This window comes from Nannobrachium achirus (assembly GCF_963921795.1).
Source record: "Nannobrachium achirus genome assembly, chromosome: 22".
Classification (NCBI taxonomy): Eukaryota; Metazoa; Chordata; class Actinopteri; order Myctophiformes; family Myctophidae; genus Nannobrachium; species Nannobrachium achirus.
This window is the reverse complement of record NC_137829.1, coordinates 29693058-29765067: the sequence shown is the minus strand read 5'-3', so window position 1 is coordinate 29765067 and position 72010 is coordinate 29693058. Positions and strand designations below refer to the sequence as shown.

At 42.2% G+C, this 72010-nt stretch overlaps 3 protein-coding genes across 3 annotated transcripts in view; 1 reads left to right on the top strand and 2 right to left on the bottom strand.

Moving 5' to 3' along the window:
* Positions 1 to 15030: 15030 nt before the first annotated feature.
* cwc22 (CWC22 spliceosome associated protein homolog) lies at positions 15031 to 43067 on the bottom strand (the record flags this gene model as incomplete). The annotated part of the gene is made up of 20 exons (XM_080752828.1): positions 43052 to 43067; positions 42495 to 42543; positions 40083 to 40387; positions 38893 to 39149; positions 38122 to 38322; positions 37375 to 37503; positions 36272 to 36440; positions 33100 to 33153; positions 32763 to 32898; positions 30562 to 30768; positions 29490 to 29552; positions 29287 to 29391; positions 28209 to 28290; positions 27754 to 27814; positions 25192 to 25269; positions 24048 to 24200; positions 22907 to 23034; positions 22670 to 22771; positions 21987 to 22147; positions 15031 to 15488 (listed from the first exon to the last, which is right to left on the bottom strand). Coding segments are annotated over exons 2-20 (2898 nt in total), but the record flags the coding sequence as incomplete, so codon positions are not given.
* A 3766-nt stretch (positions 43068 to 46833) lies between these two features.
* nup35 (nucleoporin 35) lies at positions 46834 to 58263 on the bottom strand. Its single transcript, XM_080753240.1, has 9 exons — positions 58062 to 58263; positions 53298 to 53468; positions 52525 to 52655; positions 51563 to 51620; positions 50051 to 50171; positions 49722 to 49791; positions 48902 to 49030; positions 47500 to 47652; positions 46834 to 46958 (listed from the first exon to the last, which is right to left on the bottom strand). The coding sequence occupies exons 1-9, from the start codon at positions 58072 to 58074 to the stop codon at positions 46881 to 46883; spliced, it is 924 nt and encodes a 307-aa protein (XP_080609366.1). The 5' UTR covers positions 58075 to 58263; the 3' UTR covers positions 46834 to 46880.
* Positions 58264 to 61814: 3551 nt separating this feature from the next.
* dnajc10 (DnaJ (Hsp40) homolog, subfamily C, member 10) overlaps positions 61815 to 72010 on the top strand; it is a 53430-nt gene continuing 43234 nt past the window's right edge. The window contains exons 1-5 of the mRNA XM_080752507.1: positions 61815 to 62136; positions 66434 to 66596; positions 70196 to 70246; positions 71082 to 71164; positions 71428 to 71559. Coding sequence (XP_080608633.1) covers positions 61942 to 62136; positions 66434 to 66596; positions 70196 to 70246; positions 71082 to 71164; positions 71428 to 71559 — 624 coding nt within the window. The 5' untranslated portion in view covers positions 61815 to 61941. The remainder of the gene's footprint in view (positions 62137 to 66433; positions 66597 to 70195; positions 70247 to 71081; positions 71165 to 71427; positions 71560 to 72010) is intronic.

The following is a 72010-nucleotide window of genomic DNA, read 5'->3' as shown; positions in this document are numbered from 1 at the left end:
CACATTGGAAAAAATCAACAACAAAATAACAAACAAGCAAAATGGAATTTAGCCACGAACAGACAACACAGCAGAATACCTGATCACTGTGACTGAATCCAACACTAAGGACCATGTACTGACACACTGAGCACAGTCTCACCATTCAATTCAATTCAAATGAGCTTTATTGGCAAGAGAAAACATACGTTTACATTGCCAAAAGTGCCACACAAATAAAATAAAAACTGTTGAAAATGGGGAACATAATATACAGTTGGCATTGCTAATGCTAAACACAGAGCATTGATATATATATATATATATATATAATATATATATATATATATATATATATATATATATATATATATATATATATATATATATATATATATATATATATACCGGTATACACAGGGTATAAAGCTTTTGGAACAAATAGCAGCATTATCTTTTATCAAATGCATTTAAAGGTGAACAAGTCAATATTGAAAATACTAATATGATAAAACATCAAATACGAAGAAACTACCTTAAAATCTAAAGAACTCTCTGACTTGTGACTTGACTTGTGAGAGAGAACCAGGAAACAGACACCACAGTGTAACTGTGGGCGGTCTGTTGACGGAGTCTCTGGCTCTGCTCTCTGGCTGCAAGTAGCCTACAGTGAAACCACGCCCCCTTGATACAAACCTATATAAAACAAACGTTAATGTTAATTAAATAAGCCACGTCACGCTGAACTAATGGAATGCAGTGAGCAAATATGTAATGAGTGGCGCCTAATATTTATTTTCTACCCAGAAACTGGAAGTACACAGAAATAGCTACAGAAACAGCAGAAAGCTCTGAATCCACAATCCTAAGGGCAAATTGAACCATATCATTGCTCCCTATCAAGTGACTCATTGATATCAAACATATAATTTTCCAAATTATGTCTGTCTGTCTGAGTGTCTGTCTGTCTGTCTGTCTGTCTGAGTGAGTGTCTGTCACAGCGTTTTCTGTTGTCTGGCCCTGTTACAGATTTTGTCCAAAAATCATGCAGATCGGTACACAGTATCTCTGTAGCCATTAAACGAAACGGGTATTTCTTACATTGATGCTCCTACATATTATCATGCAAGCACCAGTTAAAGTTACTTTCCATCCCTCATATACTGTGTGCACAGTGCACATCCCATAACCCACACACTGCACATCATTTCAGAGCTCATATCTTTGAACGGGTAAGGACTAGTAATATATATTTATAGAAAAAGTGATTTGGGGTTTCATATCCCTTTAAGGACTTTCAAGACCGTTTTAATACCAAACTGGCCAAACTGTCAAATATTAAGTAAGCAAGAGGCGAACATTGTGAAAATAGCCGATCTACATGCTCACAATGCCGAGGCGTTGTGAGCATGTAGATCACACATTACATTTAATGTGACTCGGTTCCACAGATGAATATTGTGAAATCACAATATTCATCTGTGGAACCGAGTCACATTAAATGTAATACACAATTCAAGTGCTTACACAACTGACAAGTGCTTGTCAGGGTCGGGGTCCACAGTTCATATATGTTTATTTTGGGGGTCACAGCCTAAAAAGGTTTTAGAACCCCTGGTCTAGATATCAATCCATGGTTTGTAGGCCTTACAACCATCCAGAGAGGACGTCATAGGCAGACCTGGCTCCCAAGAGGAGACAGTCTGTGCACACAGACACAAGGTGGGAACTGGGCTGCTTCTTACCTTACCTGCCAACTGTACCACATCAGACAGAGACACATACTGTACACATTCCACAGATTACAAACACCCCAAAAAAATGTGAAAACTTGACTCACTAACAACTACTAAAACTTGACTTGAGGTTGAGAATGGGTATATTGATGCACAAATAAATTACGTTATTCATATAAATACTAATGGGACTAGGGTAGGGTAACAAAATATAATTTGACCTGTTTGACATCCTTGTTCCGTAAGATCCCCATCCCACACTTCATTGTGGGCTCGCTGAAAGGCGAGACCAGTATGTTCTCCCAAATCTTTATATACTAAGTTTATTCTCCTCAAAAAACTGGCCGACAGTACAAAGGCAGGGCCTTTGGCCCTAAAGGGCGAGGTCGTGCCATCTGTCTTGGCCATATGGATTCTGTTAGTGTGGATTTCCTAAAAGGGCATCATCTGGGATACAAACTTCTCCAACCGATCCAGAATGGAAACAACAGCCCTGGTCTTCAACCTCCCTACATTTTCACATGATCTCCCTTTCTGTGCTCCCATCCAATTCAAATTCCTGGTGATGACCTGACCTATACAAGGGCATGGCACCCCTTACCTCATGGGGAAGGACGTTATCCGTCCCATACACCGTGTCCCACTTCAGCGATGCATGACGTCTGACCTTCCCTTCACTGATGTACCCTGGCCAACGCTCCAGGCATCCTAGACTCTTCCCTCACTGCTGTAGGGGAGAGCGGGGTAAACTGAGACACCGGGTAAACTGAGACACCCCCTGTATCTAGGCAATGGAACACATTTGTGGTCATGTGACCATTATATTTTCAAGCCCCTTGAATTTCCCCCTTGCCATGAAGGAGAGGACCTGATAGTGCTGTGGAAAACATGCTTTTTTCACAAGTTTTTTTCATGTAAAAGTAAATTTTCTTGCTGTCAACATAATCAGCTGTTGTGTCAAAGCAAATTGATTCAGGGAGAACATTTTATATCATACATGTTGATGAACTACCAACGTATAAATCCAATTGATAGACGCTAGCTGAAGATTACCCTGAATTGATAAGAGATGTCCTTTTTCCCAAAATGTGGCTTCGGGATAAAGTGAGACACTATCTCACATTACCCCAACATGATAGACAGGAAGAAAGGTGTACCAAACTTTTCTCAATCGATTCTTAAGTATTTTTCCCTGAAGAATTCATCTCTGCAATATACATTTTTGTATTGTGCATAATTAATGAGATAATTAGCATATTTGACTAAATATGCTAATTATCTGTCAAATTATTTTACACGTGGGCGGACATGACAGGACAAACCCTATTAAAAAATCTGCTATGCACATTTTAGTATTGTGCATATTTAACCTGCCGACACTGTGGGTTTTTGTGTTTTTATGGTAGTTTTAAAGTGAAAAAAGTAAGTAGATCACTTTACCCCTTGATTTCTCTGGTCTGTCTCAGTTTACCCCGGTGCTGGGGTAAAGTGAGACACAAGACCACTTTTTTTTTTAAACAATCATATTTTCACTGCCTTTTGTCTTGAATACATTCTGATAACTTCCATTGTTAGGAAACATCCCAAATTACTGGGAAATGTGTACATGTTTACTGATATATCTTTTAGTTCGCCTAGAGGGGAGCAAATGTAAAAAGTCTCTCCGTTTACCCCACTTTCCCCCTACCCTGGCCAACGCTCCGGGCATCCTAGACTCTTCTCCCTCCCAGGGGCGTCAATTGGGTATGTCAGGGGTATGCAGCTGCCATACCCTGGGTCCAGGGAGGAAAATAAAAGTTACTTTTAAATATAAATCCATGAATGTCTTTTTGTCTATCTGTTCAGGTTATTATGTTGTTAGATTACAGTAAAATAACTACAAATGCTAAATACAGTCATGTTGCCATACCTTAGCTTTTTCTGAACTGACGCCACTGCCAACGCACCAGGCATCCTAGACTCTTCTCCCTCCTGGCTTCCAAGCTGTGGAAGAAGCCACAGATTACATGCTTGTTGATGGTTTATTTCCCTTTTTGCCTCAGCAGTGACTATTCTTCCTGTGGTCACACAGTAATGAAACGTTACAGTGCACTTACAAAATGCACAAGCACAGTGTTTACCTAGACAGTGTGGTTGCTGTTCATAGTTTAGCCAACCAGATGGGGGGAAAGGATGACATCACGATATCAAGGTATCGCGATGTCTGATTGGCTGAAGGGTTACATCAGATGATGAGAAAAAACCCTGTGGGGCAACCACACTAATATTAACTAGAAAGATGCAATTGGAAATTGCAAGTGTGGTTGTTGACGTGACTATATTCTGCAGTAAGCTAACTGTTGTGAAGCTCGACCAATACTCGAGCTAGCACCACTCCTCGCATGTTTTTCCAACAATTTCCAATGGCATCTGATTCACTGTCGGGCAACCACACTAACTACTGACTAAAGTTTTCAAATAAATGTAGTGGAGTAAAAGTACAACATTTGGATCTGAGATGTAGTGGAGTAGAAGTAAAAGTATTGCAAATTGTAAATACTCAAGTAAATTACAATTACCTAAAAATTTTACTTAAGTACATTACTTAACACTTTTCTTTTGCCAGGTAGATTTTATAATTCAGAAATGCAAAACTGCCAGCGATTTGAGTGTACACGCTGTTTGTGATCCAACAACCATGTCTTCTTTCACTCTGTAAAGAAAAAATGTGACCGCGACGATCCGTTCTTTAGTCATGGATCATGGTCCGTTGAAACAGGCGTCTCTGGACGATTTGGATGAACTGGGAGTAGAATCCTAGATATATTCTCTAGCATTGGTCTGAAGGGAACGCCAGATACCTGGATGACTGCATCTCCCGAAGGATCATGGGAATGCAAGTCCCCGCATTACTGCGGGGTGTATCAGACAGCCGTCTGATATTAAACAGCCATATGGCGGCCAAGTGCGGTAAAATCGGAAAATGCATCGCTCCTTGGTAACATCTCACACCAGCCACCAATCGGGGCTGGGCGGAAATGACACACCTGTGCAATCATTACGGGAACAGTCTGATATCGAGGGCTTCTTTTAGGCCCTTTTTAACAGTGTCAAATGCAGGGATCCAAAATGCCTCTCTCCTGAGTAGTAGTTTTGACCTATTCAATACCAATATACTTGAAATGCCATGTTTGGCTTCTGCAAAATGAAAAGCCACTGGGTTCCTGAAATCTCTACGTTTTAACGCCCTCAAGGTTTTACCCACTTGCCAGTCCCGTACAGAGTATCTGTATTACAGTCCATTGACACTTTTGAGGATATGATGCATGTTAGAGCGTCTCCCAGTCGAATTCCCAGAAACACCAGAAAAAAAGCACTTCTGTGTATTGTTCTTATTCTTTTCAAGAGCAGACGGTAGTCAGAAACGTCCTTACTGTACAGTATATCCCCTGTCTTTCAAGTACAAATATTGTAGTTAAGTCCTGCCTACCCAGGACTGCGTCAGCCGCCAGGACGTGCAGGCCGTTTTTTCCCCCTGTTTTTTGTCAGTGGTTTTGGAGGTGCACTCTATCGAGACCCCTCTGCATGCAAGTCCAATCTTTTTGGTGGCAGTGGCTCAGGAGGTAGAGTGGTCGTCTTGAAATTCCGAAGGTTCCAGGTTCGAATTGGTCATCCTGGCCACTGGTCGAAGTGCCCTTGAGCAAGACTCACCTACAGCAATGTACGTGACACATAGTAGACTTTAACCCATTTAGACCTGGAATGCTTCAACCAGACACACAATTTGATCAATTTTGTATTTGAGGCATGGGCCTACATTATACTGCTAAAGAACTCAGACGTTTTCTGAAAAAAATAAAAATAAAAAAATAAAATACACAGAAAACCTTTGGTTTTACTTTTGGTACTTTATGTATATTTTTCATGCCAACACTTTTGGACTTTTACTCAAGTACATTTTGAATTCTGGACTTTTACTTGTAACAGCGTATTTCTATATTACCGTATTGATACTTTTACTTGAGTAAAACATTTGAGTACTTTTTTCCACCACTGAACATAGATTAACACCAGAAGCTGTGTGAGTTTTAACTTGGTATGGTTGCCATGGTTTCATAGTTTACCTTCAAAACACCTCTCCTCTCTGTCCCCCCCCCCCCCCACACACACACACACACACACTCTAAAGGGCCTTGCCGTGATTACCCAGAATTCCGTGCGGCACCAGGAGTCCCAATGGAGCCAATCCTTCAATTTCCAGCTAACAGACCAATCAGCTCCTTCCACTCCTCGGCATAGCTAACCACTCACAACACAGCACACAATATGACCCACTTCTCTCTCTCTCTCTCACACACACACACACACACACACATCATAGTTCACCTCTAGCAGTATGACTGCCACACACACACACACACACACACACACACACACACACACACACACACACACACACACACACACACACACACACACACACACACACACACACACACACACGTTATCAACCTTGATGAAACAATCAAGGTCAAACGGGGTAGAACTGAAAGCTGTGTGTGCATGTGTGTGTGTGTGTGTGTGTGTGTGTGTGTGTGTGTGTGTGTGTGTGTGTGTGCGCGCGCGCATGGCAGTCATACTGCTAGAGGTGAACTATGATGTGTGGTTTTCTATTCTCAGGTGAGTTCAGGAACACTTTCTGAGTGTATAGAGGGTATCTACACATTTCTAAAGTGACAATTTAAGGACTTTTTAATACCTCTAAAAGGACAAATTAAACATTGGTCAAATTGTCAAATATTAGAGGCAGAAATTGTGAAAATAGCCGATCTACATGCTCACAGAGCATGTAGATTGGCTATTTTCACAATAGAACCGTGTTATACAAAATGTAACACCTCAACTCTCTTAGTGCTCATTAGGGTGGGTGGGGGACCCCAGTTGAAATATGATTATTTTGGGGGGTCCCCAGTTGAAATATGATTATTTTGTGGGTAGCGGCCTGAAAAGGTTGAGGACCACTGTTATAATGAACCCTTTCCCCTCCTTCCATTCCCTCTTCTCTCCCTGTGATTGTCCCTCATGTATTTCTTGCCTGTAACAAATCTATTGAATACACAAGATGTGAATATTCGTTTTTAAGATAAACACAATTTAAAATGAATGCAACTGTTTTGTTTGCTAGTTTAGGCCACTGCGTGGTTCTCAAACCGTTTAATTTCAAGGACGCTCCCATAACTCTGAGAGTGGACGAATGGAACCAAATTGGTTCATACAAGGGTCATACATAATCGTCAGTGTATGAATGTGTATGTGAATGGGTGAATGTAATGCACAATCTATGTAAAGTGCCATTCTGGTTTAGGCCATGGTGTCTGCTGGACTGAGGCAGCTTATCACCAATTACAAGACAAGTTGTTTCCCTCAACAGGAGAGAACGAATGACTCAGCAACTTGTACTAAAGGTCATTGCGCACTGCTGCGTTCTTTCGTCCGAATATAGGAGCGAATTTCGGAGCACGCAAATAAAGAAATCAACCTCACGTTAGGGCATTCACCAAACATTCGAATATTCGAATATCAAAGTCACTATTCGACGTTGTTCACCGAAGTCGAATATTCTTTTTTTTTTGTATAGTTTTCTCTTTAAAAAATATAGCTATAGTTTATAAAGCTTGGCTAGATAGGAAGTCAGAAGAATGAGTTGTCAATGCCCCTGGTGGATGTATTTGTTAATGCTCTATACCAGGGCTTCTCAAACCTTTTTAGGCTGTGACCCCCAAAATAAACATATTTGAACTGGGGACCCCCACCCTGACAAGCACTTGGAATTAGGTTAATTAATGTGACTCAGTTCCACAGATAAATATTGTGAAAATAGCAGATCTACATGCTCACAACGCCTCGCAACAATGTTCGCCTCTTGCTTACTTAATATTTGCCAGTTTGGCCAGTCCTGTCGAATATTCGACTATTCAAATACTTTGATGTTGAATAATTCGAATACTAAAAATCACTATTCGTGAATGCCCTACCTCACGTTATGTCAATCACGTTTGTCCCTTGCTCTCTCCCTCTCTCCTTTCCCTGAAAAATGCATTTCGCAACGAAAAAACGCAGCAGTGTGAACCAGCTTCAACCAGTTTGTGTTCTCACCGCTCATGTACAGTATAACAGCAGTGTGAATGTCCACTCCAAATTGTTTGACTTTGAAGCTGAATAAGCCTTTGTTTAAATGAGAACTTATAATTATGTAATAGGTATATGTCACCTTTAATGTTTACTAAATAATACTTTCGTCCCTTTCTTAAATCTTTATTTCAACCAAAGTTAATTTGCCCTGTCAATCAATCAATCAATCAATCAATCAATCGATTAGGACCGACAACTATCATGCCATGTAGTTTATAGTTTTCTTCTCATTAGAGCAAACCATTTAGCTCTCCGGACATGCACGCACGCATGTGCCTCATGTTGTTCTTATTTCCTTATTTTTTTAATAAAAAGCAATGGCATTTAATAGGTCTGTGCAGGGCCTGACTGGGACTAAAGTTAGGACCCTGGATAATTGCGAGACCCCTTTTTATTTTCAAGCTCTCCCCATAGAAATATCTAAAAATACATTCTCTGAGTGGGGTCAAATTATTTCCAGCATCATTTGAGAAGGGAAAAACGCCAGAGTCAACTTTATAACCCTAGAAGTCCCAAAGGAGGAAGGAGATATGGCTGTACCACGTTCCTTCTACTCAAATTAAGCCAGCGATGCAGTGGTTCTCAAACGTTTTCATGTCAAGGATACCAAAATTAATGTATTCTGTGTGGCAAGGAGTCCCTTTCACATGATCCGTGTTGTTCAAATGTTTCAAAAACATCAAAAGAAATGTCAATCTTGCCAATGGCTTAAAGACAAGTGGTTATCCCTCAAGGACCCCTGGGGGTCCCCGGACCTCACATTGAGAAGCACTGACTGGCTGCATTAATGAGTCTGGGATCAATTCACCTTGCCAAGCTGCATATCCGGTACAATTTAAACCCTATAATTGGTAAAAAAGGTACTTATAATATACATACTTGATAGTCTTTTTTTCACTCCCTTTCAAATGGCTTTGCCCAAAAATAGCTGATCTACAAGCTCACAACGCGTCGCGTTGTAGATCTATTTTTTGGCAAATGTTCCGCCCCAAGATAGGATATTGATTATCGTGATATCGTAAATCACGATTTCTTGTTACAATAATCGTGATATGACATTTTCATATCGTCCCATCCCTAGTACCAGCTGGAGGTAGTTGGGGACATTTGAGCCCATTTTCCACTGGCCCAACACCACACCACTCCACACCACTTGTGCCAGGTTTTCCACTACAAGGACCTGGGTAGAGTGGTGTGAAAGTGGTACTAAACGTGGTACTAAAAAGTATCCAATCTAGAGTAGGTCTTAGCTAGGCCAAACATGGCCAAACACTTCATAATGACTGATCACTCACTGACTTTTCATTTAGACCACCAGGATATAAACCTGCCACAAAAAGTTCAGAAATCTAACTTTGGTCGAATATATCTCCCCTTTAATAAACCCAAATGGTATTGTGTTTTATATTATTTTCATCGTTGATTTGTCACCTTTACATCGAGGTATAGCTTGTAAGCATCGGGCATTCGAGGCATGAGCTACACAGCCAAACGTGTGGGTAGCGCCCCTCCAAAAATGGTCAAAATGGCCTGGCAGGCCTGCAATACTGTTCTTTTGGTGTTCACCTTTGTTACTTGGGGCATTGAATGATTGCACTCTCTCACAGTAATAAGGAAAAGAAAAAACAACACATATTGGCAATTTTTACACTTTGTTTAATGTTAAGCTCAGTGTCAGGGAAGCCCAAAATGAAAGTAAATGCCAGCAGAACAGTATATTGCAAGCCATTTTGGCAAAATTCTGGTCGGCGCTACCCACATGTTTGGCTGTGTAGCTCATGCCTCGAATGCCCAATGCTTACACGCTGTACCTCGTTGTAAAGGTGACAAATCAACAATAAAAATGATATAAAAATACAATACCATTTGGGTTTATTAAAGGGGAGATATAATCGACCAAAGTTAGATTTCCAAACTTTTTGTGTTAAGTTTAGTTGTAATACATAGATTCTATTGTGCTATAACCACTATTATAATCTATTATAGTGTATTATAATTATCATAGCAATACATTCATACTTTATAGTGTATTATAATCACAGTTATAATCCATTAGTGTATTATAATTTAGGATAGTTGTAATAAAATGTTATATTGTATTATAATCACAATTAAAAGGGTAAATTTGTTTCTTACCGGCTGGGAGAAGACCTCAAGAGGTGGCTGTTCATGGCGACAGTAGAATCATTGCTGCTCTATAAGGGCACACACATGGATGCAAAAGGTCCTGGATGTCATCAACGCAAAAATGCTATGAATGAGGCGGCAGTGGTTTAGGGGTAGTGTGGCCGGATGAGAACAGCAATGTTCCCAGTTCGATCCCGGGCTCCCCCAGTGTGGAAGAGTCCTTGAGCAAGACTCTGAAACCCTAGTTGCTCCCGGTGAGCAGGTTGGTGCCTTGCATGGTTTACTCTGCCATCGGTGTATGAATGTGTGTGAACAAATACTCAGGGTGAATTAAATATAATCAGAAGATAATCACTTTGGTTTGAGTAGAAGTAAACTAAATACCATGTCCCACAGCTTCAGTTCAAATATAATACAATAAAAATAATAACAGAATAATAAAATTATATATATATATATATATATATATATATATATAATATATATATATATGTGTGTGTGTGTGTGTGTGTGTGTAAAAGGTGTGTTGTTTAAAATCTTTAAATCAATGTGTGTCCCCAGTTGAATGTATCGTTTTGCAATGCGATTAATCAATTATTTTTTTTAACAATATATTTATTGTTTTTTTGTTTTTTTTTAACAGAGAACATCAAACATATTTTTTAACAAAAGTTTTTTTTAAGTGAAATATCCCTAACTGTATTTGTAAATAATGCCTTACTTCGTCGTGGAAATAATTTTAATGTTTACTTTATTTTAAATTTTCTGCACCAAAACTTAACAATAATCATCATTACCAAAAAAACAAAAACACAATTATCGACAAAGACAGCAACAAAGTGCCTCTGTCGGATACAAAAATGACTGACATACTGAGAGAGAGAGTGTGTGTGTGTGAGAGAGAGAGAAACTAAACAGTCCTTAACCACTTAAACCCTCTAGTCTAGACCTACAGTATTAAACTGGACTGCTTTTTCCAGTCTAAACCAAATCTCGTGACCGATAAATTGCCTAATATATATACAAGCTCAAAAGGCGCCATGTTGTGACGCCTTGTACGTTTCTAGAGCCGCTATTTTTTGGCCAATGTTCCCCCCAGAATATGGATGTTGGGGTTCAAGTGGTTCATTCTAGTCTTTGTCTAAACTATACGGATTCTATACAATACTACAACTACTGTACACCAACGGGCTCCGTGCATAACTGTACTCCTAGGTTTTCAGAAGGTGTCAAACCCTGTCTCCTGTCACTGATCTGAAACGGACACATACAGATCAATCTAAAAAAAAGAAAAACTAAATCAATAAGCATATTGTGTAAAAAAGCAGCAGATGCCATATAGCACCCCAAATCATCACGGACATAGGAAACTTCAAGCAACTCTGACTTCAGAAGGTCGGTGTTATAAATCCTTGTTTTGAGTGGTCTCGTGTAATATTGTAATAATAATATTGAGATATGGATTTTAGTTTTTCATGAGCTGTATGCCATAACAATCCAAACTAGAAGAGAAAATTTCTAAGAAATTTTAAGTGTGCCTGCAGCTCGCTAAGTCTGTGCAACCTTGTGTAGCGGTTGGTGTTAGCATTAGCGTTATTTCATTTGACGCAACCCGCGTGTCTGTATGACAAACGGTTCACGAGATCAAGGGTCACTTCCTGTTTGGTGAGGGGCACTTCCTGTTTGGCGAAATAGGCCCCAATTAAGGTCATGGACGATTAATGAATTAAAGCTGCAAGCAGCGATGACCAGGCCCTCGCAGCTCTACCCACGTCACAAGGCCAGCAGCCAATCAGAAACCAAACAGGAAGTCAGCCATTTCGACTAATTAGTGGCGTTTTGGAGCATTTTTGGCCGTTATCACGGGTCGCACTTTAACGACAGTTTTTTGAGAAAAAATTGTTTTGTGAGAAAAAAAATTTGAGAAAAAAACTTTTTTGAGAAAGACATTTTGAAAAAAAAATTGTGAGAAAAAAAAATCTTGAGAAAAAAAAGTGAGAAAAAAAAATGTTGAGAAAAAAATAATTTTGAGAAAACAATTTTGAGAAAAAAAATGTTTGAGAAAAAAAGATTTGAGAAAAAAAAAATTGAGAAAAAAAAATTTTGAGAAAAAAATGTTGAGAAAAAAATTTGAGAAAAAAAAAATTTTGAGAAAAAAAAATTGAGAAAAAAAAATTGAGAAAAAAAAAATTTTGAGAAAAAAATGTTGAGAAAAAAAAAATTTAGAAAAAAAATTTGAGAAAAAAAAAATTTTGAGAAAAAAAAATTGAGAAAAAAAAAATTTTGAGAAAAAAAAATTTTGAGAAAAAAAATTTGAGAAAAAAAAATTTGAGAAAAAAAATTTGAGAAAAAAAAATTTTTGAGAAAAAAAATTTTGAGAAAAAAAAAATTGAGAAAAAAAAAATTTTGAGAAAAAAAAAATTTGAGAAAAAAAAAATTGAGAAAAAAAGAAAAGGTATGACACCAGCCGCAAGTCTGTACGACAAACGGTTCATGAGTTATAGAGGCACTTCCTGTTTGGTGAAGGGCACTTCCTGTTAAAGAGGGGGCGAGGCTTAATCAATTCCAGCTCATCCCTATTGGTCGGAAAAAGACCAAAGTTGTGTGAGCATTTTACATTTTAAATGACGTTGCTAGGCAAAAATATGGCAGAGTTATGTGGCGCCAAAGTTTCTGGGTTTTTTTCGGAGTCCCCCATTCAAAGTCAATGGAGTTTTTGGGCGTTGTTTTTTGCGAATTACATCGCAATCGTAAAGCGGATCGGAAAGAAAAGTAATAGCACACCATTCCCGGCCGAGCCGCACATTTTGATGTATATATTGCGGGGGTGGCGTAAATCGTGCGGCAGTTATTACGTGCCGAAGTTTCCCCCATTCTAAATCAATGGGGTTTTTGGGCGTCGTTTTTTGCGAATTACGTCGCAATGGTAACGCGGATCGGAAAGAAAAGTAATAGCAACCTATTCCCGGCCGAGCCGCACGTTTTGATGTATATATTGCGTGGGTGGCGTAAATTGTGCGGCAGTTATTACGTGCAGAAATTCGTGGCGAAAGACTTAATTAATGACTTAAGTATGGCGGATTACAATAAGTGTTTTGCTATTGCATAGCAGGCACACTTAATTAAAACTAAAAAAGGTTTTGAATAATGCACAATCTATCAAAAATATATAAACGTTATGTTTTAATTTAATTACGGACAATAATTAACTTTTCCACAATATAATTCTTTTTTTTTTTTTTTTTTTTAAAGATGGATCTGTAAACATGCATGACACCGTTAAGCCCTTAACCCATTCAGGCCTGGAATTATTTTATACTTTAGCTATTGAGAAAGCACATAAGGAGGAGCGCACACCTAAGTGAGTGAGGTGCTGACCACGCAGATAACAATATCATACTTTAGCTATTGAAAAATAGCATTTGTAACTCAAATTTTGCTTCTGGGGGGTCCCTGGATCTAAATATTTTCAGATGGGGGTCCGTGGCCAAATACATGTCCTTTTGGGGGTCCTTGACATGAAAAGGTTTGAGCACCATTGACGTAGAAACATAGGTTTTTTCAAGAACCCTTATAAGGATTTAGAAGACATTTATAGCATCTGGGTAAAAAAAAATAGCAGATCTACAAGCTCGCAGCGCGGCACTCGGAACAGGAGACTGAGACTGGCACCTTCTGCACAAAGCCTGTTCTACACCGACGCTATGGAGAAGGAGCAATCTCACAACATGGCCGCCTCTCCTCAATGGACAGGTGGCGCCATCTTGAGAGCTCCGCCCTGCTGAAACTAAACGGTGTGGCATCACCTTCTCTTTCCGGTATAGCAGACTACAAACTATAAATAATAGTACACGGATACTATACCATGGTCGGGGGGACCCCAGGGGTCCAAACAGGACCCTTACGGGTCTGCAACTCTGAGAGTGTACAGATGGAACCATAATGCACCCATCTGGTCATGCTCCAGAGTTAAGACCGACCATTTTACAGTGTAGATTGGGGGGTCCCCAGAGATGAACATGTGTATCAAAACGGGGGTCCGTAGCCTAATGCACATCAAACCGAGGGTCTTTGAAATGCAAAAGGTTGAGAATGGCTGTACTATACTGTAGGCCTATATCGTCGTTGTCCGGTGAAAACCTTGTATGTCCAAAACCGTTGGTTTTGCATTTTTCATTTTAAAAATGATTTAAACTAGTGAAAACAGCCGATCTACAAGCACACACGGGTGTGTGCTTGTAGATCTGCTGTTTTCACTACTTTTGTTGGACAGCCTTGTATGATGAAGCAGGGCTACTTTGCGAAAGAACGTACAAATTTGAAACTTGGAGATACGAGGTTTCCACCCGACAACGACGATATGCTGTATTAACAGCTCTAACTAATGCTAGGCTAGACTAGACCAGGTGGACTGCATGAGAGAGGAAACACATTTAGAGCAGTAGGTCTTAAAGTGTGGTCCAGGGACCCTCAGGGATCCTTGAGGGGGTTCCAAATGGACCATTTACAGTTCTGTAACACTGAGGGTGTACACGATGGGACTGAATCAGTTCCAGTGTGTACACTCAAAGAGCTATGGGCGTCTTTGACGTTGAATCGCTGGAGAACCACAGATTTATAAAAGAGACAAGAATTCAAAAAAACAAATGTTATGTTTTCATCTTCTCCGGTGAGGCGACACCTCTCTGCGTCGGTTCCTCTCGCGGTTCTCCTTGTCTCTCTCCTTCTCCTCATGCCTGTCTCTCTTCTCCCTCCTCTCCCCCTCTCCTTTCTCTCCCTCCTTCCATCTCTCGCTCCCTCCTCCTCCTCTCTCCTTCTCTCGGGACCCGTCTCTCTCTCCCCTCCCTCTCTCCTCGGGAGAATGCTCCCTCTCTTTATCTCTGGTATTTGGCCTGTCTCTCTCTCCATCCCTCCCCCTGTCCCTCTCCCCATCTCTCCCCCTGTCTCTCTCTCCATCTCTCCCCCTCTCTCTCTCTCCGTCTCTCCCCCTCTCTCTCTCTCCGTCTCTCTCTCTCCTGTCGGCCTCTCCTCTCCCTCTCTCCGATGGAGACTTCTCCCTCTCCCTGATCTTTGGCCCATCTCTCTCTCCGTCTCTCCCCCTCTCTTTCTCCCCGTCTCTCTCTCTCCTGTCAGCCTCTCCTCTCCCTCTCTCCGATGGAGACTTCTCCCTCTCCCTGATCTTTGGCCCGTCTCTCTCTCGGTCTCTCCCTTTATCTCTCTCTCCGTTCCTTTCCCTCCCCCGTACGTCCGTCTGTGTGGCCTGGCGCTCGCGCTCCTCTGGATCCCGTGCGCGCTCCTTCCGCGGGCGGGCCGGCCTCGCACCCTCCTCCTCATCGTTGTCGCTGCTGCTGTCGCCGCCGCCGCTGCGACGCCCCGCCTGCTTCTTCTTTTTACTCTTCTTGGTCTTCTTGCTCTCCCGCTCTGCTTTGCGCTTCGACGCTTTGTCTCTGCGTTTCTTGCGTTTGGAATCAGAGTCTGGAAAATATCAACATGTTGTATGTTTAATTGATTGAAATTCCTATGCCACATACATACAGTTGTGCTCGAAATGATTCAACCCCCTCTGAAAATTAGGTTTATTAGTGTAGCCACTGTTCCTTTGACTTTGAACTATGCTCAAAACCGTACCTTTAGGGACAATCGTTGATTGATTGTCTACCAACCATCCTTATGTGTAAACATTAAAAGTTATTCAAATAATATTTATGTTATTAAAAGTTATTGGAAGAAGAATAATCTCTGATCAAAAGTAATGTGGCTATTCAACCCTGTTACCATATCATTTTAATCAAAAATAAACATAAATTACTTAATCAGCGCACAAGACCTATTGTCCTTTAGTAGAGTTTAGAAAGGTTCTGAGTATAGTTCACAGGTTAAAGGTCAAAGGAACAGTGGCTACACTAATGAACCTCATTTTCAGAGGCGGTTGAATCATTTCCAGCACAACTGTAGATTTTACATACAGTACATTCACAGCAATGTCAACTTCAATGTCTCCTTCCCTCTGCACTAGGGCATTCACCAAATATTCGAATATTTGAATATTCAAAGTCACTATTCGACGTTGTTCACCTAAGTCGAATATTCGCTTATTTTTATTTTTTTATTGTTTTCTCTTTAAAAAATATATAGTTTATAAAGCTTGGCGAGATAGGAAGTCATAAGAATGAGTTGTCAATGCCCCTGGTGGATGAATTTGTTAATGCTCTATACCAGGGGTTCTCAAACCTTTTTAGGCAGTGACCCCCAAAATAAACATATTTGAGCTGTGGACCCCTACCCTGACATTTAATGTGACTCGGTTCCACAGATAAATATTGTGAAAATAGCAGATCTACATGCTCACAACGCCTCGCAACACAAGGCGTTGTGAGCATGTAGATCTGCTATTTTCACAATGTTGATATTTGACAGTTTGGCCAGTCCTGTCGAATTCGAATACTTTGAGGTCGAATAATTCGAATACTAAAAATCTCTATTCGTGAATGCCCTACTCTCCACTGGATAATTGCGACCGTAGGTCGCATTTACTACCAAAACCTCCACAGGCTGTCTGTCTGTCAGTGAGTGAGTGAGTGAGTCCGTCACACTTTTGCCCTGCTCATATCTCCACAACCGTTGCCCCCATCCATGCCAAATTTTGCACACACACTCCTTGACTGCCAAACTACAACCTCCAAGGACCCCCGGAGCCCCAGGGACCCCCAGGTCCCTGGGGGACCCCCAGATGAAAAAAATTACCAAATGTGCTCACACATCACACTTTTTCCCTGCTTATATCTCCGCACCCGTTGACCCGATCCATGCCACATTTTACACACACACTCCTTGCCTGCCAAACTACAACCTCCAAGGACCCCCGGAGCACTGGGGGACCCCCAGATGTAAAAAATGACCAAATGTGCACAAATGCCCAAATGACCACCCCAACGGGGCTGCTCGCGTGGAATTCCCGGGGACCACCGACTCCTGGTGCTCCAGAACGGATGCAAAAGTGGTGGCGCCCCCAGTGGAGGACCCCCTGCCACTGCAGCGCACATAAAATGCCGTAACTCGGGCTAGGAGCGTCCGGGAGAGCCGGGGCCGGTACCTATTCGTCCGCCAAGGCAACGCGGAGACCCCACCCCTCATTTCTCACATGGCCCTATTCTAGCGCCACCTTCAGGCCGATTTTTACAACACATTTTTGGACACTGCTCCTACAGTTTTTGCCCTAAAATCACGAATATCACTACACAGCATGTCTACACTCATGTCATCAACATGGATGAGGAAGATTTGGGAAAAACAAAATGTTGCCCTATTTGTGGAGATAAGCCACCTACGGTCGCTTATCTCCCGATTAGGGAGTCTTACTGGTGTATACTTGTATCACACCATGCCTGTCACAATTATTACATATAATCATCTAATCGCAAATATGAGATAAAATTGATTATTTTGCTTAATGGTCATTTGTGGAAATTGAGGAAATATCATATCTACAAGCTCACTTGTCGCATCCCGAGCTTGTAGATCGGCTATTTCCCCCATTTGTGAAATATTTTGAAAGTACAAAGTTATTAAATATGTCTGTCATGTCTATGTATGTTTCAATTAGTTTGCATATCTGACCTGTGCAACTTTTGTTTATGAAGCCTAAAAAGCCAGATGGTAATGGCATTTCTATTATGAATTATGTTCTAATGTACCATGCTAAAATCACAATTAAATCGTTAAACACATTTATTTGTGACAATTAATCAAGTAAAATGTCATAATCGTGACAATTAGCATCGCATGAGAATTAGCAGATGTACAAGCTTGTGAGGCATTTTGAGCTTTTTCTGTTAACAATCTTTTTTATAGTTGGGATTTAACTTAGTGAGGTTCGTGATTTTTACTCACACGAATCATGCAGGTACAATGCATGGAGTGGTAAATGGTAAATGGTGCATTTATATAGCGCTTTTTATCCAACGCGCTTTACATAGATTGTGCATTACATTCACGCACACATTCATACACCGGTGGCGGAGGAAACCATGCAAGGCACCAACCTACTCACCGGGAGCAATGTGGGGTTCAGAGTCTTGCCCAAGGACCCTTCGGCATTAACTCAGGGGGAGCCCGGATTCGAACTGGGAACCCTTCGTGAACCCTTCGTGCTCTAATAACGGTTTCTCTACCCCTGAGCTATGCTGCCCCACTGAGTGAAAGACTTATAGTATGCTTATAGATGTGCACTTCAGTAAAGACAAGCCATAAATATCTGTTAATTAGCAGTAATGTGGCACAATATAAAAGTGAAAGCAGTGCTCTGTTGATTTGGTATTTATTCTGAGATGCAAAGAGATAAGGTGAAATAAGGAAAGTAGATTTTATTTATAAAAATGTTTACATTAGCAGGAATGTAGAGTAGCATAATATGAACATGAACGCAGTGTTATATTTATGACGATAAACTCAATGAATAATCATGATCTCAATATTGATCAAAGTAATTATTTGGGCCATACTCCAGCAGTAAGGGTCCACTGGGGCGCACGGCTATATATTCTTTTATGCGGTTGGGGCTTGCAGCCACACGAACTGGATATATGAAATATCCAGCTCCGTCTGGCCTAGGCCTTAGGCCTTGCGTTTTGCATCATATGATGCGTTTTGCATCACTAGTACATGCTGAAATACTAAAATATCTCAAAACACAGATTGAACACAAAAAATAACTCAGGATTGTGTTGATCGTGTCCCAAAAAAACAAAATAATAAGATCAGGTTGTCCCAGAGGTGAAATGGCCCTTTAAGAGAAAATAGCATATGGTCTCTTTAGGGTGGAAAAGGTCCAAAACTGTTACTTCCCAGGATTCAAATTAGAACATCTACAAGATCAAAAGCTTGTGGATCTGCTACCGAGTGCCGCACTGCGAGCTTGTAGATCTGATACTTTTGAATCTTTTGAGTGACACTGATGTAGTGTGATCTAGTAGGGCGTTAATTTACGGGGGGAAACAAATCTGTTGGAATATATGGAGGTAAGAGGATTCTGCCAGACAGCAACGATATCTAAACGCTCACAACGCCTCACATAACCACTATCTTTCAGCAATTGTTGTGACCTTATTGAATCTTCATGGACCCTCCATGGCCAATCCATATTGCCTAAAATAACTACCAATAAAACCAACAAAAACTAAGCTAAAAAAATAAACAAACTAAACTAGCAAATCCACTTTAAAAAACAAATCAAAACAAACTGAAATTGAAAATAAAAATAACAAAATAGAAAATAATAATCTAAACAAAATTTTATAAAATCACACCTAGTCACTAGTGTGAAGTAAGCGGTGCTATTTGAGTTAATATGATTAGGCCATACAACAGACTGCGCTTTGAGCACGTAGTGCCAAGATGTAGGCCCAGATGTAGGCTCAGATTTAGGCCACAATTTGCGTCTTGGACAAAGCCAGATGCTGGAGCTCCGCTCAAAGAAACAATATAAAACGAAGGAAAAGACGCAAAACTATAACCTAGGTTTGGTGTGTCGCCGTCGCCGAGGGGGAATTCGGTCGGACAGGCTGTTGTCAAAACGTGAAAAGTCAAATGGCTCTTCTGCATCCGTCTGCGTCCATACATGGAGATCGATGTGTCTGTCGGTCTGGTTCAGTGTCTTGTCTGAGAGCAGCCATCCTATCTCCTGACTGCTCGTCTGCGGACGTCCACAGTGTTTCTGACTATTCTCTGGGTGAGTTCTGTCTGTGGCTCTCTGCTCCATGTGAAGCCTGTCTGTGGCTTCAGAATCCATGTGAGGCCTGTCTGTGGCTCCAGAATCTATGTGAGGCCTGTCTGTGGCTTCAGAATCCATGTGAGGGCTCTCCACCTTTTTGGTCACGGGCTTGTCTTGTTCCATGTCACGTAATTTACTTCTCAATTCGTCATTGAAACGTCTGTGGATCCCCCGCCATTTCCGCTCTTTGCCGATCTCCTCTTTAAAAACGGCGGTTTCGCGAGAGGTATTCAGGGACCTTGCTTTCGCCCGATCAATTGCCATTTTCAGTTCAGCTCAGTTCAGCAAATTATGATTTTTCGGTTTCTGCAGTGAGCCCTATAAAGGATATATATGTATGACATCATTCTGTGACATCATCAATAGCCAGGCATGGCTCCAATGTGAATATACTGTATATTGGGAGCAAAATACCACATACAATGTATGTAACCCTAACCCCAACCGCTAAGGGGTTCTCAGAGTTACTACAGGGTGTCCTCCAAATCTTTGAGTGATAGAAACCTTTTTTTGTCCCCAGAAAATGTTGTCAACTTTTTCACCTTGGGGCTGTTTGCATGTCTGACTATTGTTCTGGGGAAACTTTATTCTGGATAAACTTTTTCGCTGCCATTGGAAATTCAAGGAAAAACTCCTGTAAAGAGTATTGGTTGAGCTTCAAATGACAGTTAACTTGTTGCAGAATATAGTCAGGTTGGCAACCACACTTGCAATTTCCAATTGCGTCTCTCTAGTTGTAATTTATATCACAAGTCACACTTGTTGGTGGTGATGTCACCTAGAACGCTGCTCCTCATTGGCCAAGGGCCCTGCCTTTGTACTGTCGGTCATTTTTTTTGCGGAGGATAAACTTGACCTAGAAAGATTTGGTATAACATACTAGTCTCAAATATGGAGAGGCATAAGAACATACTTGGCAGAGGAATGATGTCAATATCAAGTCAAGTGAAAAGACATGACTTCTCGTGTTCTCGTGTGTGTGTGTGTGTGTGTGCGTGTGTGTTAGGATATGAGATTTTTAACACCGAAAATACAGTCCGTGTCATCACCGCGGTTATCGGTAACACCGTTTCAACCACCATTGCGTGTCTTGTCAAGCTACCACAACAAAAACCATCCGACCATATTAAAAATTCAGCTTTGTAAAAAAGCAACAACACGGTTAATGTTACAACAGCCCTGCGTTTTCTTGTTTGGCTAATCGTTTTTTCTCCGCCTACTGCGCGCTGTGACATTATAAAGCCACAACTAGTCTCCTGGAACGTGCCCTGCGAGTGGGGACGAGACATCATGCAGTCTGATGGGCTGTGCCTCGCCCCATGGATGATTCGTTGATTCTGAATCTGTTCTCGACACTCCCACACAAGTAACAGCTCCCGGCCTCCCGCGATTGAGAACCGAATCCCATCGTTCATTTAAAAGAGCTGCTCAAAAGAGCGGAATCGTTGGCGAACGTCAAATCTCTACTGCGCTCCTCGGGGCAGAGCAGAGCAGCGGATGCGTTTTCTTTTTATTTAACGGTGTTATCGGTGTGCAAGTAAAGTACTCTGTGTTGTGCTTAAAAATGCTTTAAATGAACGATGGGATCCAGTCCGCAGTCGCGGGACACAGAGCAATGAGTCAGTGTCGAGAACGGAATCAGAAAAAACGGATCATGCACAGGGGGAGGCACAGCTCATGCATGAGAGCTAGCAGTGTGGAAAGGTCATGGACACAGCGAAACACAAACAGCATTTGGATTACAAAAACACTGGAACAATTCAGAAGCACTTAATTAGAAAATGTAACTAGTAGCTGTGTATGTTAATCTGACTTTAGTAGGCTAGATTGTTTACTTCTTGGACTTGGACATGCGTTTGTGCTGTGGCAGGTTATTTAATATGGGATTTTGACAGCTTGCTTCTCCTCTTAACGGAACACCGTCCCGACTCCGAATGTTTTAACGGAGCGGCGCTCCGTCTCACTTTCACCCCTGCGCTGGTGCGAGACAATAAATAACTGTTTGCCAATTGCTACTTCTCTCAATGGAAGTACATGACACCAGTCCAGTGCACCACAGTAGTAGGCTAACTGGTGATATAGAAATATATATATTTCCGACTCCTCGACTCAAACAATTGGCATCGATTCCCGGGGCTTAAAACGCCGCGTCGATTCGTCGATGTTTAGAGGACAGCCCTAGTGTGTGTATGTGCGTGTTTTACCTGAGCTACTGCTGCTACTGCTGCTGCTGCTGGAGGAGTCTGAATCACTGGAAGAGTCCGAGTCTGATTCGCTGGAGTCAGATGAGTCAGACGACTCCACGTCCTGGTTCTGGGTCATAATGATCTTAGGAGCGTTCTTCAGATGCTCTCTCAACTCATCACTAACACGGACAGACAGACAGGTAGGTAGAGAGAGACAGACAAACAGACAAGTAGAGAGAGAGACTTAGAAAACTTTAGAATAAAAAACCCTGTAGATCAGGGGTCTTCAATGTTTTCAGGCCAAGGACCCCTTAGTTGAGAGAGAGATGAAGCAGGGACCCCCACAACCTTTTCATAGATTCCATATATTTTCATTGTTTGACAGCACAATCATCAGTGTATTTTGGATTCATGTCAATGTGGGTTTGCAGATATTTAACCACTTGAACGGTCAATACTTAATAAACGTGACCTTTCACTCTGTACTTGATTGATTGAAGACTTTATTAGAAGTTTGCATAGGAAAAGGTAGTTTCATGACGGTACAGTTCACTGGTACAAGGTCTACTAAAAGGAGATCCTAGAAAAGACTAAGCTTATTTCCATAGGAAACCATTGAAGTATCTCATATAACATTGAATGTGTGTGTACATTAACCCTATATGCGTGTGTACATTCAGAGTGTGTTGTGTGTCTCTCACGTCAGTCCTCCCAGGCCGATGGAGGTGAAGAAGTTGATGGCAAATCGAGTGTTTCTGGGACTGTCTCTGGGAAACATGCCTTCAAAGAAACATTGCAATGTTCTACACACACACACGCGCACACGCACACACACACACACACACACACACACACACACACACACACACACACTTAGTGAATATTTGTAAACAGTTTCATACAGATTCTATTGTTATCCATGTGTTGGTGGTACGTACGGGTCTTTGAGTCTGTCGTTGAGTTTGGGCAGACCCAGATAAGCACAGAGTTCCTGGAACAGGATCTTGACAAAGATGCGGCTGGACGACGTGGTCGTCTCTTCACTGATCTTAATGCACTCCAACACCTGAGGAGACACGACTATATTCAGTTTCGGGCATACCGATCATAGCGATGCACCAACTAAGAAGAGACAACAAACGCAAAGGGAGAAGTAGCCGATCAGAGCGCTTTGCTTGGCCCAGTGGATGCGAAATTTAGATTAAAAAAACTCACTCGTTGATTCACTCGTCAATGAAAAGCAGTAAAAAAAACTCCACTTGAGCTCGTTTCCCCGAAAATTAACATTTTGAAGTTGGGAGGTTTCGCCCCGACAGCAGAGATATCATATTGTGAGGTTATATTCCTATACGGTGCATCAAATATATTCATACTGGAGGAGTGGAGCAACAAACTCATGTTGGCTAATCATTATGCTCATTCATTAATCTGCGGTGTTGCCCGCCGACAGAGACACAGATCTGCACAGCGTGCTTGTGGATCAGCGGTCTTTGGCGTTTTGCTGCATTGTTGCAAACACTGGGTCAGACCATATAGAGTTATGATGATTATGTAAATAATTGAAAATCGCCAAAACCGCTGCCTTTGCGATTCGCTAATCGCGTGGTCCCAACTCACTATTTCGGTTTAAAAACGATTAATCGTTCAGCCTTAGTGTCAGTCTACCTTATGACCTTATGGATTATACCAGTGTCAGTCTACTATAAAGATGATTCTGATTGGCTAATATTTTATTAAGCAGATTCTGATTGGCTTCCATTTCAGCATGCTAACTTTCCAGGGGGAGAAAGGCTGTGGTTTATATTAGCTTGGAATCCCCATCATTGGCAGGCAGGTTTGTGAACTGTTCACAACACAACCAATGAGACAGAGGTTTGTGAACTGGTCCTTGCTAGTGCTCATTTATAAGACAGCCCATCTTGGAATGAGCATTAGCTTGAAATTAGCGTGAAAATAGGTGAAGTGCTCCCTCAATATTGTGCCGCTCGATGTGTGTGTGTGTGCATGCCTGTGTGTGCATGCCTGTGTATGATGTGTGTGCGTGTATGTTTGTGCATGTGCGTGTGTGTGTGTACATACACTCCAGGGTACAGAGTCAGTGTAGAGCAGATGAGCGAACATTCTGGCAACGTTGCGCAGTTTGTTGGTCTCCAGGCGATGGATGGTCTCGTATTGTTCTGAGAAGATCATCTCAAAACACTCCATGTAGTCCTTCTTCAACACACAGAACCTCTGCACACGCACGTACAGCGCGCGCGCTGCGCGCGCACGCACGCACGCACGCACGCACGCACGCACGCACGCACGCACGCACGCACGCACACACACACACACACACACACACACACACACACACACACACACACACACACACACACACACACACACACACACACACACACACACACACACACACACACACACACACACACACACACACACACACACACACACACACACACACACACACACACACACACAATCAGCAACACAACTAGAGTGTGCAGAAGGAATGTACTGGAGCAGGCACGGACTGTTTAACCCTTATTTATTATTATTATTATTATTATTTTATTTATTAGTTACAGGGTGCAGGCTAGGCAAGAGTGACAACGTTTCCATGTCAATGCATCTTCGTCAGGCCATAGCATGGAGCGTCTACAAGATGGCTTAAATACATGGGAAACAGGGATTGGCCCTTCAATTAGCCAATGTCCGAAAGACAGCATTTTTTTCATGTGGAGGGTTCTCCGCTAGTGAAACAAAAAGTGCCCAAAGTGCTACATACATAGTCACTTGAATAGCAGAAATCAACAGTACAGGTACATACAGATGTGCCATTTCAAAGCTTCACAAGTCCTGCCATTGGCAAGACAGTAGAGGTATTTTTTTAATGACATTAAATGATGTTCATGTTCTACTAGATGATAAATTTGATTAGGACTTCCTAACGTAAACAAGGCCGAAAAGTCTTATTGGGATGTTCCTTTTTGGACTTGATGTGAAACCGGACTGTGCTGCAATGATTGTTGTTTGTACTTTTATGTGTTATTCATTATATGTCCAAATAAATGATTCAACCAATCAATCATTTTCAGGGGATTGTTTTAATAATAAATGTATTTTAAGAAACTTTTAAAAACCTTTTGTGTAATTGTAAAAACATATAGGGCAGAAGACCAAACAAAAAGAGTGTGTGTGTGTGTGTGTGTGTGTGTCCTACCCCAGCCAGAAGACCAAAGAACTTCTCATACGTTCTCTGCTGAGCGCAACAGTCCAGGATCATATTACACAACTCTTTCTGTAAAGACACACAAAGACACACCGCTATAAGACTAACACACAATGCATACATATTACACAACTCCTTCTGTAAGTACACAAACACACTCTTACACAAACAGTAAACAAACCAACATCAAGTGTAAGCGTATAGAGGGTATATGCACACATTTCAATGACAATGTAGGGACTTTTTAATACCTCTAAAATAACAAATTAAACATCAGCCAAATTGTCTAATATTAGAGGCAGCGAGGCGTTGTGAGCATGAAGATCTGCTATTTTCACAACAGAACCGTGTTATACAAGATGTAATGCCTCTTAGTGCAGTGCTCGTCAGGGTGGGGGCTCGTCAGTTAAAACATCATTATTTTGGGGGTCGCAGCCTGAAAAGGTTGAGGACCACAGGTCTATATTGTTACACTAATCATAACCAACAGACAGACAACAGTACTGTTCCACAGCTAACCAATATAAATATAGAGAACGCTCCGAGAACATAGATCTAGAGAGTACACTTTATCTGACCCACTTCCAGCCCCTCTCTCTCTCACACGGCTGGATGATCAGAGACGTTAAAAGCAACCATTACTGGAACACACACGCCCTCAGGACAACACACACACACACACACACACACACACACACACACACACACACACACACACACACACACACACACACACACACACACACACACACACACACACACACACACACACACACACACACACACACACACAACAGTAACACCTCAGTGAACCTTTTAACAACTATAAAAAGAGAGGGGAGAGACAGACACTGGAGGGAGAGCGATTGGAATGCCACCAATAATAATGATGGCAATAACAACAACCTAGTGTTGTTATTGTGTGCGTGAGACTTTCATTTAGTTTACATTTAGGCCATACAATGACATTATTTTGCACAGTACTAATCATAACATAGTATGAAACTATAGATACTGTTAAAAAGTCCAAATAAGTGAAAAACCTGATTTCACAATTCAAACCAATTCACACAGGGTGTGTATGTGATATAACATCTCCATCTGCTGGTAAATGATGGGCTTAGCAACCAAGACTATTTAGTACTAGGCCTACTCCTTTACTTAAAGGAGTAGTTCACCCCCAAATGACTTGTCCTCTATTGATTACTCATGCCATGGAGACTTGAGATCAATATATATATTTATTACTATTACTATCATGTACAATATTTACAGGTCTATTTTACCAATAGAGGGTTTAAATGGTACCGGATATGCAGCTCGGCAAATAAAAGGTGAATTGATCCCAGTGCATGACGGAGGACGATTTCATAATTATCACGATAAACGATAATAAGGATTATGGTCCCTTCCCTACACCGCAGTAGGACATAGTTACTGAGTGCAGCTTTAAGGCAAAGACATTTTCATGGGTAGTTTTCTCTTTTGTTTTTGTAGTTTGTTTGTGGCACAAATTTTCAATTCAAATTCAAGGTTAAAATGTCATTTAGATGCCAGGTTCATTTGTTGACCTGACATCCTATAGTTTGTGTAGTTTCAGTGTATAGATTATACTTTACTTTTTATATTATACTGCTTAGAAAGATTATAATAACCTATGATCCTAGATCAGGGGGTTTCAAAGTGGGTGACGGGGCACCCTGGGGTGCCGCAACAGCAGTCCAGGGGTGCCGCGAGATAATTTGATAATATTTGGAATTTATTTGGATACTTAAAAAAAATATTTAGTATCATTTTAAACTTGAAGTACAAAGTTATTTTCAGTCAGTTCTAACCAAAATGGCTCTAATCTCAACGTTTTCCTCGCAACATAATCACTAAAGTATCGTCACTGTCGGGCAGAAACCTTGTATCTCCAAGTTTCGAATTTTTAAGTCTTTTTTGGTAAAGCAAGGCCCTGCTTCATCATACAAGACTGTCACACGAAACTAGTGAAAACGGCCGATCTACAAGCACACAACGCCTCGCGACGCGAGGCGTTGTGTGCTTGTAGATCTGCTGTTTTCACTAGTTTAGTACATTTTATAGATGATAAAAAATACAAAACGAACGGTTTTGGACATACAAAGTTTCCACCCGACAACGACGATATGCTATGAATATTAGGTGCTGGGAGTGAAAACCTCCACTCTGGGCTGTGTGTGTGTGTGTGTGTGTGTGTGTGTGTGTGTGTGTGTGTGTGTGTGTGTGTGTGTGTGTGTGTGATATTCCCCATAGAGGGGGCAGGGGGGAGGCTCCATTCCCTGCCTGGGAATACAGCCCATGAACGGCGGTCACCATGCCGATGGTGGGCCAATTATGGCTTAGGCTTCAAACATTGTTGTCCTTTTCGTGTTGGGGTGAATGCGAAGTGGGCGTGAATTGTGGGTGTGTCTTTAGCCACTTTGTAAGTATAGATAGATAGATAGATAGATAGATAGATAGATAGATAGATAGATAGATAGATAGATAGATAGATAGATAGATAGATAGATAGATAAGTGTGTGTCTTACCGTCTGACTATCAGGAAAATCCATCTTGATCAATTTGTGGGCGCATTCCTCAAAGTCCAAGCTACGAATGAATCAATCAATATTCAACATTGGTCTATAAATGCAACACATTACCACGCACAGTATTTTACATATATAGAGAACAATTAGACAAATCAATAATGTGTTTTTAAATGTGTGCATTAAATCATGTTAGTGTACATAGACACCATGTTGCTTACTGCAAACAATAAACATTAGAGAAATTGAAGAAAAAAAAACAACTAAAGTGTAGACATTATAAACTGGCTCAATGAGGATAAAGTACATGGACCCAGCATTGTGTTAAGAGAGATCTCACTAGCGCAGCATTAAAGTACATGGTCCCAGCATTGTGTTAGAGAGGGAGTGTGTGTGTGCGCGCGTGCGTGTCTGTGTGTGAGCGTGTGTGTGTGCACGTGTGTGAGAGAGATTACCTGGACTGGATAGCGAGATAGATAGTTCGTCTAAAAGCCACTAGGTTGACCTCCGTCTGATCAAATATAGTCACCGTCTCTCCTGAGACACAGAGAAAGAAGTCTTGAAAGAGTCTTTACATCCAAATATATATACTAGGTGTGTAACGATTATACACTTGGAAAGGAGTCAGCGCCTGGGCCACAGGGTAGTGGTCCAGGCACCTAGGCTGGTAATCCAGACCAGCCTTGCAGCGTCGATGGTTCGAGTTCACTATCGATAAATTTGTGTAATCTCTGTGTTCATGTCAAGGTGCAGGTTTGTCCATATGTGTTGAAATATAATGTCCATGTATTTGCTAGAGAATCACAGTGTTTACTTGTTTATATCCATAATAATAGATTTTTCCATTTAAAAACCTGCACTATTGACACGTTTCACACAGATTTTGCTAAATAGTTACTATATCGATTTAAATCATTGAATCGAATCGTATCACCATGAATGAACCAATATGGTCCATGCATCGTATTGTCAACCATGTACCGTGATGCGTATCGTATCGTTGTTAACACATCGGGTGCCCAGAATTAATCAACATTTAATTTGCTGGTGCCCAAGGCAACCCGCCATTTTACCTACCTTCGAGGTCCAGGTGAAAAAAGTAATCCGAGTAAATGTAATCCAAGCATGTCTTGTTTATTTCACGATAATATTTTCTTTCAGTCAGGACCGTTTTTAAACAATCGTGGGCCACAGCGTTTTTGTAACGGCCGATAGAAAAGGCGTTTTGAACATGAAGGTGATTTAAAAGTTAGATTAGGAGAAAACTGCATGTTTATGCAGCAGCGTTACAGGGAAGTGAACGAGGGAGACAGCACTTCCGGGTCACGTGATCTCGTGCAGCATTTCGGGAAATGGGTGTGTTTTTCGCCACCGCGGTAGCCTGGTACAGTAGCTACAGTACAGTATAGTTTACTGTAAAACGCGGCAAACGCGTCAATGGGCCTCCAGAGACATCAAACAGATTGATGCGTTGCCACCTCGTGGGCATCCGATGAGTTCAAATGGATCGTTACACCCCTAATAAATACATACCTTCTGCTCCCTCTGCATTCTCCCCATCCTCATCTTCATCATCGTCATCATCATCACTGCCCTCTCCGTCCTCACCAGAATCACTGCTGCCTTCATCCAGGATCTCTGAGACACGCACACACACGGACAGACAGCAGTAAGAGTTACCGTTATGGCAGCAGTAAGATATTAATGTTTTAAATTGTAATCAAACTTGATCTCACCTCTCTTCAGAGTTTTATATTTCTCCTCATTGGCCAAGAAGTCTGGATCCATCTTAAAAACATCTACACGCACACACGCACGCGCACACACACACACACACACACACACACACACACACACACACACACACACACACACACACACACACACACACACAAAGGTTTTAAGTTAGTTACAATAGATGAAATTACATTTGTTTATCAGGAGCTGCAACTACTGTAACTAGCCAACTGTCAATATAACTTAAGCCACAGTCTAACCATCAAACAGTGTAACCAACTAACAGTATTACCACCTAATTTATTAACTTATTAACAGTCAACTAGGTTTACAGTTAACCCAACTAATTAACTCTAACTGGCCAGCTTATCATTAACTAACCATCAGGTCTAGACAACTATCTGTGGCTAGTTAACACACTTGCGATGCCAATTACGTCCAGGAACGTGATAGGAATTGCGGCGGTGCGACGCCAAGACCCCGTTATCACGTCCAGGACGTGTTAGCTGGTTACCATGGTTACCAGGTAAACAGGTGCGGCGGCTGGTGAGCAAAAAAAAACTGTCATATCCCATGATGCAACTCGGCCGCCAGCACCAGGAATAGATAATAATAGATACCTTTCCTCCCGCGAGGGAAATTCTGTATTTTCAGCCCAACCCAGCTGATTCGCTGCCCACAAGGAGCATGTGAGAAATTAGGGGTTAAAAGTCTTGCTCAGGGACACACATCGACATTGCTACCCTGGCCTGGAATGGAACCTGGGACAACCAAGGGCTCTGGTTCCCCAGGCGGGCTCCCTAACCATTCAGCTATGCCGCCCCCAAGGAAGCGTGTAATCTCCATAGGCTCCTATTCATTGCTGCTGCAAAGAAGCCGCTTTATCTCGTAATCTTTCTCCAAAAACGCTTCAATCGCTTTCTTTTCATGGCGACATTTCCGTGTGAAAATAAACACCCGGATCCTCATCATAAGACTCTTCAATTAAAAAGCGCAGTGAATGGTGGCACTCTGTATCCAAATCATTACAGACATAAAGGCACTAGAAGCGTTACCCAACCGCTAACTTACTCAGTAGTTCATCAGTGTTATATTCGTCCTCCAGAGGCAGCATGTGAGTGAACTGGTCCTCCTCCTCCACCAGGTCCAGTCCGTCGGGGACCACCGGGTGGTCCTTGAAGCCGTCCTTACGGATGGCGAACATCACCTCGATCATGTACTGGACTCTCTTGTCCACAGACGACTCGTGGAGGACGGTACGCAGGCGCTCAAAGATGGCTGCAAGCACGCACACACACACACACACACACACACACACACACACACACACACACACACACACACACACACACACACACACACACACACACACACACACACACACACACACACACACACACACACACACACACTATTTAGTTCCAGGGACCCCCCAGAAGCAAAATTTGATTTGCAAATGTTCGCTTGAAAATATATTCAAAGATTTGCTAAAAATTTCACAACTTTTGAAAAAAATAGCAGATCTACAAGCTCGCAGCATGGCACTTGGTGCCGTGCTGTGAGCTTGCATATCTGCTAGTTTGCTTATTACTGCAGTTACAACTAGTACTGGCAATGTCTTTGCACACGGCTGCGTTTTTTCGGCCGACTACAGGAGCGAACTTCGGAGCACGTAAATAAAAAAAGCAACCTCACGTTATGTCAATCACGTTTGCACACCCACTGCCCGTTTCGAATTTATTTTTAAACCAGGGTTGATTTCTTTCCGATATTCGTAACTTAACTGTCGCCACTCTCTCTCCTCTCTCCCCTTGGCCTAAAAACTGAAAAGCTTTTTTTGAGGATTTCCAAAACGCAAGGGAAAACCGTACTTACAGAGGTGATATAAGCCAAGTTGCACATACGTGACTTGATGTTATTCTAATTCTACAGCATAAATATGACCCTGGTAGAAAGGTTTGTTTAATGTTAAAGGAGCTATAGTCAACTTTTTCATTGTAGGGCCGACACTTTGTTTACATCCTAGTCTATAGACTAGAATGTAAACAAAGTGTCGGTCTGACAATGGCCAAAATGATTATTTTATCATTATTTTACGCTTTTTGTGGTCATTTTGGAATAGAAACACATATATGAAGCTTCTTTTTTTTTTATAAAATATTTTCGAAAAACATTATTTTTATTTTAGCATCCGTTTTTCAAGAAAAAGTTGACTATAGCTCCTTTAACTTCCATAAAAACTTCATAGGAGGACGTGTTCGTGTCAAGTCATCATGTGCTGAACCATGAATACAAGTATGATAATGATTATTTCTGATGACCATAAACCATTAATTCCTGTAAAAAAAACTACATTCATGTGCATCACTGGTTGTATAAATAATAGTGTGCATAGTGCATACCATTAATTCACTGGTTCTATACATAATCGTGTGCATACCATTAATTCACTGGTTGTATAAATAATCGTGTGTATACCATTAATTCACTGGTTCTAAAAATAATCGTGTATATCAAACATATAATTTTCGAGATGTCTGAGTGAGTGTCTGTCTGTCTGTCTGTCTGAAACAGCGTTTCTCCTCAGTGGCTGGAGCAATTGATCTGAAATCGCATCACCATTAGCATATGAACACACCTGACATAACTGTGAAGCCCGTTTGTCACTTTCACAAATCATATGCCGTATATTAGCATTTTTATGGTGTATCTACTATCTATTCTGCATCTAGCATGAGGCATATCTATTCTGCATCTAGCATGAGGCAACATGTTTAACCAGCTCTGTGTGTGTGTGTGTGTGTGTGTGTGTGTGTGTGTGTGTGTGTGTGTGTGTGTGTGTGTGCAGGCAGGCAGGCGGGTGTGTGTGCAGGCGGGTGGGCGGGCGGGCGGGGGCGGGTGGGGTCGGGGGGGGTGGTGGTGGGGTGGAACACAGTATCTGTATCTCTGTAGCCATTAAACAAAACGGGTATTTCTTACATTGATGCTCCTACATATTATCATGCAAGCACCAGTTAAAGTTACTTTCCATCCCTCATCCCTCATCCCACATCCCATAACCCACACACTGCAAATCATTTCGGAGCTCATATCTTTGAACGGGTAAGGGCTAGTACCATTAATTCACTGGTTGTATAAATAATAGTATGTATACCATTAATTCACTGGTTCTATAAATAATCGTGTGTATACCATTAATTCACTGGTTGTACAAATAATAGTGTGTATACCATTAATTCACTGGTTGTATAAATAATAGTGTGTATACCAACCATTAATTCCTCTGGGTGAGACTTCAGTCAGTTTGAGTCCACACTCCTTCAGGAAGGCGATGGAGATTTCAACACTGTCGTCTGACGGACGCTCCAACAAGAGGGTCAGCATCTCCAAACACAACACTTCATGGGCCTGACACACACACACACACACACACACACACACACACACACACACACACACACACACAGACAGATGGACAGATGGACACAGAGAGAAAACAGAAATAAAGTATTTCAGTGTAATGTTAACTGTCAATGCTGTGGAATAGATTTCACAAGTATAATGAGTGGTTTAATGAATAAATCAAAACAACGTTAGTAGATAACGTACCACATTCTGGTTGACCAGGTGAGCAACAAACTTGGAGGCGGTGAGACACTGTTGCTGTAAACAAAACGTATCATATACATCAACATACAACATTATTGTATTAGAAAACTTTACAATGTCAATAGAGAGCTGATGTTTGACAGCTCTGCCACTAGAGGCCGCTATGCCCCTGGAGCACTGAGGTCATTTTAGCTGTCCAGCGAAGCAAAGTCAGTCCTGCAGTCAAGTGATCAGGAACCACTCGCAAACTCACACTGCACTCCTCAGGCTGGCGGAGCTAGGCTCACATCACGTTCGTTTGCACTCGCCCGTCTCGCCGGTGCAAGTCAGTGATGCAATTCAAGTGCTCTTGTGTTTGTGGGCTTCTCTAGTTACTTTGTGTGCCCCGTCTTCTCGAACGACCATTATTTCGACAACGTAGCGTCGGGAGGGTTAGCGACTCACCCCGCGGAGGTTAGGGTTAGGTTTGGGTGTCGAAAAGATGACACATAGAAACAACGAAACGCTCCCTCCCTTCTGTGCGAGCAGCGAGCATTGTCTCTTTCTGCTGGTATAGACTCCAATAACATTTCCGATTTTAGGATTAATATGTTTTGGATGAAATCAAGGCATGGATGTCTATTTCTCACTGCCTGCATGTGTTTTGCCCGAATCTTTTTACAACATCAACGGCGCAACACCCGTGGACGCTGCGAGATGGAAAAAAGTAGGCTACTCAAATGTTTTTACTAGGGCTGTCAGTCGATTAAAAATTTTAATCCCATTAATCGCATGATTGTCCATAGTTAATCGCATGATTAATCGCAATTAATCGCATATTTTGTATTTGTTCTAAATCTACCTAAAACTGATATTAATACTCATATCAACATGGGAGTAGACAAATAGCAATCACTAAACCCCAACATCCCTATTCTAAGGGGATATTCACCAAATGTAGCAGATTTACAAGCTCATTACAAGATGCTACAAGATCTTGTAGATCGGCTATTTTTGGTGAAGAGAGTTGGTGTATAAATATAACAGTGCAACTCGGGTGTTTTACAAAGCAAGCATGAGGCATTAGAGGGTCTAAATTGGTTTAACTGAAGTAATATTGATACATTCTAAATATTATCAAAATATTCTGAGGCACCCTGGACTGGTGTTATTGGGCACCCTAGTTCACTATGAGAAACCCAGCTGTTATGATGTAGAGAGTACTGATGGCTTGTTGGAGATGTGTGGCACACAAGCCAGTCAGCCAGACCTGCCGGATTTCAGCCGGAGTTGGGCCAGAACAGCCGGATGTGGGCCATAACAGCCGGATTTGGGCCAAACCTGTTTGCTATGTGGGTTCTCTGGCCGTTGTTGCATGCATTTGGTGGTCACTGTTAGTGTGTTGGTGCGGGGGTCTGGGGGGCACTGTATAACGAACGTAGGCTAGTAGGCTACTATGTGCTCGTGTACAGTACAAGTTGGAGCGCTCCTGTTCTTGGGAGCTTGTGTGTCTGGGGCTTGCGCTGTCTGCAGATGTGCCGTTTCAACGCTTCGGTATTTGATGCGAGCATAGGATGCGAGTTGTCAGCGCATTTGCTTCCTCACTCTCTATACTACGGAGCGCACCGAGGCTCAAACATCAGCTGCATTAATCGCACGTTAAAAAAATTAGTGGCATTAAAAAGATTGTGAGTTAACTAGTTAATAGCGCACTAAATTTGACAGGTATAGTTTTTACCTAAGTAAAAGTACTCTGTTACAGGTAAAACAAGGCCTGTGTTTGCATGTGTTACTTTATACCTAAGTAAAACTACTCTGTTACAAGTAAACACGGTCTGTGTTAGAATGTGTTAACCTACTGTGTTACTGTAAAAGTACCAAGTATTGCCATTTAAATATACTTACAGTACAAAAAGTAAAAATACCCAAATGGTGGAAAATTACATCACAATCATTGTAGTGGTGTAAAAGTGCAATATTTGCATTTTGAGTATTTACAAACTGTTAATTGGCGTGATATGGCCAGTCATCAGTGGTGTAAAGTAACTAAGTACATTTAAAAGTACTAAGTACTTGCATTCCGGGTACTTTATAAACAATAGATGTTTTGTCCTTATGTCAAATTAAGGGTATCATAGCCTACTAATGATCGCCATTGATATTTTGATAGCAATAATAGGCTACTTGACCAAACTACAATATAGAAATATATAGAAAACAAGTGAAAGTCCAGGATTCAAAATGTATATGAGTAAAAGTACAAAAGTGTTTTCATCAACATTCAGTTACAAGTAAAAGTACAAAATGTTTGACCCACGGGTGGGTCGTGAATAAGGCCTATAGCATAGTAAATTGACTGATTGAATAATTTATTAGACAGAAATGCAAAACAGTCAGTTGAACGTGAAACATTGACAGACAATTGTCTTTTTAAGGTCACAAAAGCAGGGGTGAAAGTGAGGCGGAACGGGCGATCGGAATGGAGCGATTCTTTGTTATGCTAAAGAAAACGATAAGCGAGACAGCTTAAGATTGAAGTGTTTCAATTCTAGTTTACATTGAGCATACCTCTCAATAGCATAATAGCATATAGCAAGGATACTCAAACTTCTGTACCTGTGGGCCACATTACAAAAATGTCAAGAGGCCACGGGCCAGTTGATAAAATGACAATACTTGATAACTTCTCTCTTTTATGTGCTTTATTTCCACATAACTTAAGATAAGTGCAATGTGCATTATTTTATGGCTTGGAATTACATTTATATTCTGTCGATGACACAATTTGTAATCAAAGTAATTAGCCACATTTTCTCTATTTTGAATAATTCTGTGCAATTAGCATTCAACACAAATGGCTTTTTTGTCCGGTACCATTTAAACACTCTGTAAATATGTAAATAAATGACCTGTAAATAACGTACTTGATAGTTTTTTTATTTTTATTTTTTTGCACTCTCTCCCAAATCTCTTTGCCAAAAAATAGCCGATCTACAATCTCACAACGCGTTGCGTTGGCTGCTTGTAGATCAGCAATTTTTTGGCAAATGTTCCAGGATAATGGATGTTGGGGATATTTTGATTATGGCGATAAAATCGTAAAACCGCTTTTGTTTTTCCTCAAAATAATCGTGACATGAAATGTTCATATGGTCCCATCCCTCGCTGGTACCAGACGGACAGAGACGTGTACCTTGTCGTTCCTCCTGTAACCCTTCCTGAAGTTCAGTATGAGTCGTTTTAAGATCAGCTCTCCGATCTGAGGGAACTTGGAGTTGATGATGGCGACCACAGCAGCGTACACATGGGTGAAGATGGGAGAGGCGGCCTGGGCCTGCAGGATAGACCTGGACAGCAGACCTCTGCACGCGCACAAGTGCACACGCACACGCACACGCACACACACACACACACACACACACACACACACACACACACACACACACACACACACACACACAATTTATCTACTTACACTGGTGGTTTGAGTTAGCGTTGCTACTGTATTCAGGAGAGTGTTGCAGTGTTGTTTTTGACAGCACATTTTGATTTAGTTTTAGTCATAGTCTTTTGAATAAAATGTCATTTAGTTTTAGTCATAATTTAGTCACCTGAAAAGTTTTAGTTTTAGTCTAATTTTAGTCGACTAAAAATCATAAGATTTTAGGCGACTAAATCAACAGTTGATTTAGTCGACTGAAATGTATTTTGGCAGGCCTTGATGGCATCGTAATGACTGATTTTACACTTGGTTAATATGTGCTGAAAATAGCAGATCTACAAGCTCACTGTGAGCTTGTAGATCTGCTATTTTCAGCACACAACACCTGAGAGCAACCAAACATAAAATGACTCTCTTCTCCACTAGTCCCTCCCTAACGTTTTAGTCTAGTTTTTATTTTGTTGACGAAAATGTCAATATTATTTAGTCTTAGTTTTAGTTGTTTACAATGCGATGCAAAAGGCAGCATTTTTTTGGGATGTCAATGCGCAGGTTTCAGCAGTTTTTTTTTATGTCGTCTAACTGCCGACTCCCTGGTTTTCACATATATCTGAAATGCTTTCATTCTTTAGCTTTTAACTGGCTGTGGTTAAAGCTTTTCATCATCTTCCATGTTGCTTGCTGCGCCAGTCGCCAGCTCAGCTGTGGGTGTTGTGTTGTGTTTGAATCTATCGATAGTGCAACCTCTGTATCGATTCACATATCGTCGGGAGTTTATATCGATATATCGCCAAATCGATTAATCGAACCCACGCCTAGTGTGTGTGTGTGTGTGCGTGCGTGCGCGTGGTTACCTCCCCCTAACGATGTTCTCCTGCAGTAGCTCCTGGATGATCATGGCGATGTTGGACACGTTCACCTTGTTGATCAGTCCGTTGATGGACTTCTTCAGAGCCTCCCAACTCATCCTCTGATAGGCCAGGCTGAGGAAGGGGTGGGGTAAACACAAAGGTGGAAAAAGGTAAAATAGACGATCTACAAGCTCACAACGCGTCACATCGCGACGCGTTGTGAGCTTGTAGATCTGCTATTTTCAAATAGCCTAGGTATAAATTAAACTGACTAAAGTGGTTCATGTATGTTTTATAATATTATAATTTATATCTTCAAAGTAACTAGTAACTAAAGTTTTCAAATAACTGTAATGGAGTAGAAGTAAAAGTATTAGAAATTGGAAATACTCAAGTAAAGTACACATACCTCAAAATTGTACTCGAGTAAATCTACATACATCTCTGTGCAAATATGAGTAGGAATTACAAATACGACAAAAACATGCATATGTGCGCACACACGTACACGCACACACACACACACACACACGCGCGCGTGTGTGCACACACACACACATGCACGCGTGCACACACACACACACACATGCGCGCGTGCACACACACACACACACACACACACACACACACACACACACACACACACACACACACACACACACACACACACACACACACACACACACACACACACACACACACACACACACACACACACACACACACACACACACACACACACACACACACCTGCTCTTGTCTGTGATTTGCTGTTGCATCAGCCTCAGTTTGGCGGGGGGGATGTAAGCCCCGCCCGTCCTGGTCAGGATGGGGTCCAGCTCCTCCTTCTTCTTCTTGACGGGCGGCTCCTCTAGTGCCCCCGCTGGCGGGGAGGGCGAGCGATCCCGCCTCCTGTGGTCCCTGTTGTCATGGCGGTGGTCATAGCGGTCCCTGGACAGCAAAGGACAGGACATTATTTAATGCTTTTAACTATTGAATAATAGCATGTCAAGGACCAGAAAACATGGTTTCCACAGCGCCACAAGGCCCCGCATGCACTGTAGTGGAGCCAAAACACGGAAGCAAAGACACTGTGTCGCTCACATTCACTACTAGTATAGAATGACACTGTGTCGCTCACATACAGTACTAGTATAGAATGACACTGTGTCGCTCACATACAGTACTAGTATAGAATGCTCCGCAGGACATCCGAGCACACGCACGGCAGTGTGCACACGCACGGCAGTGTGCAAATGCACGGCAGTGTGCACACGCACGGCAGTGTGCACACACCACAAAAAACTCTGTAAAAACACTGAAAGCGCTGGCACAGAACAGTATACTTATTAGCCTAAAACGGAGATCTCTGTCTAAGGCACTTAAAGTGTTAAGCTGAATGTGAAGCCAAACAGATGCCAGCTTCCTGTCTCGGTGTAGTTCCATTCAGAGATTGTAGAATTGTTGTCTGGCGATGCCAGACTATGACAGCCCTAACGTGTGTGCGTGTGTGTGTGTTACCAAGCACTGCGTTCTCTGTAGCCCCCTCTGTCTTGGCTTCTGGAACGAGATCTGGCCCGCGATCTGTCTTGGCTTCTGGAACGAGATCTGGCCCGCGATCTGTCTTGGCTTCTGGAACGAGATCTGACCCGCGATCTGTCTTGGCTTCTGGAGCGAGATCTGGCCCGCGATCTGTCTTGGCTTCTGGAACGAGATCTGGCACCGGCTCTGGGTTGTGGAGAACCGTCTCTGGCCATACTGTGTTCATCTGGAACTCTCTGGAAATAAACCATACAAGCTGTGTAAATAAGAACAAGGGCCAGACAATTTTTAGGAAAGTACAGTATGCACTTGTTATGCTGAGATGTTCTGTAAATTGTGGGCTCGCTGAAAGGCGAGACCAGTTCAATATGTTATACCAGAGGTCTTCAACAGGGGGTCCGGGACCCTCAGAGTTACTACAGGGGGTCCTCCAAATCTTTGTGTGATAGAAACTTTTTTTATATCAACCACTTGAACCCTAGCATCCATATTCTGAGAACTTAAGCCAAAAATAGCAGATCTACAAGCTCAATCGGCCATTTTCGGCAAAGAGCTTTGGTGTAGTGGGGAAAAAGAGCAGAATAAGTACAGAGTGAAAGGTCAAGTTTATTACCGTAAGTATTGACGGTTCAAGTGGTTAAATATCTGAAAACACAAATTTACATGAATCCAAAATACACTGATGATTATGCTGTCAAAAAATGAAACTATAGAATCTATGAAAAGGTTGTGGGGTTCCCTGCTTCATCTCTCTCTCAACTAAGGGCCATTTGTAGCACAAGGAATGTTTTTTGTGCAAAACAAATGCTTGCAATGGATTCAGCATCATGACAAACCCCTAGTTAGACCCCTCATATCCTACTTAACGTATAGAAAGTCGATGGGAGCCCAACTTGATTTGGCCGCTGTGGTGACCCCTGATTAGCACGAAAAAACCCTAAGGCCTCCGACTATACAGGACCGGGTGACTAATGCAATGTGTGCCTTGAATGATAGCTGGCTGTCCAGGACCACACCAAGGTTTCTAGCAGTTGGAACCGAAGGGGTCTTAACTAAGGGGTCCTTGGCCTGAAAATGTTGGTGACTGAGAACTTTAATCCATGCAATTGTTACTTCATTACAAACCATTACAGCAGCACATCTACCGTGAACAAACCCTGAACCTTCACCTTGATCTGAGCCACACTGCTCCTTATCCTCCTCACTGTGCCCTCATCTTCATCATCACTGCTGTCACTCTCACTGGAGGAGGAAGAGGAGGAGGAGGAAGAGGGTTCCTCCTGCCCGGGGCCAGCCTGTGGAGGAGAGGCTCCAGGGCTGTGGTGGTCTCTGGCTCTTCCCTGGGGGGAGGCATCTGGAGATGGGCTTCTGTCTCTGGCTCTTCCCTGTGGGGAGGCATCTGGAGATGGGCTTCTGTCTCCGGCCCTTCCTTGGGGAGAGGCATCCGTCTGGGGACTGGCCTCCTCTTCTATGCCTGCAGAGAAACCCATTATTCATTAATGTGGGCGGAGGAAGATGTAAAAAGAGGGCGATGGTGAGGAGCCGATCTACACGCTCACAACGATAGAACCGTGTTAAACAAAATGTTATGCCTCAACTCTTAGTGTTCGTAGGGTGGGGGGTCCCCAGTTAAAATATGATTATTTTGGGGGTCGCGGCCTGAAATGGTTGAGAACCACTGAGCTGTAAGACTGTGGTTCTCCTGGTCAGCTCCCAGGTTTTAAACTGCCACAACCCTGTGAACCCCAGGAAAAGCAGTTGTCTCTCTCCGCCAGGCCCAGGAGGAACCCGAGAATGTAATATGCTTTAACCGCTATAAAACAATTAAAAGCATAATCGCCAATCAGACTTTTTTTTTTGTTTGTTTTTTGTACACTAGAGAGCCGACTATCCGTTGGAACCGGATACGGATGTTCCGGGACCGGAAACAGGGGGCGGGACAACTGGCCCCTGTTTCCGGCCCCGAACGCATTGCTTCCTTGTTTACGCTGGCTGACTGCTCAGTGCAGACATGATTGTAATGGAATATGGAGGACTGGTGCTTTTTAAAGTTTACCACAGCATGCCCGCGATCCGTGAACTGTCAAGCACGATGGACACGCACGCGCCCACGTTAAAAGGTAAGGACATTGTGGCAGAAAAAGACATGGGACAAATTTTTAATAGCAGTAAATGAGTTCATGTCTATGTCTACAGTATGTGCAGGGCTTAGCTGAACATGAGCCCTTGTGCTCAGCTACTGCTGTACCATGGGTAAATAAGGAGATCTAAAGCCCAGTGCTCACCAATTCCACACCATGCGACAAGACCTTTGCCATACGTTGCAGGGGGGAAAACCACAGCGGTCTGAAGACTCTGAATTGCCCGTTTGCAGGTCGCCGCATGGCTGCTCGCTGACTCGCAAGACATTCAACTTGTTGTAAAAACGCAAGCAATGTGCTTCAGAAGGCAAACGCCCTGCCTTATTAGCACAAATATCTTAACTCATCAACAGGGGGTCCTCAGAGTTACTACAGGGGGTCCCCCAAATCTTTGAGTGATAAAAACTTTTTTTTTTTATATTAACCACTTGAACCCTAGCATCCATATTCTGAGAACTTTGGCCAAAAATAGCAGATCTACAAGCTCACAACGTTCAATCGCTATTTTCAATCGCTATTTTCGGCAAAGAGGTTTGGTGTAGAGGAGAAAAAGAGCAGACTAAGTACAGAGTGAAATGTCAAGTTTATTAAGTATTGACAGTTCAAGTGGTTAAATATCAGAAAACACAAATTGACATGAATCCAAAATACACAGATGATTGTGCTGTCAAACGATGACACTTGATGGAATCTATGAAAAGCTTGTGGGGTGGGGGGTCCCTGCTTCATCTCTCTCTCAATTAAGGGGTCCTTGGGCTGAAAACGTTGAAGACCCCTGTCTTAGCTGAAACAATATAAACTTCCTGTGGTTTGGTAACGATTTAACGTCATATCCTATACATTACAGCCAAGCGGACCAAAACATGCTGGGAGTCAGCGCCTAGCTGTTAAGGCCACATGTAGGCTCTAATGCAGCCTGGCAGCGAGTCGCGGGTTCGATTCCCGACAGCCTTTGATGCATGATGTCACTCCCTTCTCTCTCTCTCTCTCTCCGTTTCCTGTCATTCTTCACTGTACCCTCCCCTCCTTAGGCTTACTATGACCAGTGACCACTAGGACAGTGGTTCTCAACCTGTGGGTCAGGTCCCCAAATTATTTTGGGGGTCCCCAGATGATTAACTTAATGTGCAACATTGTTTTCTCACTCAACAGTAAACAAACCAACATAAAGTTCACATTTCTAAAATGACAATTTAAGGACAAATTAAACATTGGCCAAAATGTCAAATATCAGAGGCAGCAATTGTGAAAATAGCCAATCTACATGCTTGTGAGCATGTAGATCTGCTATATTAGAACCGTGTTATACAAAATGTAATACTCTTAGTGCTCGTCAGCATGGGGGGGGGGTCCCCAGTTAAAATATGATTATTTTGGGGGTTGCGGCCTGAAAAGCTTGAGAACCACTGCACTAGGATGAGAGAGGAACATTCTACTGACCTGTGCGTTGTCTTTCAGGACTGGAGTTGCTTTCCTCTGGAGACTCCATCTGCAGTGCAACACAATTAAATCATGGTTAGTAATTAGTTAGTGTCGTTGCACTAACAGGGCAACCAGGCTATAGTACGTGTTCCACTAATAAGTGTTTATGTAGAGCAACCCTAGCTCTGGTCCAGAGTCTGGTCACAGACGGCTGACTCAAACATAGGACCAGGACTTCTCTACCCCTACGACGGCTCAACTTCAGTCAAAATAATACAAAACTACTTCGCTACTCAGCAAAACAAATTTAGTTTTGCGTTGTTGAAAGTCTATTCTCCGTGGTGGGAAACCACTCAGCAACCCACCCACTGTAAAATACATTATTTTTGTCATGAAATAAAATGCACCCACCTCGAGCCGGGAGTGAGCCACCGCACACACAACCCGGAAATAAGCGGCGGTCGAGTAGTTGGATGCGTTTTATTTCATGACAAAAATAATGTATTTTACAGAGTGGGTGGGGTGCTGAGAGGTTTCCCACTGCGGAGAATAGACTTTCAACAACGCAAAACTACCTTTGGTTTGGTGAGTAGTGAAGTAGATCAGGGGTCTTCAATGTTTTCAGGCCAGGGACCCCTTAGTTGAGAGAGAGAGAGAGAGAGATGAAGCAGGGACCCCCACAACCTGTTCATAGATTCCATATAGTTTCATTGTTTGACAGCACAAGCATCAGTGTATTTAATTTGGATTCATGTCAATTTGTGTTTTCAGATATTTAAACCATCAATGGCCTACTGGTCCAGGGGTGCATACCCACTTAGGCATTGCCACATAGGCATGAATGCCTGGCGGCGTCGCCGGTTCAATTCCCAATCCGGACAACCTTTGCCGCGTGTCACTCCCCATCTCTCCCTCCATTTCCAGTCAGTCTACTGTCCTATCAATAAAGGCATAAAAGCCCCAAAACAAATCTAAAAAAAAAAAAAACTTTCACTCTGTACTTGGTCTGCTCTTTTTCCTGTACACCAAACCTCTTTGCCGAAAATGGCAGATCTACAAGCTCTCAACGCCTCGCGCGTTGTGCGCTTGTAGTGCTTATACACTTGGAAATATCCTACCAACTGCATACAGTATAACACATAGTCAACGCAAGTTGTAAAGTAAAAGTAGTGATTACAGTTTACAGTTTACAGTTTAAGCATTTAGCAGACGCTTTTAATCCAAAGCGACTTACAATAAGCAGATACAAAAACATCACAAGATAATATGTCAGTACATCAACAGCAATATAACAAGTGCAAATGGATATCTATCTAGAAAAAAACACAATATAATCAAAGTTCTAAAAAACCTAAAAACAAATGCTAACTAGCTTCATGTATGGTCATTGATTTTCTGTAATTTCTGATTAATGCAGCATGTCCCATTTGATTTCAAGTTATCTAATGTATAAAAAATCTTTAGAAAATAGCCGATCTACAAGCTCATAACGCGTCACCCTGGGTTTTAAACATTTTGTACTTTTAATTTTGGTACTTTAAGTACATTTTGATGTCAATACTTTTCATACTTTTACTCAAGTACATTTTGAATTCCGGACTTTTACTTGAGTAAGAGTATTTCTATATTGCATTAAGCCTATTGATACTTTTACTTAAGTAAAACATGTGAGTACTTTTTCCACCACTGATTATTATTATTATTATTATTATCATTATTATGTGAACTTGATTTAACATAAAACGCCATGTGTCTTTTTGTCACCCGGCTAATGCTAATGCTATCAGAGTGTCACTCTAATGAGTGTCACTCCAGGTCCACGGGAACACCGTTTAGTTGTTATTGTTGTCATTAAATGGGAACCGTTCTGTGTTTTAAACAGCTTTATGAACGGATAAGTTAATAGTTTAATGTTCTCTGGTTTCTTACCCGACTAGTTCAGTTTTACTCCGAGAAGCCTACGATCAACTTCCTGTCTGCTGAATGATTATCTTCCGGGTCTTCTCCTAGGTCTTCTCTCGACCTTCCGCTCATGGAGGGCAGCATAGCGCCACCTACTGGACAGGAGGATGTGTTTGCTGCTGCACCCTTGTAACGGTAGACCAGGGGTCTTCAACGTTTTCAGGCCAAGGACCCCTTTAGTTGAGAGAGAGATGAAGCAGGGACCTCCACAACCTTATCACCTTACTGTTTGTATAGACTTACTATTTTTTGTTTATTCTTTTTTCTGACTATATCTACTGCATAGTAGGCCTACTGTGTTCTATTCGTCTGTCATTCAATGTTATATGAGATACATAAATGGTTTCCTGTGGAAATAAGCTTAGTCTTTTCTAGGATCTCCTTTTAGTAGACCTTGTACCAGTGAGCTGTACCGTCATGAAACTGTACCTTTTCCTATGCAAACTTCTAATAGTCTTCAATCAATGAATCAAAACAGTGGTGTAAAGTGACTAAGTACATTTACTTAAGCACCACAGCAAATTTAAGTATGGTGCCACCATACTTAAATTTTGAGTTATTTGTACTTCACCAGTACTTTTAGGTCTACTTCTACTCCACTACATCTCGGATCCATATATTGTACTTTTACTCTACTACATTTATTTGAAAACTTAGTAGTTACTTTTCAGATATAAATTATAATATTATAAAACATACATGAACCACTTTAGCCCTATTTTATAGCCGATCTACAAGCTCACAACGTGCCGCAATGCGACGTGTTGTCTGTTGTGAGCATGTAGTCTAGATCTGCTATTTTCAAACATTTTGTACTTTTACTTTTGGTACTTTAAGTACATTTTGATGCCAACACTTTCATACTTTTACAAGTACATTATGAATTCCGGACTTTCATTTGTAACAGAGTAGTTCACCTCTGGGACAACCAGATCTTATTTTATTGTTGTTTGGGACGAGATCAACACAATCCTGAGGTTTTTGATGATGCATATGATGCATTTTGCATCATATGATGCAGCATGATGCATCATAAAGCAAAATGCATCATCATTCATGCTGAAATACTAAAATATCTCAAAACACAGATTGAAAAATAAATAAATAAATAAAAACACTCAGGATTGTATTGATCTTGTCCCAGACAACAATAAAATAAGATCTGGTTGTCCCAGAGGTGAACTTGCCCTTTAACCTGACTGTCAGATGGCTGGTGGCGTATTTGTATTGAGCTGCTCAATGCTCCCACCATCTGGCGGAGTCAGGTTAATAACATTCAAGCTCCTTGGAATACAGCTCTCCTCTGACCTGAAATGGATGCACAAGTTCAGTTTATGCTAAAGAAGGCTCAGCCAACTGAGCCAAGGGTTCATTGTCTGACCGTGGCCAAATGAGCACAGCTCCCTCCAGATGTGTTGCCCCAGGTATACGTGACCTTCATCAGACCACTGCTGGAATGTGCTTCACCTGTCTGGGCCGGCCTTCCAAAACACCTGATCTAGAAACTGGAGTATCTGCAGAGATGGTGCTTTACCAGAAGTAATAGAGCGGCCCTCTTGTCTCATTGAAATGAACTGTAACATCAACATTCATATGGTTATGCTATGATGTTTTCATATATACAACTTGAACTTGTATCGAGATATTTCTGGACTGCCTAGTGTCCATTATACTGTATATAACTCTATGCCCAGTGTCCATTATATATAACTATGCCCAGTGCCTATTATAACTCTACGATGTCCAGTGTCCATTATTGTGTTACATGTAGATCGGCTATTTTCACAATATTTATCTGTGGAATCGATCGAGTCACATTAACTTTAACACATCCAGTGATATTTATCACTACACACACTGCTTCAGCAGGAAGTAGTTTCAAAACCCCCAAACAAGCATTGGGATTACTTTGATGTCTGATTTATCTCAGCAAACATGATGTCAGTAAGAAATGTAAATTTGATTAATCAAATGCTATCTTTAAAATGTATAACCCAAATCTGATCCAATTGGACTGAGCTGGGGTCCATGTGCTCTTTTTTGGTTATTTATGAAATATACTAAGGCCTCCACAAACAGTTTGAATTGACAATCTACTGCAGGTGCAATACATTGTTATTATTATTATTACCCTTATTATTATTATACACAAATACACACTGTTTTACACAAAACTTTATTCTTAACGGAATTAATACAATAACAGAATAGGGGGGGCAAAGCTGTTAAACAAACACAGTACAGTTAGAAAATTCACCCATTAGAAATAAACATGTTGTCATTGATTGGTACAAATTGCGCGCACGCACGCACACACACACACACACACACACACACACGCACACACACACACGCGCACACACACACACACACACACACACTCTCTGACAGGTCAGACATGGCAGAAACAGTATCCCAGGATGAGGATCCCAGCTGGTGAGGTCACCAGCCAAACATATAGGTCATGGCCTTGGAGACCATGCTATCTTCCTTCCGTGGCGTCTGTCTGTCTGTCAGCACCTAGAGGAGGAGAGTAACACAGTACATTTAGAAAATAGCAGATCTACAAGCTCAGATCGCATCACGGTGCAACAGGTGCTGAGGCTTGAAGGCATGTGTGAAATGGGACATTCTGAATAATGACTACAGGCTTTTAACCATTATTTAATGAGTTAACTATTAATAGAGATCTGCTATTTCTGAAAAATCGTGAACATTTGTGCGAGGCTTTGAATATTTTTGACCCGATTCTATAAATGTTTCCTAAATCCTTCTTCTAAATCAGTGGTTCTCAGATTTTTTCATGTCAAGGACCCCCAAAATTAACATGTATTTGGCCGCGGACCCCCAACTCAAAATATGTTGTTCCAGGGACCACCCAGAAGCAAATATTTGATACAAGCTCACAAAGCGACGCGTTGTGAGCTTGTAGATCTGCTATTTTTTCGCAAATGTTCCGCCCCAGGATAATGGATTTTGATTATCGCGATAATATCATAAATTGCGATTTCTTTGGTCACAATAATCGTGATATAACATTTTCATATCGTCCCATCCCTACCTGGTAGTCGTCACTGGAGGCCTTGTAAGCAGCACTGAGCGGTCTCATGGAGGAGCGAGGAGTGGAGGGCAGAACGTGAGCAGGAGAGCGCAGGGCCGAGGGAGCGGGGCTGCTGATGGTGGAGTTCACTGCTTCTGAAGACTCCATCACACTCTAGACACACACACACACACACACACACACACACACACACACACACACACACACACACACACACACACACACACACACACACACACACACACACACACACACACACACACACACACACACACACACACACACACACACACACACACACACACACACACACACACACACATTTCTATTAATACTAAGGCTGCAACTAACAATTATTTTCATAATCGATTAATCGGGCGATTATTTAAATGATTAATCGATTAATTGGATAATGGCACTTTTTTGCAATTACGTTAACAATTTACCTTGAAATTGTTTTAGGCACAATAAAAAGTATTCTTCCTTCAGAAATAGCCTATTTTGTTGACTGTACATAACTGTACTTTCTCTCCATTAAGCAGGGGTTGACACTAAGGTGTCAGAGACACTTGCCCGTCGGGCAAGTACAAGTCATGTTCTACTTGCCCAAAAGTCATGCCCACTTGCCCTAAAATTAAATCATCCATTATAAAATGATTTTAATTACCACTCAATATAACACTTGTTTCTTTACTTTCTGGGGCTGTGCGATAAAAAAAAAATCATATCTCAGTACCTCTAATTCCAAAAACCTACATAGCTATGATTGAATATGTCTATGGTTTCACACATGTCATTTTATATTTTCAAGTGTAGCAACAGTAAAAACAGCACATTATAGGTAAACAGTGCTCTTATTTTACATTCCACAGACCAGAAGACAGAGCACGCTGGCCACGTTCAGATGTTTAGACAGATATCTGGTGTTGTGTTTATAGACTCAAATGAGCACTTGCCCGATCGGGCGACCTGAAAGCCAACTTCACCTGCCCAAAAGTTTTATTTACCTACCGGGGCAAGCCTTAAGTGTCAATGCCTGCCTTTAAGGATTACTATGATTATGGTAAGCTCACATTTGATACCCCCCAAAGTAAATAAATAAATAGAATTAGATCAACGGGATCAAGAGAGAAGCAGCCAAGAGTGTCACATGTGGCTGCTTTGAATGTGAGAGGAATAGAGTCACATCATGCTAGCAGAGGCGTTGTGAGCATATAGATAGGTTATTTTCACAATAGAACCGTGTTATACAAAATGTAATGCCTAAACTCTTAGTGCCCGTCAAGGTGGGGGGTCCCCAGTTCAAATATGATTATTTTGGGGGGTCGCAGCCTGAAAAGGTTGAGAACTTCTCTAGTTCTCTAGTAAAGAATGCTCCTCTCCAATACGCTTGGCTCCTCACCTTGTCAATACAGGGCTTCACTCCCACCATGAGCCAGTCTCCAAACACCTTCCCATCTTTAGACAGAGCCTTCCTGGCCTGCAGCACCGACTGGTACTGCAGGTGCATCCAGTTCCCTGGACTGGACATCTACACACACACACAGTTAAACACAGTTTAGGCATTTAGCAGAAGATTTTAATCCAAAGCGACTCACAATAAGCAGGCAATACATCAATATAATAAGCAATATAATAATGTCAGTACATCAACAGCAATATAACCAGTAAGACTCCCTAAAGGCCTATTCCCACTGGGCAAGATACAAAAAAATATATTTCTCCATTCAAGTGGATGGTAAGATACAGATGAAAATATCTGTGACAGAATATGGTTAATGGGACAGATCCATGTTGATGACATGACTTTAGAGATACAATGTATCGCTTTGCGTGATGTTAGGGCAAAATCTGTAGGAGCAGTGTCCAAAAATGTGTTTTGCAAGAATCGGCCTCATGGTGGCGTGAGAAGAGGGCCATGTGAGAAATGAGGGGTTGTGGTTTGGCAGCCAAGGAGTGTGTGTGCAAAGTTTGGCATGGATCGGGGCAACGGTGGCGGATATATATGAGTAGCACGGCACTCGCTATTTTTGAAAAATTATTTCAAAAGATCCTTTCAAAAACAAACATTTGTAACTCAAAACTGTTTGCTTCCAGGGGTCCCTGGAACAACATATTTTGAGATGGGGGTCCGTGGCCAAAAACATGTAATTTTGGGGGTCCATGACTTTGAGAACCATGTTTTTTTCATGTGAAGAAAGCATGTTTTGTGTGTTTCTTACCGTGTGTTTGAGAATGTTTCCATACTGAGCAAACTGCAGCAAGATGAACGAGGCGGACGCTGGTGGGAACCTGACGCACACAAGCACATGCACGCGCAAACACACACACACACACGCACGCACGCACGCGCACACACACACACACACACACACACACACACACACACACACACACACACACACACACACACACACACACACACACACACACTTTTAATTATATTGTTTCCAATTAAAAGGTTCAAAGTAGGGGTAATAGTAAAAAGCAGTGATATAGTAGCAGATAGATATGTTAGTATTATCTAGTGGTAATGGTATTTATTTTGTACCCAAACACAGTAACCCAGGTCTGGTCCAGATGGTCGTTGGACGACAGCGCCTCCCCCTGGCTGTAGAAGGGATCGACCTGAGCTGGAGACATTAGCACCTGTCTGCATGAACTACTAGAAACTACACACACACACACACACACACACACAGGAAAGAAAACTGCTGATTAACAAGGATCGTTACAGTTGGAAGATTCACCCATTAGAAATAGGGATGTACCAATTTTGTATAACACTGTTTTATTGTGAAAATAGCAGATCTACATGCATGTAGATCTGCTATTTTCACAATTTCTGCATCTAATATTTGACAATTTGGCCAATGTTTAATTTGTCATTTCAGAGGTATTAACAAAATCAATAACCAAAGACAATGCATAGCTATTGTTTTCCAGGACCTTCCAGAACCCTTGATCAATTCCAAAACTTTTCAAGCACTGGAAAAATATTTTTCTAATTTCAAAATATTTCCAGGAATTCCATGACCGTGGAAACCCTGCAAAGGGTAAAGCCAATCCTTCACTACAGCTTATTTAGCAGTCTCACAACCGTGGGGGAAAAAAACTGTTGGTGGTACGTGAGATGCTTATGTATCAATTTCCGGGACGAGGGTTTCTACAGGCATTGAACAATTTATGGCTGGGCTGGTGGAGTGTCTTTTATGATCCCTTATCGGGACCCGATAAGGGATTAGAAACAAAAATGTTGTCATGATGACCAGTACAAATAGTGATATTTATTTGGTCAAAACTACAGGTTTTGCTAAAACATTAAAGCTCTGTATTGTGAATGATAGTATCCATAGCTATAAAGTGTTTGTTCATTATTCACATGTCCTAGAGCAGTGGTTCTCAACCTGTGGGTCAGGACACCCAGGGGGGGGTACCCAAAATAGTTTGGGGGGTCCCCAGATGATTGGCTTAATGTGCAACATTGTTTTCTCACTCACAGTAAACAACCCAACATAAAGTTTAAGTGTATAGAAGGTATCTGCACATTTAAGTGACAATTTGTAATACCTCTAGAGGCGTTGTGAGCATGTAGATCAGCTATTTTCACAATAGATAGTATAGTATAGTAGTGTATAGTGTTAAAAAATCTTCTGGTGAGTCATCACTTTTCACAGTTTAGGGGGGCCATTTTTAACCCAAGGAATGTTTTTCGTGCAAAACAAATGCTTCCAATGGATTCAGACTCGTGAAGAACCCCTAGTTTGACCCCTCACATGCTACTTAAAGTGAAGTCGATGGGACAGTGAATATACAAATGGCCATAACTTTTTTTTGCGATGTTTTCGGCAGAGCAGGCCTCTCATTCTGTGGACCTTAATGACCAAACTAATAGATCAAACTGAAATAAAAAGTAAGGCAAGACATCACAGGTCATCTCACATTTTGGGTGACTGGGTCCCCGGCTAAAAGAAATATATGAACGTTTCAAGAATATTTGCTTTTACAAAATATTCTATTTTTCTGAGATTGATCTGTAGGGTTAGTAACAGAGCAGAATTACCAGTTCCTGGAGTTGATGCCTGATGTCCCAACACAGGAGACTGGAAGACGGAGAAAGGCTGGAGACACAGACAAGACAAGACAAGACAGTTTCAAATGTTGGACTATCTCCATATACACACACACACACACACACACACACACACACTCTGTCCCTTTACAGTCTTTTTTTACGTTGGAGGTCCTCGGTATTTAATTCATGGACATAACAAATAGCAAGCAAAGAAAACATTCAATAATATTGCAATTATAAAAACACTATACTGTATGTAAGGATCGGGGAAACAAGGTGGTGGGGCTAAGGTAAGGTGGGGGGGGGGTGCTCACTTCTGGCCTGTCTATGGGAGAAGTGATAACTACCTCCTTCTCTGGCCTCCTGAAAGGTGAGTTTTCAGGGCAGTTTTGAAGGATGCCAGCAAGCTGCATGTTTTAAGGGAGGTAGTCAAGGAATTCCACACCTGGGTGGCAGTGTTGTAGAAGGAGAATTTACCCATATTTGTCTTATGGGTTTGTGTGGTTGCTATGGTTACCTGTCGTTGTGGTCGCCATAGTTACCTGTCTGTGTAAGCTGAGAGGTGTGGTTGCTATGGTTACCTGTCTGTGTGAGCTGAGAGGTGTGGTTGCTATGGTTACCTGTCTGTGTGAGAGGTATGGTTGCTATGGTCACCTGTCTGTGTGAGCTGAGAGGTGTGGTTGCTATGGTTACCTGTCTGTGTGAGCTGAGAGGTGTGGTTGCTATGGTTACCTGTATGTGTGAGCTGAGAGGTGTGGTTGCTATGGTTACCTGTCTGTGTGAGCTGAGAGGTATGGTTGCTATGGTTACCTGTCTGTGTGAGGGTGTGGTTGCTATGGTTACCTGTCTGTGTGAGAGGTATGGTTGCTATGGTCACCTGTCTGTGTGAGCTGAGAGGTGTGGTTGCTATGGTTACCTGTCTGTGTGAAAGGTGTGGTTGCTATGGTTACCTGTCTGTGTGAGCTGAGCGGTGTGGTCACCATGGCAGCCGTAGAGGTCAGGTCGTCGTAGATACTGCGGATGGGCGGAGCGCCACTCTTGTCTTTGGGGGCGGGGACGACAGGCTGGGGGGCGGAGCCTCCTGAAGAAGACAAATAATTTTACAATAAATATAAGACTTTTACCAGGGGCGTCAAAAGTGGGGGGAAAGTGGGACTGAGTTACTAGGGCCCAAGGTGGAGGGGCCTTAATTACTTTAGCTACTGAAAAATAGCAGATATACAAGCGGTGCTGCGCTGCGAGCTTGTAGATCAGATCTGCTATTTTTGAAAAGTCGTGAAAATGTGTGCAAGTATTTGAATATATGCATTTTTTAAGCGAACATTTGTAACTAAAAGTTTGCTTCTGGGGGGTCCCTGGAACTAAATATTTTGAGATGGGGGTCCGTGGCCAAAATACATATGGGGGTCCTTGACATGAAAAGGTTTTAAGCACCACTGACATAGAAAGATTTTTATTTTTTTTTAACCATAGAAGGATTTGAAATATTCAAACAAGATCTACAAGCTCGCAGCACTGTGAGCTTGCATATCTGCCATTTTTAAATAGCTAAAGCACAAAATATTGCCTAATAATGCGTTCCCAGTCTAAACGGGTTAAACCCCCTCCCCCTATGAAGAACATTCATGGGGGGCCCACAGTGAATCCTTGTACCCAGGGCCCAGGATTTGGTGCGACACCCCTGCTTGCCATAATGAGATGTACAGTGTGGTGGTGGTGTTACCAGTGTGCTGGAAGCTCCGGTGCTCTGTGATGGGCGAGGACAGGTTGAAGGCGCGTGGTTGGGGGCTGGCGGGGGCTGGCAGGTCCCCCATCAGGAAGCCCGGCAGGAACTGGGCTCCAGGGCCCGGTTTAGGGGAGGTGGGGGACCCCAAGGCCATGGGTTCAGAACACGCTGCAGGGGACAAACACTTCCAGTTAGCAATGAGAGTAGGCCAGGCATGGGATCATATAGGACAGCACCCTGTAGACAATATGCCTTCTGGTTGGTTCCAAGATTTCTAGCAGAAGTGCTGCTTTTAACGGACGCTACGTCATGCGATGCGGGTCTGTTTACATTCCCCTCCTAGAACGGTTTCTGCCTTCTATTGTCACCAGGCTTTTCTCTTCGCAGATGAGTTAAGCCTGGCTACGCGAGGCTAATAGGACAGGGGTCTTCAACAGGGGGTCCTCAGATTTACTACTACGGGTCCTCCAAATCTTTGTGATACAAACATTTTTTTTTCCTTTTTTATATGAACCACTTGAACTCTAGTGTCCATATTCAAAGAAATTTAGCCAAAAATAGGAGATCTACAAGCTCACAACGCTCGCAGTTTGAGGCGTTGGGGACTGCCCCATAGGTCGAACTCCGGGCCGAACAGCGTCGGCAGGTTATTTAGATAATCACTCACCAGCGTCGGCAGGTTAGATAATCACCCGCGTCACGGTTACTGAGGTTAGGGTTAGGCATAGTTTTACTGAGGTTAGGGTTAAGGTTAGGTTTTGGTGGTCGGACCAAAGGGTGTTCAATAGGGTGCATCAAAATTCAATGCAACAAAATTTCATCTCATTCCATCTAGAACTTTGTTCCACTGTCTATACAAATGATTTTAGCAAAGTTTGGGGGAAATTCATTCATAGTTAGAGGTGCAACGCAGCATGTCAAATTTAGGAAAAAGTGAAATTTCGGCTGCTTTTAGAGCTTTCATTTCTTGATAACATGACAATTTCTCAAAAATACAACAAATAGTTTGTGAGAAGGTGTTTTTGACAAGAGAAAGCATGTTTAATCAAGAAGAAACATTTACATTTTCATTGAAAGTCACTGAAAAAGTATTGAAAATCTTGAAATATTGTCCTAGTTAAGTGACATTTCGGCTGCTTTTAGAACTCTCGTGTTTTGATAACATGACATGACAATTTCTCAAAAATACAACAAATAGTTTGTGAGGAGGTGTTTCTGCCAAGAGAAAAGGTGTTTAATCAAAAAGAAACATTTACATTTTCATTGAAAGTCACTGAAAAATATTTAAATATTGTCCTAGTCCACTGTGTTCAGCTAGCACTTATAGGAGCGAATATTGGGCTGTTCACAGTGGTCATGCTCAACTGATTGCAGCACATTCTGAAGGTGTTGCTCACTTGGCTGCTGCCACAAAGTCTGATGTGAGTTTGACCCCTCGCTCGGCACAGTCATTCACAACATTGATGGCACGCACATTCACCACACCTGCCTGGAATGATGCACTGGTTCCCCAATCCTCTACATTGAGTGGAAGAAATGCTGTATCGATTTGCAACTGGTGCATACCGAACCAGCAGTCTGGGTTGGCAAGATCGGCTAACCTGGTGGCCGGTGAGAGGACTGGAAACTTTGGCTTACCGAAAGTGCCAAAGTGCTATTGTGGGGCTCGCATGGGGAGGTTATCTGGTTTGTGCTCCAAGATGGCATCCGCAAGTGCATGCTGCTGATCAGCTGGCATCTTGGTGCTGAGGAGTGCCAGGGGCAGCATCTAGTGGTGCTTCCTGCACTTTCATGGCTGATGTTGCAATGCCCTCGTCAACAGACGTACTCAGTTGTTTGAGGTAATTCCGTGCGGCATCTACTGCTGTTACAGGTCAGCCACCATGTTGCGTAGATATGCGTAATGAAGTTGGCAAATGCCAGAATCTTTGGCACCTGCTGCCGTGTGGTGACGGTGCCATGGGGATGCAAGATGTGCTGTTCCATCAAAGCCATCTAGAGAGTGTAGAGGAGCTTGCCCATCCAGCGTGCCTTGTGCACAGTCCAGGCCATTGGAAGTTTACTGGAGTCTACATCATCTGCACCCAGAGAAGACACAGCTGCACAAAGTCATGGTAGTCGCACTCACCTCGTCTGTAGTCTATCACTGCAGCAGCACACATGGTGAATTCAGCACTTAACTTGCCCAGGAACAATGGGCCACTGTAGTTGTGCAGCAGCAAGCTCCAGTTGTACTTTAGACACCTAAACAACCTCTGGTGAGGGTGAGGTCAGTAAAGATGTGGCTGAGGAGCACCTCACCAATGTGATGCCAGCACCCGGACAAGAGCAGTGGTCTACCAAGTGAGAGCTGGATGGCAATGCAGGCTGCTGTGAGATTGCCTGTGTTTGATGAAGTGGTGTCGAATACCATATTGACAACCTGGTCAGCACAGCACCAGCCCTGTAGTAGTTTGCATGTCAGCCAGGTGATCATCTCTCCGCATGCCTCGTCTTTCCCCTTTGTGGATGGGGCACACTAGATGCTGCCCCTGGCACTCCTCAGCACCAGCTAATCAGCAGCATGCACTTGCAGATGCCATCTTGGAGCACAAACCAGTTAACCTCCCCATGCGAGCCCCACAGTAGCACTTTGGCACTGGTTTCGGTAAGCCAAAGTTTCCAGTCCTCTCACCGGCCACCAGGTTAGCCGACCTTGCCAACCCAGACTGCTCGTTCGGTATGCACCAGTTGCAAATCGATACAGCATTTCTTCCACTCAATGTAGAGGATTGGGGTACCAGTGCATCATTCCAGGCAGGTGTGGTGAATGTGCGTGCCATCAATGTTGTGAATGACTGTGCCGAGTGAGGGGTCAAACTCACATCAGACTTTGTGAGCAACACCTTCAGAAAGTGCTGCATTTAGTTGAGCATGACCGCCGTGAACAGCCCAATCTTCGCTCCTACAAGCGCAAGCTAAACACAGTGAATGACTAGGACAATATTTCAATATTTTTAAACATTTTTCAATGAAAATTTAAATGTTTCTTCTTGATTAAACACCTTGTCTCTTGGCAGAAACACCTCCTCACAAACTATTTGTTGTATTTTTTTAGAAATTGCCATGTCATGTTATCAAGAAATTAGTTCTAAAAGCAGCCGAAATGTCACTTAACTAGGACAATATTTCAATATTTTCAAACATTTTTCAATGAAAATGTAAATGTTTCTTCTTGATTAAACACCTTTTCTCTTGTCAGAAACACCTTCTCACAAACTATTTGTTGTATTTTGGAGAAATTGCCATGTCATGTTATCAAGAAATGAAAGCTCTAAAAGTAGCCGAAATATCACTTTTCCCTAAATTTGACATGCTGCGTTGCACCTCTAACTATGAATGAATTTTCCCCAAACTTTGCTAAAATCATTTGTATAGACATTGGAACAAAGTTCTAGATGGAATGAAATGAAATTTTGACATTAAATATTTTGCATTGAAATTTGATGCACCCTAGTGTTCAACCTAATGACATGTAAAGCCCGTATCAGAGTGTACGGTGGAGACCTATCCACCGCAAATTTGAGGTGGAAAGCTTTCCACCTCAAGTCAGAAAATAAGTGCAGGCCATCATAGTACGCCACGGTGGAGTCCTATTCACCGTGACTGACTAGTCTAGATTGACCAATCAGTGAACGGGGTGTAGAGCCTGTCTGTCTGATAGTAAAAACAGAGAGATGTGTTGGGACTCACGGTGGAAAGCTCTCCACCGTGAGGAATGATGTAACGTTGTAGTTTCATGACTCAAAAAGACTCGAAAAGACTACACCGCGGTGTAAAGCCTTCCACCGCGGACCCGACTATGATACGGGCTTTACCGAGGCGTTGTGAACTTGTCGTTCGGCTATATATTAGGCTCTATCTGCCTTGTCCCGCCTTTTTTTATGTTGAATTTGCTAAAACATCATTGTTGGAGGAATAAAACATTTAAAAACATGCCCAGTCACTATACTGCACCTGAGAGGCTCCTTTATACTGAAACCAAGTTTAAAATGAGAATTGAACACACAGAATAACAATAAGAAGCAACTGAATTAAAATGGTAGTGGATGGAGAGAAAGGACTTTTGTCTTAACAAGACACAGCAACCTATGGGTGCGAAGAGGGGCAGGACTTTACAAAGAGTGAATTCCCTATCCCAGGTTTGACCAGCAGGTTTGAACTCTGGGAGGTATTGCAACCCTAGATTCATCGGATTAAACACAATTCTAGTGTTGCAATTTGCGGCTCTATCTAAAGGCAATACACACACAGACACACGGTTAATAAGCAGCTGTCTCATCTTCTTCACAGTAATACACGGACAGTTAGCTCCTTTCGGAACCCCTCACTACACTGCTACGCCTCCGAGCTGCGTAGCAGTGGAGTGAGGGGTTCCGAAAGGAGCTAACGGACAGTCAACCTTATATGAGATACTTAAACGGTTTCCTGTGGAAATAAGCTTAGTCTTTTCATGGATCTCCTTTTAGTAGACCGTGTACCAGTGAACTGTACCGTCATGAAACTGTACCTTTTCCAATGCAAACTTCTAATAAAGTCTTCAAATAAAAAAACCTGTGCTGCACACAAATAAATAAATACAACTATTAATAAAACTAAATCAGTGTTTACCAAGGTTAAGGACGGTCCTACATTCACAATGTAAAGGAACTTAAAAGTACAGATAACAACAGAAACACAAGCAGAAACACTTCACACGACATGTGTTGTTTAGTTATTTACCTTGTATATCCATGGATGAGTCGTTAGCAGATGTGTGGCAGTAAAACAATATCTGATGTTCGGTTATATCGTTTAAAACGTCCAGTAATCAACTCTCACACTGTCTGTTTGTTTAGTTTGTCTGCCAAACCAAACAGAGGAAAGGTTTACCACTAATAAAACGTCAGGGGAGGACTATAACAATATAATATAACTATGGAGAGACAACTCGGCAAAACGAAAAGCAGATTTTTCAAACCAAACATGAGCGGTATGAACTATGAAGGCGCCGGGATATGACGTCACCTCCGTCGCCTCCAGCATGCGTGGCGTTCTAAGGTGCGTTCAAGAGAGCTACAACCAGGGGTATCGCCAAAATAAAAGCCTGGGTTCCCGAGGCTAAACCAGGGGTGGAAAATCCATTTTCTACCACTTTTTGTGGTCACATGTGACATGTTCAGATGGTCACCAGCACTTTCGCCTATAACATTTTCGCCTTCACGCATTTGGTCTTTTCGCGTGGCTTTTTCACCGTGGAGGAGAGCCTTTTCACCAGGCCTGTCTGGTCGATTCACCGCTGTTGAAGAGCCATTTTGCCTACCCTCAGACTGTCCATGTTTGCTTGCCAGTGGTGTTACCTGTCAAACAACGGTGACGGCTATCCTATGCAATGCCACTCCATAGAAATCACATTAATAGGCTACAGATTAGAAGTTAAAACTATTGGAATCATTTAGGGCTTTGCACAGGGCAAAAAGTCCACAGTCCGGTCCTCCTAAAGCACGATGTTATTTCTCTCTGATGCGTATGCAGAGAGCACAGACTGGGCAGCTCAGAGTGCCAGTGACGTCAGTAAAAAAAAAGCTAAGGTATGGCAACATAAAACTAACCCTAACTCTACCCCCAACCCTAAACCTAACCTCAGAAAACTTTACCTCAGTAACTAACCTGCCGACGCTAAGTAACTAACCTGCCTTACGCTAAGTAACTAACCTGCCTTACGCTAAATAACTAACCTGCCTTACGCTAAGTAACTAACCTGCCGACGCGTCGGAACAGCGGATAGTCGGGATAGTGAGCGGACCCCCCTGTGGATAAGGTATGGCAACATGTTGCCATACCTTAGCTTTTTCTGAACTGACGCCACTGGACACCACTGTCACAGTCAAAATAATATGTAAATGACAAGGGTAATATGGAACCATGGACAGCGTGGGCGAAATGGCTCTTCAACGGCGGTGAAACGGCCAGATAGGTTAGGTGAAAACACTCTCCTCCACGGCAAAAGTGCCCCGCGAAAAGACCTGGCGAAAATGTTAAAGGCGATTAAGCCTGACACCGTTCAGATACTGGATTCTGATTGACTTAAAACAGTGGTAAATCAGTCAACAACCTTGAGTTGGCTCATGGACCCCGCCCACTGTTGTGTTGCTGAAATGATTGTAATTAAATAACCTTAGTAAGGGAAAGTTAGCATATTGCTAGACCAACCTGGGAACTAAATCTAAATCACTAGCTTTCTTCAAGAATGTGTTCATAAAGGTGTATACTATCACCTCTTAACTTTGTCAAACCCAACTCCCTTGACATACTTTGTGGGAGCCAATCAAAGTTATTGGGTATCCCATATTAGTTTTCATTTAAAATGACCCCCAGGTGGAGGCAGCCTCCCTGGTGGAAATCGAACCCGGGACCTTCTAGCCGCGAGGCGGCAGCCCTACCGCGCCCCCCATTTGCCACGTCGAGGACCACATATTCCATCTTGTATAATCTGCTATTTCCGCTATTACTTTCACCTTTTTCAAAAATAAAACACAAATAAAACTGATTTTGGGGATCATTGAAATGAAAACATTTTGAGTGAGTGTGAGTTCCCTTTCTTCGAGCTGTCAGTGTTTCTCAACCTTTTCAGGCCATGACCCCCAAAATAATCATATTTTAACTGGGACCCCCCCACCCTGACGATTACATTTTGTATAAATTATAACAGTTCTATTGTGAAAATAGCAGATCTACATGTAGATCGTCTATTTTCACAATTAGCCTACTGCCTCTAATATTTGGCCAATTCTAATTTGTCATTTCAGAGGTATTAAAAAGTCCTTAAATTGTCACTTGTGTGCATACATTCTCTATTCATTTAAAGTTTATGTTGGTTTGTTTACTGTTGAGTGAGAAAACCGTGTTGCACAAGCACATAAGCTAATCATCTGGGGACCCCCCAAAATAATTTGGGGACCTCCCTGGGGGTCCCGACCCACAGGTTGAGAACCACTGCCTACGTCACAACGTGTGTATTGCGTGCATACGTCATGATGCCGGTGGGCCGGACACAGAGGCGGACTGCAAGCTGCTCCTGATGCAACTTTAAACTACATCAGATCAGACATGGACTGGACATGGTAACTGTTATTATTTTAAATTAGCACGATTAACCGCACATCCAGCGGTACTGTACACGCACGTGTTGTTCTCTTGCCAGTTTTAGAGTTTGTTGTTTCAAGCCAATATCTGTTAAATAGTCAGTTGTAAAATAGCACCTTTCGAGATGAGGTTCCTCACTCTTGTCATCCACAATCGTTTCCGATGCGGAAGCTCAGCCGTCAAGGAACACTTCTTACCTTTTGTGAACATTATATCCAAAAAATAAAGGTCCTATGCCGGTCTACCATCTGTTCACTTCTCAAGCGTGGAAGAAAATCGAAGCAGCGTGTTGAAATAAAGAGCTTTTACCGCTCATTTTGTCAGCCGGTCTTGTGTGTGTGTATTTTTTTTAGACATTCCAGAAGTTGCAGCCGCATAGGAAACATGACTACCTCCCCTGGTCACGTGGTATAGACACAACGAATTATAGTGGGGAAAATAATGCACCGGCTGACAAAATGAGCGATATAAACGCTTTTTTCAACACGCTGCTTCGATTTTCTTCCACGCTTACGAAGTAAACAGATGAGAGACTGGCATAGGACTTTTACTTTTTGGATAGAATGTTCACAAAAGGTAAGAAGTGTTCGCGAACGGCGGAGCGAACGGCGGAGCTTCCCCCGCATTGGACCGATTGTGTATGATAAGAGTGAGGAACCTCATCTCGGAGCTGCATAGCAGAGGGAGAGGTTCCGAAAGGAGCTAGTTAATGCTTTTAAACTAGCACGATTAACAGTACTTTACACGCACGTGTTGTTCCTTTGCCAGTTTTAGAGTTTGTTTTATGCTTCAAAGCCAATATCTGTTAAATAGTCAGTTGTAAAATATGTTTTGTTAGCTTAATTTTGCGAAAGTTAACTGCCCACTTTACATCTCTACTCACAATGTTTTGTTTGTTTTGTAGACATTTATTTTGTTTCACTAATCAAACTGAAAGGTAATATAGCTAATGAGATCATTGGGAATATGTTTTTCTTTCCCACACGTTTTTTTTAAACTATATGCTAATAAGTCTGTCTGTCTGTCTGTCTGTCTGTCTGTCTGTCTACGTGTATGTCTGTGTGTCTGTCTCTCTGCCAGATCTGTCACACCCACTTAACATACTGAACACACCCCTTTAATACACTGACTGAACACATTAAATGTCAGGGAATAATAGACTGAATGTACATTACCAAGTAGTATTCAGCTGACTAGCAGGGTTAAGTTTTTAATAATACGGTAGATTAAGATAGATAGATAAACCATTCATTAGGTTCAGGTATTAAGCAGTAATAGGAAGGTTAAGTATTCACTACAGAGGTAACCATGGTCAGGTATTTTACCAGGGTTACAAGGATATTTATTTACCAGTGCTAAGGTATTCACCATGGTCAGGTAAATACCAGGGTAGTTGGTATTTATAGCAAGTATTTACCTGGGCTAGTTTGTTGTTAGTTACCAGGCAGTTAGTATTTACCAGGGGTTGGTAGTTATAATGCCCTCCAGGATGGCAGACAGCGGGCTCAGAGTGCTGCTGCTGGGCATGCTGTTGGTGCTGGCGGTGGTGTGGGCAGCAGCGGACAGCCAGGATTACTACGCACTGCTGGGCGTCAGCAGAGATGCCACCACCAAGGAGATCCGCAAGGCCTTCAAGAAGCTGGCTCTGACCATTCACCCCGATAAGAACCCAGTGAGTGAACCGCAAACTGCATCCTCTTTCTCTTTAAAACAAGGCTCTTCAACAGGGGATCCCCAGAGTTACTACAGGGGGTCCTCCAAATCTTTGAGTGATTTTCTTTTATGTTAACCACTTGAACCGTAGCGTCCATATTCTGGAGACTTTAGCCAAAAATAGCCAATCTACAAGCTCACAACGCCTCGCGCTGCAAGGCGTTGTGAGCTTGTAGATCGGCTATTTTTGGCAAAGAGGTTTGGTGTAGAAGGGAAAAGGGACAGACTGAAAGTTCAAGTTTATTAAGTATTGATGGTTCAAGTGGTTAAATATCTGAAAACACAAATTGACATGAAAACAAAATACACTGATGATTTTGCTGTCAAACAATGAAATTATATAGAATCTATGAAAAGGTTATGGGGGTCCCTGCTTCATCTCTCTCTCAACTAAGGGGTCCTTGGCCTGAAAACGTTGAAGACCCCTGCTTTAAACAGTGTGTGTGTGTGTGTGTGTGCGTGCGTGCGTGCGTGCGTTGTCTGTGTGCCCGGAGTATTGTGGCCATGTCTGATGTCCACAATGACTGTAAGTCAGTGATTCTCCATTTTTCTATACCTCTGACTGGGACCTCAACAATCCACCAAAAAAACTTTGGTTCTAGAACTAGTTCCGTTGTAGATTCTTGGAACCTTGATGCTTTCACAGAACTGGCCTTGAACTGGCCCGCGTTTCCACGTGTTTTAAGCAGAACCATTGTAATGGGGGATAGCGGCATCGCTGAATGGTTAGAGAGCCTGCCTGGGCCGCAGGAGTGCTCAGTTCTTGCCTTCTTTTGCTTGCTTTTTGATTGATTGATTGATTGATTGATTGATTGAATTTATTAGCAGTTTGCAATTGGAAAAAGTACAGTTTCATTACAGCACAAATCACTGGTACAAGGTCAACTAAAAGGAGATCCTAGTAAGCTTTACGGCTTATTTACACAGGAACCACTTCATGTATCTCATATAACATTGAAAGACAGACGGATAGAACTTTGCATAGGATAACATCAATTACAAAAGCAGAAAAATGGGGAGAAAAAGGGGGGGGGGGGTGGAAACATGGGGGCTTAGTCTGTTTACAAGTCTCGAGTAGCAGCCACCTGAAGGTGACTTTTCATACCTTATAAAATAAATAAAGTTTGATTTGATACCAATTTTGAAGGGGCCCAATAAGAGTAGCTCCTTTGTGTTTTAATATTGATCAGCGGGGCAACCCTATGCAAGAAACAAATTTGTTGGTTGACTTTTTTAATTACCTTGCTAGTTATTTTTTCACTGGATAGGTTAGCCTCCAGGATGCAACCCAGGTAGCTGATGTGTTTTTTTCTTGTTATCACAGTTTTGGCATTGCGTTTATTGCATCTGCATCTTCCAACCTGTAGAATATAGTGACACGCCCACTCCAGTTCCCTGTTCAGGGCAAGAAAAAAAGCAAGTATCTGTTTTTTTGTTTCAGTTCTGAACCAACTTGTAGGGCTCTGAAGCAATCCATTTTCAGCAACACTCTGAACTGGTTCAACATTAGGCAGGAAATAAGAACAGAACCTGTTCAGCCTCGGTTGAAAGGGCCCACTGTAAACTCCTCAGTATTCATTTAACCCTGAGGTCCCTTTTCCATTGGGGTGGAACCGTTTCTTTCCCCTGCCTAATGTTGAACTGAAAATGAATTGATTCAGAACCCTGAACATTGGTTCGGAACTGGAACCAAAGTGGGCGTGTCAGCATTCTACAGGTTGGACGATGCAGGTGCAAACAATGGCAAAAACAAGCAAAAAAATATTCTGTAAAAGAAAGAAAAGAAAGGGGAAACTTTATTGAATTTCCCCTGTGAAATAGACAGTTCGATGGATTATATCAAGTTACAGGGGGTCCTCCAAATCTTTGTGTGATAGAAACTTAAACTTGTTTGTCCTTTTTTATATTAACCATTTGAATCCTATAGCGTCCATATTCGGAGAACTTTGACAGTGTGCAAATGAACCAATACAGGTCCATTTGGTTTCATGTGTTCACTGTCAGAGTTACAGACCGGCAAGGGTATATTTGGACCCCTGGTGGTCCCCGAACGTCATGTTGAGAAGCAGTGCTATAAGTCAGTGGTTCTCAACCTGTGGGTCGGGACCCCATATTATCTTTGGGGGTCCCCAGATGATTAGCTTAATGTGCAACATTGTTTTCTCACACAACAGTAAACAAACCAACATAAAGTTTAAGTGTATAGATTACTTAAACTTTATGTTTTTTTTTATTACTATACTATAGAGGGTTTTTCTAAAGTGACAATTTAAGGAATTTTTAATAGCTCTAAAATGACAAATTAAACATTGGCCAAACTGTCAAATATTAGAGGCAGAAATTGGGAAAATAGCTGATCTACATGCTTGCGAGGCGTTGTGAGCATGTAGATCGGCTATTTTCACAATTCAACCGTGTTACACAAATGTAATGCCTCAACTCTTATTGGGGGTCCCCAGTTAAACTATGATTATTTTGGGGTCGCAGCCTGAAAAGGTTGAGAACCACTGCTATAAATGAACCACTGTGTGTGTCTGTGTGCTGGAACGCCATAGCTCTGAACTCACTGTGCTGATGTCAACTGATGGTCCGATAACCAGATGCTGATATTGTGGAGTTGTGCACTCAGTCTAATGTTTCTACTTGTGATTTATCATGGTGAGAAAGACTAGGAGAGCTGAGTCATCAGCCAAAAGGAACCGGTTACCATCACAGGCTTGACTTCATGATGATGATGATGATGATGATGATGATGATGATGATGATGATAATAATAATACATCTAATTTATACAGTGCTTTTCTTTGAAAGTCGCTTCATAATGGTATCCTATCCTATAGTTTCAATGTACAGATCTTTTCTTTTTGATAGTATATTGTTCAGGCCAAGGACCCCTTAGTTGAGAGAGACATGAAGCAGGGACCCCCACAACCTTTTCATATAGATTCCATATAGTTTCATCGTTTGACAGCACAATCATCAGTGTATTTTTGGATTCAGGTCAATTTGTATTTTCAGATATTTAACCACTTGAACCGTCAATACTTAACCCTTCCCCAGCCACGTGGAGCCACTTAATATTAAAACCGTAATATACCGGACATCATCTGTACTCGAATTAGCCGACCGTAATTTTCCGGACTAGGTCATTAAAAATGAAATAAGTGATAATGATCGAAAAAAACGATCGCTACCCCTTCGCTGTCTCACCACCCGTCTAACCAATTGCATCATTCTTCTCTGCACATGAACCGGAAGTGCTTCTGGTCACTATCCCTTCTCTATACCAAATTTTCCGTTCACTTTCATTGGAGGAGGAAGCGTTAGCATAGCGCATCTCGGGGATGTTTTCGACCAGATCAAAGGTCTTCATATCGACGGGATTACATTTGTTTACCACGATGTGCACGGATCACGCACGCGAAGCCAATGGAAATCAAGATATTTATGGTGAGTTCACGACCGGGGGATCGAAAACCAAAACAAAACGGCGGGGGAGAGGGAGTGCGCTAATGTTTATAATCATAATATTATGTCTCAGATCATAATACAATTATAGAAATTTCACAACAACAAGCCATTCTGGGCCGGCTGGGGAAGTGTTAATAAACTTGACCTTATACTCTGTACTTAGTCTGTTCTTTCCCCCCTCTACACCAAACCTCTTTGCTGAAAATAGCCAATCTACAAGCTCACAACGCCTCGCAGCCGTTGTGAGCTTGTTCTCAGAATATGGACGCTAGGGTTCAAATGGTTAATATAAAGAAGGAGAAAAACAAAGATTTGGGAGGACTCCCTGTAGTAACTCCCCTATCCATGCCAAACTTAGTACACACACTCCTTGGCTGCCAAACCACAACCTCCACCCCTCATTTCTCTCTTGGACCTCTTCTAGCGCCACCATCAGGCTGATTGTAGCAAAACACATTAACTGCTCCTACAGATTTTGCCCTAAAATCACGCAAAGCGGTACACAGTATCTCTGAAGTCATGTCATCAACATGGATCCGTCCCATTTCCCATATTCCCTCCTGATTGGCGACGATTGCCTTCTAAAGTTTGTGTATGCGACGTGGCGGTCGCTTATCTCCCGATTAGGGAGTCTTACTGGTTTTTACCTTCTAAGGCGTCACACTCTCTCTCTCTTCTCTCTGCATTTGATGCATGTGTTTGCGATGCTTATTGTAAGTCATTGTGGGAGAGAGCGTCTGCTAAATGCCTGAATTATAAATTGTCTCTGTCTGTCTCTGTCTCAGAACGACCCGTCCGCTCACGACAAGTTTGTGAAAATGAACCGAGTCTACGAGGTTCTGAAGGACGAGGACTTGAGGAAGAAATACGACAAATATGGAGAGAAGGGTCTGGATGAATCTGAGGGCCAGCGCTACGAAAGCTGGAACTATTACCGCTACGACTTTGGTAAGTGAGTATGGTCAGGGGTGTCGCACCAAATCCTGGGCCCTGGGTACAAGGATTCACTGCGGGCCCCCCATGATGTTCTTCATAGGGGGAGGGGGTTTAATCCATTTAGACCGGGAACGCATTATTACGCTATTGAATATAATTGAAAGAGTGACATGGTTTGTTTTTGCCTTGAAAATAATGAGGGGCAGACAATATTGCCACTGTCTGTATAGGAAAATGTTTTTGTTTTTTTCTTTAGGAGTAATTTTCCTAGGACTAAAATTATATAATATATCGTATCGAAAATCGAAACGAATCGTGACCTTAGAATCGAAAGTTGAATTGAATCGTGGATTAGGCGAATCGTTTCAGCCCTAATAGCAGTGCCGCGCTGCAAGCTTGTATATCTGCTATTATATTTCAATAGCTAAAGTATAAAATAATTGAGGTCCCTCCACCTTGGGCCATAGTAACTTAGTCCCACTACCCCCCCCCCCCCCCCCCCCTCTTGTGACGCCCCTATGAGTATGATAACGAATAATTACCACACCTTAAGTTCTGGTACCTAGGGCATTAATGAAAAAGTCGACAAGTCGACTGAGTCGACTTCATTACACAAGTCGACTCCCACCAGAGAAAGTCGAAAGTCGAAGTTGAAAAAAAAATAAATAATAATAATACTTTCTATTGTGAAAATAGCAGATCTACATGCTCACAACGCCTCGCGATGCGAGGCACAAGTTGTTAATGCCCTAGTACCTACACGTAACTATGGAGGAAACACAATCCTTTGGCCTTTTGTCAAGAAGAGTGTCTCGTATTAAATTTGAGTGACACATTTTGTCACTCAAAACGGCTCGGTGCACTTGTCATCTTTAGCAGGATATTAGCTAACAGCCACAAACTATTTATAACAGTGTGACTATAACAGCAGTGTGACAGCTATTTTCAGGTGGAGCGAACAAGACCCGTCAAAGGAGGGCTAATATAGGAACAGCACTTTGACTTTGAGGGAGCACATGGCTTCAAGTTGTCAGCATGTCCTCTAAGGCAGTGGTCCTCAACCTTTTCAGGCCGCGACCCCCACAATTATCATATTTTAACTGGGGACCCCCCACCCTGAAGACCACTAAGAGTTGAGAAATTACATTTTGTATACCATGGTTCTATTGTGAACTGTTAGCATGTAGATCGGCTATTTTCACAATTTCTGTCTCTAATATTTGACAGTTTGGCCAATGTTTAATTTGCCATTTTAGAAGTATTAAAAATCCCCTAAATTGTCACTTTGGAAATATGCATAAACCTTCTATACACTTAAACTTTGTTGGTTAGTTTACTGTTGAGTGAGAATTTGAGAAAACATGTTGCACATTAATTAATCATCTGGGGACCCCCCAAAACAAGGGTCCCGACCCACAGGTTGAGAACCACAGCTCTAAGGAAGCATGTTGTGCAGTGGAAGCAGCCTATATCTACAGGCTCTCAACGCGTCCGTGACACATTGAGAGCTTGTAGATGGGCTGCTTTCCGTTATCATTTTAAGATTAGAGTATTTAAAGTGGTCAATTCTAGACAATGATGTTCAGCGGTAAGGCTGGGCGATATTAGGACACCTTCGATATTCGATAACGTTGTTGAATACCTCAATATCGATATTACTCACGATATTGGTCAAACAATTACATTATATAGTTTTCAATGATTGTCTGCTTTATAGGTCCATGCATGCATGTTGATACCTGTTGATATCGATACATTTTCGATATATATTGCCCAGCCTTATTCCATAAAACCCTAAATGTCTCGGGATATTTAATAAAAACAAAGCTTAAAGCCTTAATATTATTTCTAGACATTATGTAGAACTGTAGAATATTTCTAAAACATTATAATTTGAGATTTTATTCTGTTAACTGTTTAGGAAACAGCACTGCTATGGGGGACTCCTGTTTCACATGTTAGGACTTGTTGGCCTAGTTTCAGTCCTGACATATTGTTTAGCTTTAAGCCATGTGAGCGGAGGGGAGTTTTTAACTCTCTTGGCCTCACTGTTGAAAAAAAAAAAAAAAGAAAAATATTGATTTGAGGAAGCAAGGTGCGTTGATTGATTTGTCGCTCAGTCTGTTTCTCAATTTGGTAACGAATGTCCTGCACACTGAAAAGGCTTGTTCAGCTTTCACTGAAGTTGGCTGAATGGTACCAAGAGCCAAGTAGAGGCGTTGGAGATTTTCTGGGCGAACTGTGGTAGCTTCCAAGAGCACGAATGCCTTTGAAATGATTTTCTGTAGGTCATTCCCAGTCTTTTCCTGGGGATCTGGGCTTCTCATGCACGCATCGTTTTCTTGCTGCAGGTGGGCTTGTAGGCTCACGGTAGCCTGACTCTGCTCCTCTGATTCTGTTCCCTTGCACCTCTGCATAGCGCTGCACCATCTTTGATATCTCGTCAGGATTTTTTGGCAACTTGTGGCCGTCTTTGTGATGGCGTTGAATGAAAATCCATCTAGTGCAGCAAGCTCGGCCAGAATGGCCTTAAATGGTTTCTTTGCAGCCAAGAACGACACAAGTTTCGTCTGCTTGCTAGTAGAAGGATGAAACAGAACGTCCTCCCGGTGGGGGCTCCAACAGTAGGATATACCACAGAAGTGACAACACACACATTTGTGTGGGGAGTAATGAATTGGCATAACAAATAAAATGTTAGTTTTTTACATTCGATAATTACTTGCGCCCACAGAGCGCGTTCATTGCTGCTGCATTCAGTGCTGTCTGGTTCCTCGCCAGACCTCCAACAGCACCCATTTCAGTACTTGCACACTCTGCTGGCGCACAAGTAGGCCATATATTGCCATGAGTGCACAAGGTGCAAGTTAGCACCTCGACAGAGTGCAATCTTTTTAAAAAAGCAGTGTGTTACATACATATTTCCCTTTTGATGTGTGGACCACCAGACTACAGGCTCACAATGTCAACATATAATACTGATCTTTAGCTCTGTGCTCGATGCTCTACAAGCTCATAGTGATCTCTGCTGCTCAGCTGTTATAAAGTACTTATTTGATTATTTTAACTCATTCCCTGCCAGGCCCGATAGTCCCGAGATTATTCCAATGTCTTTCCCCGCCAGGCCCGATAGTCCCGAGAATAAAAAAAAAAAAAAAAAATTCAAAACATTTTTTTGACCCCCAAAAATGGAGTAGGCATGATAGCAATCGCGAAATTGCATGTTTAACCCCCATAGCAACCCCATCTTTCAAGCATGGCAGCCATTTTGGCAGCCATCTTTGTTAAACATAGTGGCTGTTATCTCATGAATGCCTGAACGGATTTCCATTCGGATTTTTTTGTTTGAAAGCTGTGAGCAATGTGGACACACGTGGTGCATTATCTAGGCATGGGTGTGCATGATCCGTGCACACCCAATTACATGGAAGTCTATGGAGACGAATGGCAGGTGGGAGTACGGAGGTATGTTAAAATGGCGGTCAATGTATTAATATAACCACGCTATATGATGACAATGATGGATTATGTCTGTGGAACTTTTTTAAAAGGTCCTTTTAAACATGATGACTGATCTGTCTGTCTCTGTCTTTCTGTCTGTCTATGTCTAGGTATCTATGATGATGACGAGGACGTCATCACGTTGGACAGAGGTGACTTTGGTAAGTTAAGGGAGAGTGCCTAGCGCCACCATCAGACCGATTTTCGCAAAACACATTTTTGGACACTGCTCCTACAGATTTTGCCCTAAAATCACACAAAGCGGTACACAGTATGTCTAAAGTCATGTCATCAACATGGATCTGTCCCATTTCCCATATTCCCTCCTGATTGACTACGATTGCCTTCTAAAGTGTGTGTATGCGACCTGACGGTCGCTTATCTCCCGATTAGGGAGTCTTACTGGTTATATTGTAATATGGTTCAGGTCAGGACAGGGCAAGGACCCCTTAGTTGAAAGAGAGATGAAGCAGGGACCCCCACTACACATTGTATAAAATTGTTTTGCAGATTTTCATAGATTTCATAGACTTGTTTGACAGTACTGTCATCAGTCTATGTTGGATTCGTGTTAATGTGTTTTCTCAGACATTTAACCACCACTTAAATATATTTGCCAAAAGATAGCAGATCTACAAGCTCACAACGCCTCGCAGCGCGAGGCGTTGAGAGCTTGTAGATCTGCTATTTTTGTCTAGAGTTCTCCTCAGAATAGGGATGCGAGGGTTAAAGTTGTTCATTTAAAATAATTATCCTATCACAAAGATTTGGCGGACCCCCTGTAGTAACTCTGGGGACCCCCTAGGGGTCCCGGACCCCCTATTGAAGACCCCTGCTTTAGGAGTCTTATATTATGATATTATGTAGTTGTGGAGAAGGGTTCAGAGATTGAAGATAGATAGATGGATGGATAGACACATACATACTGTAGATGGATAGATACAGTAGACCGATGGATAATAAAAGTACGATACAATTGTTTTTTTTTTGTTTCAGACGCGGCAGTAAATTCCGGGGAGATCTGGTTCATCAACTTCTATTACCCAAGATGCTCTCACTGCCATCAACTGGCTCCTACGGTACAAACACCCCATCCCTCCTGCCCTCTCTACCTCTCTTTTTCCTCTCTTTCACCAAACAGCCAGAGATCAAACCAGTACCCAGGGCTTATTTTTTCCTTTTTCTTTTTTTTTAATTTATCTGTACTTCTTACTGTGTGTGTGTGTGTGTGTGTGTGTGTGTGTGTGTGTGTGTGTGTGTGTGTGTGTGTGTGTGTGTGTGTGTGTGTGTGTGTGTGTGTGTGTGTGTGTGTGTGTGTGTGTGTGTGTGTGTGTTCGTGTAGTGGAGGGAGTTTTCTAAGGACATGGCAGGAGTCATCAGGATTGGAGCAGTGAACTGTGGAGACAACAATCGATTGTGTCGCAGTAAAGGAATCAACAGCTACCCCAGTCTGTTCATCTACACCGATGGACAGGTAACTGCTAAACTCTAAACGTTTACGTGCCGAGGACCACCCGAATGTACAGTATGTGTTTTTGCCTGCGGAACCCCGACTGAAAATGTCTTGTGCCAGGTCTCCTGAAGGTTGTTGTTCAGGTCTCCTGACGGATGTTTTTCAGGCCATTTTTAAAAAGAAACCCTTTAACACATCGGGTGCCCATGATTATTCAAGATTTTATCGGCAGTTGCCATGGAAACCCGCCATTTTACCTCTTTCTGCAGTTCCATGGAAAAAGTAATCGGAGTAAATGTGGGCACACGGAGTCGTCAAATTGATTGATTGATTGAATTATTTATTTGGACAAAAACATGAATAACATAGACAAGTACATACAACACATTAGTGCAGCACAGGCAGGTTAAAACATCCAGTCCAAAAAGGAACATCCCAATAAGACCTCTTACAGCCTTGTTTACGTTGGAAG

Coding starts and splice junctions, on each gene's coding strand:
- nup35 (XM_080753240.1), bottom strand. Junction 52,656..53,297: donor CCGGAGCTTCCAGCACACTG/GTAACACCACCA, acceptor TGTCTTCTTCAG/GAGGCTCCGCCCCCCAGCCT. Junction 49,031..49,721: donor GAAACATTCTCAAACACACG/GTAAGAAACACA, acceptor GTGTGTGTGTAG/ATGTCCAGTCCAGGGAACTG.